The 72089-nt window shown below is 41.0% G+C and overlaps 1 protein-coding gene and 1 pseudogene across 6 annotated transcripts; both read left to right on the top strand.

Annotated features, from left to right (window-relative positions):
- The first annotated feature begins 3305 nt into the window (after positions 1 to 3305).
- On the top strand, positions 3306 to 6719 carry LOC311525496 (annotated as a pseudogene). Its single transcript has one exon. The product of its transcript is annotated as an uncharacterized misc_RNA (transcript).
- A 12655-nt stretch (positions 6720 to 19374) lies between these two features.
- Positions 19375 to 71805, top strand: CSNK1A1 (casein kinase 1 alpha 1; the record flags this gene model as incomplete). Of its 5 annotated transcripts, none has more annotated exons than XM_084636918.1 (11): positions 19375 to 19918; positions 20708 to 20814; positions 39878 to 40004; positions 41944 to 42042; positions 44558 to 44641; positions 48647 to 48786; positions 52428 to 52506; positions 53530 to 53604; positions 55049 to 55155; positions 56114 to 56262; positions 62799 to 64668. In XM_084636918.1, the coding sequence occupies exons 1-11, from the start codon at positions 19796 to 19798 to the stop codon at positions 62825 to 62827; spliced, it is 1119 nt and encodes a 372-aa protein (XP_084493044.1). In that variant the 5' UTR covers positions 19375 to 19795. The 5 variants fall into 5 exon arrangements, with proteins under 5 accessions (XP_084493044.1, XP_084493046.1, XP_084493047.1 ...); XM_084636921.1 differs by lacking the exon at positions 62799 to 64668 and adding an exon at positions 69970 to 71805 and having other exon boundaries at positions 19376 to 19918; positions 56114 to 56226; XM_084636919.1 differs by lacking the exon at positions 62799 to 64668 and adding an exon at positions 69970 to 71455 and having other exon boundaries at positions 19376 to 19918.
- Between the last annotated feature and the right edge of the window lie 284 nt (positions 71806 to 72089).

Genomic DNA, 72089 nt, shown 5'->3' with positions numbered 1-72089 from the left:
GGCTAAACTGGGAACGGGGATTTATCTTGTAACCATTAAAATAAGCATGCCCAGGGTGCAGCAGTTATTTCTGGCAGTACTAGGAAAGGAATCAATCTTCAGTTGTATAAAGTGTGCAAGGGTTTTGGGGAGCCCACTAAGAGTTAGAGCCTGAAGCCCTTGTGTTTGGAGAGCCTACACACCTTGCCTCTGAGCTTGTGGCACACCCAGCACACGACAAACACTCAGGGTAGAGCGGTACTCACAGCTGTAGCCTGCTGCGGACTCGGTTGAGGCCTTGGTCCTTTTCCTGAGACGGACAGGAGAGGGCAGCACATTGAATCACCAAGGCTGTGCAACTGGGCCCCATGGAATTCCCTCCCTTCTGAAGGTACAGATATTTCGGTCGGCCAGTTACCTCCCGAGTTCTATCCCCTTTGGATTTTACATTTGTCACTGGCTTTTTTGCCTTGGGAAGCTACTTATGGGGCCAAAGTGACATTGGATCTGGTCTCACAATCTTCCTAGCATCCGGGAGCAGTTAATGTGCAAAGCCAAGAGCTCCCATTACAACAGCCGCAGGAATGCCCCGAGGCACTGCTCTAATAATCCAGAGATCTGCATTCTAGCCCTTGTTCTGCTAGAAACTCGCTGTGTGACCTTGGACAAGTCTCTCTGTGCCCCACTGTGACAGGGGGCTCTACTTGCTTCCTGGTCATTCTGTGGGTTAGCTCAGTCAAGCCAACACCCTTTCCAGCAATTATACCCTGTCAATTTCTCCTCTGCAGCCTGTCTTTCACTACAGAACTGCAGCATCCTCTTCATCACTCAGCCCTCCGACCATGTCACTATTGTACTTACCCCTTGTGGGGTGTATATGGGGGAAATGTATCAAGGTTCCTGCTCTGCAGTAGCCTCAGGCAGTCTTCCACTTCACTGCCTCACAGTGCCACTCCCGCAGAGACTGGTAGGGGAACCCAGGCCCACCCTCTACTTTGGGTTCCAGCTCAGGGGCCCTCTACACAGCAGCCAAGATCCATTTCCTGCACCTTGCTGCCTTTCCCTGAGTGGTTTCCAAACCATCTGGCCCTCCCCACACCTCTGTGTTTGCCAGTCTCTTCCCTCCCCACACCCCGGGAGTAACTTTAGGCAACTCATCTCTGCAGCATGCTCTTCCCCCCACAATCACTCCTCCCTTTTCCCAGGGAGTGATCACAAACTTCTCCCTGCTCCCCTTTTTGCTTCCAATTTCCTGTCCTTTGTATAAACCTCACCTGTCCCTCACAGGTGAGTTTCTCTCTAACTAGCTGCCTCCAGCCTAAAGCTTCCTCATTTGCAGCCTAATTAGCTGATTGGCCCACCTGGTCCTATTCAGCTCTTGTAGGGGCAGTGTGGGGAGCACACCCCACCACACTCATACTGCCACCAACCCCAAGGGTTCAAAAATCACAAGATTAGCTTAAAAATCATGTGATTTCAAAACCCAATACATTTGGGGTTCTTTTTATTTGGCTTCTGGTGTTTGCACTTTTAAGGGTCACATTTTCCAACTTTTCTCTGCAACCACTAGGGCTAGAAATTAATTTAGAAAAAGCTGAGATTCTCATGCAATGCAGTAGCAACACTCCATTGAATTTCCTTATTCATACATACCCCACAGGGCTGTTATGAGGTTTGACTCACAAATATTTGTAAAGTCCTTTTGAGATCCTCAGATGGAAGGCACAGGGTGAAATTCACCCCTTTGTGAAGGACTTAAGTGCAGTATACCCCTTGTGCTGTCTGTCTGCCTCAGGTGAATTACACTGTGGAGAGATTTCAGAGTAGCAGCCGTGTTATTCTATATCCGCAAGAAGAACATGAGTCCTTGTGGCACCTCAGAGACTAACAAATTTATTAGAACATAAGCTTTTGTGGGCTACAGCCCACTTCATCAGATGCATAGAATGAACATATAGTAAGAAGATATATATATATATACAGAAATTATGGCCTTTCTGCACACTTACCCATTGTGCACATTCCTGAATGTTGTAAACAGGCCCTATCGGGTGCTCACATACGCACTGCACTATCCTTTGAAAATTTGGCCCTTTAATTTTTAATTCTTCAGTAGGATGTGACTTAAAGCAACTTGTTAGGATACAGATATTCAGGCCTGTCTGCAAAGGCCTGTGCTTTAAGAATTTAGGTGTATTCTTATCACTTGGCTAGTTCCAGAGGTATAAAAGAAAGAATCAAAACCACTGTCTGCCAGTGTAAGGGCCTTCTCTTACTGTGACAGTTTGTGGCCCTGTGCTTAGGCTCAGGCCTTTGGCTAAGCAGCAGAGGCAGCCATAAGCTGGGAAGCGAACGGTCACATCCTCACATTCCAAACTAGTCACACTGAAATAAGGTGCTATTGGGCTGTTAGGCACTATCAGGACAGGATTGTATTCCTATCACCTCCAGAGAAAGGGAAGTGCCTAGAAAATGTAAAAGGAAACTTAGTTTGATAGCATCCTGTCTGGCAAGAACTCACTTATAAATAGCTGGGATGTGAAATCCTCACTTCTGTGTTGTCTTGTCATTGTAGTTCCCACTTTGCTATTGTTTGTCTGTATAATCTCTGTCTGGTTCTGTGATTGTTCCTGTCTGCTGTATAATTAATTTTGCTGGGTGTAAACTAATTAAGGTGGTGGGATATAATTGGTTACATAATCATGTTACAATATGTTAGGATTGGTTAGTTAAATTTCAGGAAAATGATTGGTTAAGGTATAGCTAAGCAGAACTCAAGTTTTACTATATAATCTGTAGTCAATGAGGAAGTGACTGGGTGTGGGTGTGGGAAATGAGAGCAGGGAATGGGGGTAAGAAAATTGGAATCATGTTTTGCTAAAGGGGGAAATGGGAACAGGGAATGGGAGTAAGGAAGTTGGAATCATGTTTGGCTAAGGGTAGGAATGGGAACAGGGACACAGGTGTAAGGCTCTGTGGTGTCAGAGCTGGGAAGGAGGATACTAAGGAAGGAAACTGGAATCATGCTTGCTGGAAGTTCACCCCAATAAACATCGAATTGTTTGCACCTTTGGACTTCGGGTATTGTTGCTCTCTGTTCATGCGAGAAGGACCAGGGAAGTAAGTGGGTGAAGGAATAAGCCCCCTAACACAACTAACTCCAGCTCTTCTGAAAACAGAGACCTCAATATTTTATTAATAGTGATATGCAACATGAGGATTTTTCTCTTCCGCATTTGGAGACTTTTCCTGATTATACAAGAGCACTAATTTCACTTTCAGCTTTCTCCTCACTACGACTCTTCTTGGTTTTGAACTAAGGAGCGATCAGGAGTTAGAGAGATGTTGTTCCTGCAGCTTTTCTCTGCCTTGATTTTCTACAGCCAAGTCCAAGGAGTGACTCCTTACTCACTGCAGAACTGTATGGTCCATGAACAGTGGAGCAAAATGATAAAGGTGCTGTGCTATCATCAGAACTTGCCTGGAGTCCCAAGTCATCTTCCCTGGAATGTAAACAACTTAGATCTGTCTGAGAATCAGATTGCAAGCCTGAGGCAGAGCGACTTCAGCAAACTGAGTCTGTTGCAAGTCTTGAATGTTTCTCAGAACCAAATTCATCTAATTGAAGAAGGCACTTTTACTCACACAAGCAGCCTAAAGATCTTGAACCTCACTTCAAACCAGCTGAGAGTTCTTTCCAGCTCTATGTTTGATGGGCTGGGGAACCTTACAGTCTTGCTACTTAGGGAAAATAATATTGACAGGATTGAGGCATCTGCCTTTGCCCACCTGATGAAGTTAAAGGTAATTGATTTATCATCAAACAAGTTACATTCTCTGAATGCTTTGGATGTTGTGTTTAAGGTAAAATCTTTGGAAGAGCTGCACATAAGAGAGAACAATATAACAAATTTCACTACCAAAGATATTGTAAATGTGCCCATGTGGCTTTGTGAACTGGATGCATCCCATAACCCAATCTCTTTCATTGATGTTGCAACTGATGCTTTGTATAGACTTCTTTCACTGGATTTATCTTTCTCTGGCACCCATAACCACATTACATGGATTATACAAGACCCTTGTTTCCTGAAAGGGTTAAAGAGATTATATTTAGGAGGAATATTTATGACACCACTAGACATATTGGCTGTGGTCCAAAAACTGAATTGCTCTTTGCTAGAGGAGATCCACCTAAATGAGTTGAACTTGACTGATTCTGACAATATCATAGAAAAAGTATGCCTCTGGCACCGAAATGTCAAGACTCTTAACTTACAAGGCAATAAATTTGAAAGCATTAAAGGAATTGTCTTTGAAAACTGCACTCATTTATGGCATTTGGATCTGACACACAGCAGGTTTAAAGTGGTGCCGTGTATATCTTTTCAGCCCCTGAATTCTTTACAGAGTCTTTCCCTGGCAAACAATGAGTTCGCTGCAGTACCAAATGCAACTTCGAATATAACGTCTCTGAAAAGTCTGGGTCTCAGCTTTAACCAAATTAGGAAAATTGTCCCAAATGACTTTGCCAATCTAAAGAACCTGGAGCACCTCAATCTAACTGGAAACAGAATCACTAAGATCAGCTCAGATTTGTTTTCGGATCTACACAATTTGTTGGAATTAAATATCGGAATGAACCTCCTTTTGGAAATCTCACAACCTTTTTCAGATAGTTTAGGGAAGCTGGAAAAAATGGAACTAACAGGAAATAAGATGAGCTCCATCAAGAAAGAAACTTTTAGGAATCTGACTTCTCTGCAGTTTCTCAGCCTGCTGGACAACCAAATTAGCACAATAGAACCCGGAGCCTTTGAAGGTCTGAGCCACCTTCAGACACTGCTTCTTGCCACAAATAAGATCACCAAGCAAACCTTCCAGAAAGGCATCTTCCAGGGAGTAAACTCATTGGTTGATCTTCAGCTTTTTGAAAATTACATCCCCTATGAGACATCTGGAGAACTTGACAACCCTCCCTTCATTCTCCTGAAGCCCTTAAAATACCTCTCTCTGAACAACCAACATCGGAATGGGCTTCTGAATTTCCCATCTAACTTCTTGCAAGGGTTGGAATCAATAGTGAGAATCCATGCTGGCAACTTGCCCGTCACTAATTTGGATCCAGCCACCTTTAGTTACACCCCTATGCTTGAAGAACAGGATTGTTGCTCAAATCCAATCAGTCCCATTAGCCCAGCTCTGTTCCAGCCTGTACCGAAGCTGAGAGAGCTACATCTCAATAAAATAGGGCTGCAGTCCCTTGATTTTGTTCTCCAAGTAAACTTTTCTAAGCTAGTCATACTCAGAGTGTCTGGAAACAAACTAAATGTAATTGAACTTAAGCACATAAGGGCTTTATCTTACCTTACTTTTTTGGATCTTAGACAAAATCCTTTCACTTGTTCTTGTGATAACCAAATGTTTCTCAATTGGTCTCTTCATGACTTAAAAACTCAGATGATCTATTTCTACCAGTACACCTGTGCTTTCCCACTTGCCAATAAGGGAAGGAAACTGTGGGCCTTTCACACCTCCTCCTGCACAGTCGACCATGAGTTTATTCTGTTTGTTACGAATACAACCACAATTATTTTACTGATGATAGCCTGCATCTTTTTTCCCTGGAGGTGGCAGGGGATTTATGCTTATCACCTGCTCCTTGCCAATATTCATGACAAGAGCTACTAAAGGATGAGGCAACATAAAAAATACGAGTATGACGCGTTTGTCTCCTACAACACGCATGACCAGGAGTGGGTGATCAATGAGCTCCTTCCCACACTGGAAGACAAATACCACTGGAGGCTATGTCTGCACCACTGTGACTTTGAACCAGGGAAGTGCATCCTGAAGAACATTGTGCAGAACATCTATGCCAGCAGGAAGACCATTTGTGTCATAACCCACCATTACCTGGAAAGTGAGTGGTGCTCTAAGGAGATGCAGGTGGCCAGCTTTCGCCTCTTTGATGAACACATGGATGTCCTGGTCCTAATTTTCCTGGAACACATCCCCAGTGATAGTCTATCACCCTACCGCAGAATGAAAAAGCTGGTGAAGAAGAAAACATCTCACGTGGCCCCAGGAGGAGAAGGAGATTCCGCTGTTTTGGCATAAACTCAACATGGCCTTGAAGACAAGTTAGGGGAAAGAGGATGAAGATCCTATTTTGTCTTCTGGTCTCCATCTGGAATGATCCCAAACACAGTGGCCTGCAGTGACTCTCTCTGTCTGCTTATGACACTTCTGATGGGCCCATCTCTGCGATTTCTAGATATCAGCCTGGAAATTGAAGACATTTGTGTCCAGTATTTGAAAATATCTGGCTTCCCCTCACTGAAGGGGACTATGACAGTGGCACTTGCATTACAAAGAGATCAGTCCTAAAACCACCTGCACATTGCCAAGCCATGGTTGAGGCTTATAGACTGGGCTAGTGACCGTATGTGAGTGAAGCTTGTTTGATACTATGTGTTCTTGTACCTGTTCTGTGGCTAAACAGAAGCCTTGAGTCTGCGGGCCATCAAGCTTAATTTGATGAAATTTGTTAATTGGGTTTTAATGTGCTTTAAAAATGTAAAAAAGGAAAGAAAGAAAGAAGAGCTCAGTAGCAAAGCTAAGTAATTGTGAACCAAAGAGAGCAAACCTGGGGTAGAAAAGAATGATGGAAACAACCTTTGCAAACCCAAAATGAAAACTTAACAAAATTATGAATGCCTTCCTGTCTGCAGCTGTTTGGCACAGTGAACATATGACCTTTATTGTGAAACTATTTTAAAACAATATGCAAATCACTTTTAAGAAAAGGTAAGGTGCAAACTTTCATTTTCAAACTCCCTGAAATTATGTAAATCCAGCTTCGAGGCAATTAAAGAGAACAACTGCATTGAGAAAAAGCTCTACTATGAACTTTTAATTATCTTTACACTTGTTAAAGCCTAATGTTTAGATTAATTTCTACATTTCATTTTTTAATGTTTAAGAACTTTAAATGTTTAGGTTAATTTCTAGATTTCATCTTTAGAACAAGAGATTGACACTGGTAATCAATCTGGACAGGGAGCAGATATCCACACTAAGTCCTGTTCTATACACTGTTTATACTGGTAGAACCATGTTGGCTGGTTTGTAATTTTTAATGAAATAATTATACTGGTACAACCCCTAGAGTGGATGCAGTTATAACAGTGTAAAAGTGCTTGTACCACTATTGCTTATTGTGCTTCCCATTCAGGAATACCAGGATATATATAAGGATATACCAATATAGCACTGTTTTATAGATATATGGCTGTGTCCACATTAGAGGGATTGTACCGCTTTAGTTACAGTGGTGTCATTAAAATGGTACAACTTTTGTGTGTACATAAGACCTAAGGCTTAAATGCAGGAAAGCATTTAAGCACATGCTTAACTTTAAGCAAGTGTTCAGATACTATGGTGATTAGCGAGATCAGAGAACCAATATAGAATAGAAGCATGTGAGTAGTCCCACTGAACTAAAGCTGGATTTTTCAACAAAACGGTTTCCTTGGAAAATGCCAATTTGTTTGTTGAACTTGAAATATTTCACAAAAACATGAACCACACACGGGTAGGGCTCTATCAGAAATCCACCAGCTCTGGGGCCTGCAGCTCTGAGCAGTCTCACTATGCGGACTGCCCTATGGCTTCAAGGTCTCTGCTCCGGACCCAAGAGCCTGAAAGGCTTTGGGGGCTCTCAAGGCTTCCAGGCTCCCAGCCACAGAACTGGAAGACTGAGCGCCCCGGCTCCTCAGCAGCCTGATGGGGAGTCAGGATCCTAGAAGTTCTGGGAACCACAGTTGAGCCGGAAGCTCAGGCTCAATTTCACTTAGAAGTTTTTTAAACAACATGTTTTGATTATTTCAAACTGATTTTTTTTTTCCAGATTTTCCCTTTTGCAGGGAATTTCAAAATTCTATTTACATTTCTAAACAGAACTTTATTTTTTATTTTGGAATTTCCCACAGAATGAAAATTCCGACTTTCAACCAGCTCTAGTCTTAATGGCTTTGCTAGATTGGGCCCTTGGGCATAAGCAAATGGATTGAGAGGGATTCTCTGTTACAAGAAGACACCCTGTGATAAATGAAGGGGTAGGGTAGCTCCCTTTTATGGACACCCACCCAGCCAGTAGCTATAAAATCCCTCACAGTAGCTATTCTCTAATTGCTCTACCTGTAAAGGGTTAAAGAGTCTCACTATTATGCATAGGTAAAAGGAAGTGAGTGGGCACCTGGCCAAAAGAGTCAATGGGAAGGCTAGAACTTTTTAAAATTGAAACAAGACTCCCCTTTGTCTCTCTGTTGTTGTTCTCCTGGGGAGAGGCAAACAAAATAGAGCTCTGCTGTAAGAGTTTGGGCCAGGTATGAAAAAACCATCAGTATCATACCTAGAAACTACTCATTTAAAACCCGAGATATGTAAGTAGATCAGGAAATGTCTAGGAAGACGCAATTAGGTTTATTCCTTGTGTTTCTTTATGGCTTGTGGACTCCTCTATGCTAAACCCAGGTCCTTTTGTTTTGCTTGTAACCTTTAAACTGGACCTCAAGAAAGCTATTCTAGATGCTTAATCCTTGTAGTTTTTTTTTTTTAAATCTAGCAAATGCCTAAATTCCCAGGTGTATTGTTTTTATTAATAAAATTTACTTTTTTAAAAAACAGAATTGTTTTTTTGTGTCTTAAGAGGTTTGTGCACATGTTGTTTAATTATCTGGTGACCACAGCTGATTTCTTCTTCTTGTTTTTTTCTTTCTCAGCCCTTCCAAGCAGGGGTGTGTGTGTGTGAAAGGGCTTGAGGGTACCCCACAGGAAGGAATTCCCAAGTGTGCCTTCCTGAGTTCTCAAAGGGGTTCTGCACTTGGGTGATGGCAGTATCTACCAGTCCAAGGTCAGAGAAAAGCTGTAACCTTGGGAGTTTAATACAAGCCTGGAGTGGCCACTATTAATTGTTGGAATCCTTGCAGGCCTCCACCTTCTGCACTCGAAGCGCCAGAGTGGGGAATTAGCCTTGACACACCTAGACAGTGTGAGTTAACTGGATGGTTTTGGTAGTCTAATTTGGTGATATACAGTAGTGTAGTCTTTGTGGATATCCTCGCTATAGCTCAGCATTTAAGAATCACTACAGGATGTTTTAAATTAGCACATTCTGTTGCATTTTGCTGAGCATATTTAGTAGCTGCTGTCTTAATTTTTTAGTATATGTTAGAAGGGAATTTTTTAATAAAACAAGGTGGATGATACAGTGTTTATGAAAAGATGAACGAATAACACTCTGGGTCACATCCACCACTGCAGTGACTTCCGTGGAGCTGTTCCCATACTCTGATACTTGGCTCTTGGCCTTAGTGATCTGTTGTGACAGTGAGCTCCACAGATTACTATGGGTTGTGTAAAACGATTTTCTTGTATTAGTTTTAAGTTTGCTGCCTTTTCCTTCCATTGAACATCACTTTGTTTTTATATTGAGAGGGCAACAAATTTGCCTTCTCTATTCCAGTCCTTATTTTGATGCTCCCTGTTCTTTGTTTCCTCTCAAAAATAGTCCCAGAGTTGTCAATTTATTTTCTTAAGGAAGCCTCTCCAGGCATCTAGTTACTACTCCCTGCCTCTGAACCCGCTCTATTTCTGCCATATCTTTTTTAAGATGGGCTGATCAGAACTAACACGCTATTCCAGCCAGGGGAAGGTGTACCCTGGATTTATCCAATAGCATTAGAATATCTCGAGCAGTATTTCCTGTCCCCTTTCTTATACACCCTGACACTTTCTTTTTTACTGCCATTTCACACTGGCAGAGGCTTTCATTGAGCTCTCCAGACCTTTTTCCTGGTTAGAATTAGGGTCTGATTCTTCCACCTTTACTCATGCTGAATGGCTCCCCACACCATGAATAGGATCACTAGAAACCGCCATCACAGTGGCACCAGTTGACACCTTTGCTGACAGTCTCAGCAGACAGCCCAGTGACTGAATGGGCCACAGATACTTAACTCCCCTTACTCTAGCAAGGATCTGTTGTATTAATCTCCAGGTCAGGGTTGGGGCACATGGATCAGAAGCAGAATTTGGCCCATTGAATGTAACAGCCACTGTATGGGGGCGATTGCTGAACTTTACATCCTGTCAATAACTTCAGCAGCCCTATATTCTGGGTGTCTGAGCCCTGCTAGTGGCTATCAGAGCAATAATGCTACCTCTGGTTATGTCCCGGTGTCTTGCCCTTGGCTGATGTGTGTCTGATTTGGCCCCTAGCAGCGCAAGATTCCTGTCTACAGCAGCAGCCCAAAAAGCTGTGAGCAGCTCTAAAAATAGACCAGTAAATGGCCTACTCTCTGCTGTAAAAAGCCCCCAGCTGAAGGTCATAGAAAAGCTACAGACCTGGCCACCCTGCTCAGAAGGGCGCCCTTGGAAGTTGTGCCCTTGTCTCAATGACATGCTCTGGACATAACAGCATGGGCAGTTGGGAAAGCACTGAGATGCTGAGGCAGAATGGGTGTCCTGAAATGAATATCCCAGTGAGTCTGCAAAACCATTCATCCAGATCTAATCTGATGCATAAATATTGTAGCAGTGCCAATAACACAGTGCCGTCTCTAATGCAGAAGCACGTAGATGTTAGCCATGTTACTGTTCTTGTATTAACAACCTTTCCTCACTGCATCAAATAGGCTCTACGGCCCATGATTGGGTCTCTGCAACCTGATATTTAACCCACCAGTCAGATGGAGAGGCAGTGTTATTTAATAACTAGACCAAGGTACTTGAAGTCTGGTGATCTGAGATTTATACCCAACTTTGCCAATGACTTCCTGTGTGACTTTGGGCAAATCACATAAGGCTTAGGCTCCCTTTGTGCCTTTGAAAATCTTTCCCCTCAAATGCTGGGGCCCGCAGGTTCTGTGAAATGAGGTACTTTTCTACTTCATAAAGTTGTTGTGGAGTTAAATTCATGAAAAGTCATAATGTGATTGGAGATCCTCAAATGGCAGGAGCAATACAAGGACAAAAGGGCAGATCCTGATCTCATTTACATCAGTGTAAACCTTGAGTAATTCACTGGACTTGCATCAGGTTTACACTGACATACCTGAGATCAGATTCTGTCTCAAAGTCTTTGTAATCGTTATGCTATTGGTGAAGTGCTCCACCCTAGCTCTGATGTTAAAACAGTAGTCTAGCAAAATTGAATCTAGACTCTCCTCTCTGACACTGGGTCCCAGCCCCTATTGCCAACAGCAGCAAGAGTGAATCCCAGTAGGGGGCTCAGAAGTTAAACACCCCATTATCAGCACTCACAGGCCACCCATGAGGAGATGTGCTTGACACTCTGACCTTTCAGATCACTGCATGATGTAGCTTGTCAATGAAAGGCTTCCCCCCTAATGCTATTTGGCAAGAGCAGGGGATATCCCTGCTGCCCAGAAGGAGGATCTGTTCCCTCTCTCTCTCTGACTTCACAGTGACAGATTCACCAGCACTACTGCAAGTATGCTGCTAGATCTGTACTGTATAGAACAGCTGTTTCATTATGGTGTGCACAGCCCCCCGTCCCTACCCTGGGATCAAATTAAAAGCTTTGGGGACATTCAGTTGCATAGAAAGAACAACTGAAGTGTGAGCAGTGCTGGGATCAAGGTGATATTGAGCTAATTGTATGAGAATGGTTCTCAACAAAGCAGGAAGTTCAGTGTATCTAATGGAGAGAGAAGAAAGGGGATTTATTCTTTTGCTTTATCTGGTGATACAGATGTAAACATCTCTTCCTTGCTTCATTGCCCCTCACAAAACAATGAAATACACGAGACTTAGAGCATCTCAGAGCTTTAAACAGAGAAAATATTAAAGAGCTGAGGCTAAAAAGTGTGGTGTATTGAAAAGTGTGTTAAAATTATAAATTTTTACATTCTCAGTAGTTTACCTTACCGGTGCTGCTTGCTGGCGAGGGTACTCTGTAGGGAAGCGTGCAGTAGTAGCCAGTCTGCAAAGATCCAGCCTAGAGCAAGGTGGGGTGACTTGCAGAAGGTGGGGTGACTGCTTAAATTGCAGAAAGAGAAGTTTAGGTTGGACATTAGGAAAAACTTCCTGTCAGGGTAGTTGAGCACTGGAATAAATTGCCTAGGAAGGTTGTGGAATCTCCATCCCTGGAGGTTTTTAAGACCAGGTTGGACCAGGATGGTCTAGATAATACTTAGTCCTGCCTTGAGAGCAGGCGATTGGACTAGAAGACCTCTCGAGGTCCCTTCCAGTCCTACACTTCTAGGGTTCCATCCGATTGATTTGTCTCAGGCAATTTTTTTATCGTATTTTGTTGATGAGGGTGTGTAGGCTGATAGTTTCCAGTTTTACGTTTGAATTAAGCAATTACTTTTTTTCTCTCAGTTTTTTGCAAAACCACCTTTGAAGCTGGGAATGCAGGCTTCTTTTGCTGATCAGACTTGTCCATCTTCCTCTGACACACAGTACAAATCACCTTGCAACTCACATTTACAATGCCGCTAATGCTCCCTGTGGTTTCAAAAAGAAATCCAAAGCCAGAAGTTTTCATCAATTCATTTTCTTTCTGATACTGACAGGCTGTGCAAATGTTATTAACATTTGTGTAACTCACGATTTTTCTCAAAGTCGCAGAGTGAGAACATGGATGTAGAGGCTGTGGCTGCATTTCTGAAAGGCCTGGATGGATTTTTGATTCATAGCTCTGTAAACTAAAGACCAGACTCCACAATATAGGCCATGTTGAGGGGTGAAAGTGAGCTGGTATGGGCCGATACGGCGTACCATTAAGATGCCGGTACCAGCCCATACACAGCCCATCTTAAAGCGCTGCTGTGGCAGTGCCTTAACGTTGCTGCCCCTTCCCCCATCCGTCGGGGCCCTTCCGGTAGGGACCCTAGCGGCAGGGCTGCCGATGCGGGAGGCAAAAAGGACAACGACGTTAAAGCGCTGCTTGCCCCTTTTGCCCCCCCGGGCAACCGACGGGGGCTGTCAAGTTTCCTTCCCCACTCTGAACTCTAGGGTACAGATGTGGGGACCTGTATGAAAGACCCCCTAAACTTATTCTTACCAGCTTAGGTTAAAAGCTGCCACCATCAAAGTGTTACACAAAGAATAACAGGGGAAGTGCCCACTTGGAAACATCTCCCCCCAAAAATATCCCCCTCAAGCACTACAACCCCTTTCCTAGAGAAGGCTTGATAAAAATCCTCACCAATTTGCATAGGTGAACACAGACCCAAACCCTTGGATCTTAAGAACAATGAAAAAACAATCAGGTTCTTAAAAGAAGAATTTTAATAGAAGAAAAAGTAAAAGAATCACCTCTGTAAAATCAGGATGGTAAATACCTTACAGGGTAATCAGATTCAAAACATAGAGAATCCCTCTAGGCAAAACCTTAAGTTACAAAAAGACACAAAAACAGGAATATACATTCCATTCAGCACAACTTATTTTATCAGCCATTTAAACAAAACAGAATCTAACGCATACCTAACTAGATTGCTTACTAACTATTTACAGGAGTTCTGACCTGCATTCCTGCTCTGATCCCGGCAAAAGCATCACACAGACAGAGAGAGCCTTTGTTTCCCCCCCGCACCTCCAGCTTTGAAAGTAACTTGTCTCCTCATTGGTCATTTTGATCAGGTACCAGCGAGGTTATCCTAGCTTCTTAATCCTTTACAGCTGAAAGGGTTTTTCCTCTGGCCAGGAGGAATTTAAAGGTGTTTACCCTTCTCTTTATATTTATGACAGGGGGGCAAAAGGGCAGCTGCCCAGGGCTGGCAATTTAAAAGGGCTCGGAGCTCCCGGGCCTGGCTGCTGCTACCGCAGCAGCAGCTGGATATCTAGGCCCTTTTAAATCGCCACCGGAGCCCCGGCCAGCGGGGTCCAGGCAGCGTAGATGGGCTGGCTGGGGGAGGCTGACCTGCAGCCCTGCCCCATTTGCCAGAGGCCCCACCCCTTCCGGGGGCCGGAGCCGGCCCCCGTACTGGTAAGAATTTATGATTACTTTCATCCCTGGCCATGCTTATCCATGGAAAAGCCGGAAAGAGACTATTTCTCCTATTGGGCTTGACAGCTGGAAAGGTGCATTATCAAGAGTGTTCATCTTCCTCTGAGGTATCGGAGATTGGTCACTACTAGAGGTAGGATTCCAGAGTAAATGGATCTATGGGTCTAATCCAGTATGGCAGAAGGTAGGGTACCATACTAGATGTACCTGTGGATCTGATCTTATATGGCAAGGGGCAGAATACCAGCTTAGGCCTCTGAGTCTGATACATTGTGCCAGAGCTGGATACAGGACTGTATGGACCTGTGGATCTGATCTGATATGGGTAAGGCGTGGGATACCTGAATGGATAGCTCTATGATTTTCATTCAGATCCTATGTCCTTACTAATCCCATTCACTAAATGTGTTGAACTCCTGCCCATCCAGAAATTAATTTCTCTTTCTTGTTCTTGAGAAAAATATTACCTTCTTGCTATTGCAGAAAGATACATACACAAGTACAGCTCATAAACTGCCACGACCCAAATCTGAAAACTGGCATTTAAAATGTGGACAGAACAGTAGTAGAAACAGGATATGAGCTGAGGTCATTTCAGTATCATACATCTAGACTTGGAAGAATTATATATTTTTTAAAATAATTTTGATGGCTAATATTGATTTTTTAAGCATTTTTTCCAATTTGTATCAATTTAAATCTTCAGTTGTGCAAAATTATGGGATTTAAACATTTTTTTATTATTATCGATTTCCATTTTCACAGCTGTAGGAAAGTTGGGGGGAATCAGAAAGTAATTGTTTAAGACAGTAGACATTGAGATTTAAAAGGTTAAAGCTTTGTAACTGTTAAAAACCAACTGTCAGAATCACATGTGAAAATACACAATATAAATATCCGTAAATCAAATTCTAATAAGTTCTCAGGCAGCATTTTTCTTCCTTTGCCTATTTGTAAATTTCAGTTGTTATCTATGGAAATATTTTTGCAGGGGTGTGTGTGTGTGTGTGTGCAGAGAAATTGACATTCCCTGATAAAAGTTGAATCCTTCCAAGCCTACATACATTCTGCGATGTTCCTTGAGCCTCATGCATGAGTGACATGGTGGAATTGTCCCTGTGATCTTGTGTGCACATGTCCATGGAAAGCGTATGTGTGTGCATGTGTATGTTTAAATAGTGGGCAATGCATATGTTTGTGTGTGTATGGAATCAAAAGGAGATGACTGTATTGATGTTGATGCCTTTGCTAACTAGAAGCATAGACAGATAAATAGATCTATTTTCTTTCTGTCCAGACAGCCAAAACTCCCATTCAGGTTTCATCATATCCCATCTTCGCTATTGTGGCCTCCCTAAGACCCATATCACCGTACAAAATGTAGCTGTTAAGATCATCTTTTTTGTTTTGACCAAGTTCCCTTTGAATCTCCTCACTGGCTCCCTTGGTTTCATGGCATCAAGTTTAACCTTCTTGTCCTCACCTTCAAGGCCTTTCAGAGCTCTACTCACCAAATGTATCTGCTCTTGTCTCTTCTTGCATGACTCTTCCTCCATTCCAGCATGTTCGTCAGCTTCTCACACACATCTCTGTGCCTTCTTCCTGGCTGCCCTCTATGCCCAGAACATCCTTCCTGAACTGATCCTCTTTCAAATCTTTCAAAACCTCTCTCTGCTGTGATGCCTGTAAGAAGTTAGCTTGAGGGACAGATGGGGATAACTGGCATTTACCTTATATATTTAAAATTATCAAGAGAAAAAATAACAAATGTCTATATGTATATTATAAATTGTGTATGTTTCATCATATCCCCCTATCCAAGTATGATACTTCTTAGATTGTAAGCTCTTCAGGGCAGAGACAGTGGTCTTCATGGGATTCCAATCCTGATTGGAGTCTCTGGGTGCCACTGTAATATAAATATTCAGGGGTGCTGGAACAATTTTTATAGTGAGGGTGCTGAGAGCCATTGAACCAAACTGTAAACTCTATGTATAATGGAAACCACTTCAACCAGGGGCTGTGGCAGCGCCCCTCAGCACCCAAGTTCCAGCACCTATGTAAGTGTTAGTTTTAAACAGTAATAATAACAGTAACTTTTCAGCCATCAGATGGCAGCATTGCACAATTTTGCAGATCTAGAGCAGAGAGGTCAGTAGCACTCAGATACACCCATATATGGTCTATTTATCAGACAACCTGTTTTTCCAGCTCTTCCAAATAAATGTGACTCAAGCCAAACAACTTCCCAACTGCTCAAATCCCTTCAAGAGCAGCTATTAAAAATCCTGTAGAGCTTTAAGTGCTTCTCAGTCCTCCTGAGCTGTTTGCAGATCATGATCAACAGTAACAGCACTGGCAATAGGGGACACAAAGCTCCTTATTTAGAAATGAGTTGAGGGAGTTGTTCTGAGACATCTCAAGTGCCCTTGAAAGTCCAGTTCCCTCCTCCTGTGATATGTATCCGTACTCCTTGGTACAAGATCAATATTCACTTTCAGTGAGAGACCAGTGCAGATATTCTTACTTATGCAAAGAATCAATTACAGAATTTACATGGGAATGAGTTTTGGGTTGACTTTAACTTTGGTTATTTCTTACTGATTCTAAAGTATGTGGATTAGTCCAGAATGTGATCAGTGTTGGTTAAGATCAGTTTTATTTTCATTGCAGGGAGAGATGGGACCAAAGCAAAACTCAGATCCAAATACCCTGAAGCACAAGAAAGTTTGGAGCTGAACTTTGCAGTTCAGGATCATTGCTAACTGCAAGCTTCATCCCCTACTTGGACTTCTCATTCCTCTTGGTTTCCTGCTTTGCAGCCACCTTATAGATAACAAGGGGAGACCAAATGAATTTAGGCAAGTCTCAGAGTTATCACATAGTCACAGCCAATACTTAGGGCTTGTTGACAGAGTGTTCTTCTACCACAATAACTAAACCAATATACAACTCCTAGTGTGATTGCAGATATATCAGGGGAATAAGCTTTACCAGTATAAGCACCTTTATACTGGTATAATTGCATACACACTAGGGGTTGTACCACTTTAACCATATCAGTATAAAGTCACAGCCCTAATCAAAGTGGTTAAATCGATACATAAACTGTGTGTAGACAAGGCCTTAAATTAGGCTCCTTATCATTCATAAGCATGTGGTTAGCAACCCCACCAGCTGAGCTGAAAGGGAGCTTCTGTGGCTGATCCAGTTAGCAAGAGACATGCCAAGTTGGCATCTAATGTATGCTGCTCTTATAATTTGGCTGCATTTCTCTAGGTACTTTCTCAACAGGGCTGGAGGCCTAAATCTTCTCCCAAATTTAGTCTTGCGCGATGGAGCCCATCCTGACAGTGAGTAATAATGAGTCACAAGGAATTCTCAGTTTCATGCTCTTGCAAAAGAATAATGCAGAGAATGGATCGAGAGGACAAAGAAGGAAAGAACATTTAAAAAGGCAGAAAGAAACAGCAGACCCAGAATATATCTGGCTGACACAAAGCAGCTGGTTAAAGAACTCCCGGCAGAAATTTGCAAGGCATCTCCAGCAATTAGTGCTACACACTTTACAATCCAAAAAGACTCGTAGCTGAACCAAGGTTACGAGGTAAATCAAATCATGTCAGACCTACCAAAGAAGGATGATAAAACAGAGGTTGTGTATGCACAAAAACACAAGACAGCTCCACTCCATTCTTAATTCACCCCTATTGTGCTTCTGGGCCTGAGATACTGCAGCAAGAATCTCAGAATAGCAGGGGGACCTTAGGTGCCACATGTTACTCTGAATTTATTTTTCTATACAATGAAGTCAAGCACTTAACATTAATGTACCAAAGGTTTTCGGATTTGATTTAGGATCTGATAAATTGTCAGCAGAGCTTGGATACAATCCACTTTGGGCAATACTCAGAGCTGATGTAAAAGGTGATGTGAATTAAAGGTCATGTGTGTACTGGTTAGAAAGATGGTGTAATTGACATACTGAAGATCAAGAAGGGGGTATGTAGCAGGAAAATTGACTAAGAGGATGGGTACAAAAATCAGATCTATGAATACTCCATTTAAGCATAATGTAACATTACTGCTGCTTTCCTCAATGTGACCCCAAAGCATTAATTATTATTTATAATGCACCTAAGTCAGGTACCTGCTCCAAAGAGGTTCTAGAGGAGATCCATCCACTTATAAAAAGGGCCAAATGTAAGCTGTTGCAACTCCTTTGACTTCAGTGGGAGTGGACCCATTTACACCTGGTCTGACTTTTAGGCCCTTTATATCTTCAAAGTATTCTTCACCTAGGGTCCTCTCAGCCACTTTACAAAGAGCCAACCAACCAGCAATATTTAGCAGATTGGTTTGTGAAATGGACAAAAAGAAGCTGTGCAAAAGAAGTTGTGCAGCCAACTTCTCAGAAGTGGCCACTGATTTTGGATACCTCTGGTTTTGGGTGCCCAAGTGTTGCAATGCCAGCTCTCATGACATTGGTTTTTTTTCTAAAGCCCCAGCACCCAGAGTCACGTGATTAATTGAAGATCTCAGCTTACATTTAAAAAATTGTCTCTATCCTTCATGTCTGCAGAGCCAACTTGAAAATATTAACCTTAGAGGCTCAAAAAACAGATGCCAAACAAAAAAGAACTCAAAATTTAGACTTTTTAAAATCTCATCATTTTTAAGCCAAGCTCGTGATTTTTCTGGGGCTTGACTCATGATTTTTGAATACTCAGCATGAGGAATACTGCCAGCTAGAGACATCGTGGGCCCAATTTTCCAGGGCTGAGTGCTGAGTACCAATTGAGAAGCTCCCCCTAACTGCACTGAATGCTGCAACAGATGCTGAAGATCTCTGAAAATCAGGCTCCAGCTGTCACCAAAAACGGAAGCACCCATAATCAGATGGCCCCCTCTGAGAGTGACTGATTTCTAAGACTGCTAGCCCAGGACCATGGCTCTGCTCTCCCCCAAACAAGGCTGGCTGCCAGAAACAGGCTGCAAAGCCCCCGTGCCCCTCCCTGGCCCCATTCCCACAAAGTTGGCTATGTCAAGTGACAGAGACCCCTTGTGATTTTGAAAGGCCACTGGCCCTTTAAGGCTGAAGGGGGGGGGAACAGGTGAGGGAGGACGGGCGAGCATGCACCCTTTCCTTTTCACCCTTCCGCCTGGTTTCCGAATAGGGTTGTGCGCATGTGCACTTGCGGAAACTGACGCTGCGTGAAGAGCCGAGCTGCTCATTGAATTTGAGTCAACGCCGTCTACGCATGCGCGGTGGCTCAACGTCCTCGCCTGCCCTCTTAGCTTGCACTTGCGCGTTTTGTGTCCTGTCGAACATGCGCAGTAGCTGCCCCGCCCCGTTCCCAGAGTGCCCTGCGCGGTGAAGAAGCGGCGGCCGCAGAGTGGAGGCATTTTGTGTCCGTGATAGCAGCCGCGCGATATACAAGATGGCGGCGGCTGCTGAGTGAAGTACCAGCGGTGGCGGCCGGGATCCGGCGGTGCCAGCTGCGCTCGGACACCCAGAGCCTCCCGGTGCCACTCCCGTATCTCTGGAGCGGGCAGAGAGTGTAGTGGCGCCCGGCCGGGGAGTAGGGCAGAGCCGCGGAGGAGGACGCCCGCCGCAGGGGCCCGGCCTAAGCTGAGCGGCGGGGACCAGATTCCTCCTCCGCTGCCGCCTCCTCCCAGGCGGCGTAGAGCCCCCCCAGGCCCGTTGTTCCAGCGTAGGGCCCCCACCTCACTTCCCCTCAGCGCCGGGAGGGCCGCGAGCCGCCCCTCACCATGGCGAGCAGCAGCGGCTCCAAGGCCGAGTTCATCGTCGGGGGTAAATACAAGCTGGTGCGGAAGATCGGGTCGGGCTCGTTCGGGGACATCTATCTGGCCATCAACATCACCAACGGGGAGGTAAGGGCGCCACGTAGCCCCGCAGGGAGCCCCGGGACTCATCCCTTGAGGGAGTCCCCGCCCCAGTGACCCTCCTCGAGCCGGGGTCTTGTCAGCACAGGGAGCCCAGGCCCCTGTGGTTGGCTTCACCAAGAGATTGGGCGACCCGCGGACCCGCTGCGGTGGTTAGGCCGCTACCAGAGAGAGGCTGGCCGGCCCTTCGCAGGAGAAATTTACCGGATGATAGCACATCGATTCGGGGGATCTCCACTTACCCTGGGGATGGGTGGTAGAGTTAGGAACCTCTCCCCGAAAAACAAATGGGGGTATGTACCTTGCCATCGGCAGCGCAGGGGGCCATCTTCCCCTCCCCCATTCATCTTTTCTGCTTTGAGGGGGCACACACTTACCTGGCACTCAACATATGGTGAGACACACAGAAGGACACCCCCCCACACCCCCCCACTCTTCGGTTTTCTTCTTTTTTCTCTCTCCATCCCACATTTTTCTGAGCCACGAAGAAACAATTCCCATCTCGATTAGTCGTATGGATCTGAAGACTAAACATTTCTAGTCCAATTTCCCTTTCAGGATGGATATTTATGCACAGATCAGCACCGTGTGGATTTTATTTGCAGAGCCTGCTGCTTCTCCATATTATGGATATTGAGCTAGTGTTGTGAGCAGTAGAAAATTTTCCTATATTCCCAAAATTTACTGCAGCAGAGCTCTGAGTGGGAGTGGAGTGCTGTGTCCTCCTAAACCCCTGTACTTGGTGGATGCTCTGATCCCTGTTCCCTCTCACTGCAGGAAGTGGCTGTGAAGTTGGAGTCTCAGAAGGCCAGGCATCCCCAGTTGCTGTACGAGAGCAAATTGTACAAGATTCTGCAAGGGGGAGTTGGCATCCCACACATAAGGTAAGAGTCAAACAAGCTGTGGGACACCAGTATGGGCTCTTGTCCAGTGCGTCAGTTTGTGATGGGGCTCCATGGTTACAGAAGCGGTGAGTGTTTTTACTCAGGATTGATTTAGGAGGTGGAAAAGTGTGTATCCGGTAGAATTAGCAGGATCTCTCCAACCCAGCCTTCCCCATTCCCCCTTACTGCCCTGTAGATTTCAGCCCTTTATGCAGCAATCCCTGAGGAGGGGGAATTCCTGCAGGATTTGTGTTTGGGATTGTAGGCTGGCTTCCGGGGAGGCAGCATTGGAAATGGCTGCTCTCTTTTGTTGTGTTTTTGTTCCAACATGTCTTCCTTCTCTGCTTAGAAAATGGCGGATGGACGTGACTAACCCTTCCCCCATCTTCTGTTGGGACACGGGACATGCTCTGGCATGTACCTCTCCCTTCCATCACATTTTTGTGTCTGGAAGGCTCAGGCCTGCAGAGAACCTCCAGGAGGAATGAAATGGCAGCCCCTTTCTGTTGCCCACAACAGATGCGTCACTGAGCCCTCTAGAGATACAGTGCCAAGATTATTCCTCCCCCTTCCATTTGCTTGTTATGCGGTCTCGGTGTTTCATGCTAGTTGTGAAAACATGTTTTAATACATCAGGGGAGGCTTAGTCAGAACTATTTTTTAAATTTTCTTAGTAGTGAAGCATACTTGAGAATTGGATTAATTTACTAAGACTGGTAGGTCAGCCAGGTGAGCAAGAATAAAGCAAAAGCTGGTGGGTTCCCCTTACTTCAGTATAAAGATGAATGGAAATGTAACTATTTTTATACAAAAACTTTTTATAAAAAGTTGTCACTTTTCAAGAGCCTTCATTAGAAGCTTATTGCATTTAAAATTCTGTGAATTGTGTTTAACATCTGTTGTGTGGTGAGTGTGAAGAAAATCAAAGCTATGTTGTTGGAGTCAGTGGCTACATAAACAAAACTTAGGGGTTTGCAAAGGATAGGGTATTAGTAATAGTTGGGATTGGAAGGATTAGATTTTTATGGTAAATCTTGATAAACATCAATTTCACAGTGTACACACAAACCAAGGAAAAAATATTTCCATCAATAATAGAAATTTACAAATAGACAAAGTAAGAAAAATGCTTCTTGAGAATGTAATTTGATTTAAAGATATTTACGTTGTGTATTTTGAGGTGATGTTTTAATGATTTTGAAGCTTTAACTTTTTGAATCTCAGCATCTGCTCTCATTAAATTATTATTGTCTGATCTCCCAAAATTTCCCGCAACTGTTAAAATTTGATAAATATAGAAAATGTTTAAATTCAATATTAGCCATCAGTTGTAAAAAAATGAAAATTGAACTCTGACAAGCCTAGCTATAGTACACGCTTTGTACCTATTCTTTTCCTTGTTTTATAATACATAATGGGTATAACCCAAGAGATTTTGTAGGACATTGTGACTGGCCGCTGTTATTGTAGGACATGTTTTGTAAATCTTATCGAATACTAATTAGTTTAATGCTTTCCTTCATTTAAAATAAGGACATTTGTGTGTGCCCCCAGTTATGAGCAGTAATATCTCCTGCACATATGCCATAACTATATTGCCGTAGGCTGTGTTGTCCTATATATTTAAACCCTTTATAAAATCAGTATAGTCTTATGTAAGGATAGAGCAAATATACCTGGATGAAGCAAAAAACCTCTAGCTATAAGTGTGAAATCAGAGCTGCACAGATTACGCAGTTTCAATATCCTTTTCAGTTTTAAAAATGAAAGCCTTCCATTGAAGAAATACGTGACATTGTTTATTGAAATGCCACTACTGAAATAGTTGAACATTAAAATGATAACTTGGAAAAACTGCCAAAGTGAACAGGTACTTAATATTTCACTGCCAGTCTGAAAAAACAGGTGTTTTTAGGTAAATGTAAATTGTTATTCTTTAAGTGAAAAACATACCTGTTATGCTACCAACAAATCCTTAATTTAGTATTCTTTCCATGTAGCAGAAGTGAATTACAGTTCAAAGAGATGTCGTCAGGCTTGATCAGTGATAAACAATTTATTACTGTTTTTTACAAGCTGAGATGCTGAAAGTCTACTTAAATAAGATTCTTGTATAAAACTTACCTACTGTTTGAAAATAACAAGATTGATATCACTGAAAGAAAAAACTTGTTTTTAATATTTTGAGTTTTTTCTTTGTGCATTTGACAGTATTTTATATATCCCATTTCACTTTGTATATAGTCAGCAATTTCACCTTTGTTTGTTTTAAATGTGTTTTTTCCACACAACAATAGGGGAATGAACAACTGTTTTAAAGAACAGGAAATGATGGATAATACCACAAAAAATTGATTGGGAGATTTGGCAACTGATATGGTATCTGAAACTACTCAACTCACTACTTTTTTTAAACTGAGGAAAGTTCAGGTTGAGTAATCCCTTAGATTATGTGACTGAAACAATCTCTGGTCAATTTCACTTTGAGGTTCTCACAGCCCTAGTCCTACCATAGGGTGTTCTGCAAAATGCTACCTTTCAGAACATCTGCCCTCATTCGAAATTCTTCCACAGCACTTCTGCTGGGTTTAAATCTTGCGTGGGGGGATGTATTTTAGCCACACACTTCTTCTTTTGGCTGGCATCCTGCTCGATGATATCTGGTGACAGTTGCAGTGAGAGAACCTAAAATAAAGTGCTTCTTATTTTGCGTTTTCTACTTTAACATCAGAGAAGGGCAATAACAATTTGTTCAAGAAAGTTCTTGTCCACAAACATGAAGATGATGGAATTTGATTCAGGCCAAATACTTGTTTCTGTGAATGAAGATGAATAACCTGACTTACAACATGGAATGTGTCACTAGAACACCCATCAAGGATACGTACATTGTACAAAGAATTAATTTGTGACTTTGATCCTGGTGATGTCCATAGAGTGTGCATATTGTGCTTGATTTACCAGTATGTCTCTTTAGACGCATGTGATCTGGTACGCTTTAAATGCACTCTTGTCTGGAAAATGTTTGACTTTTATATTTAGTTTAGTTTTCGGTTAAATATTCTGACAGTACACCACATCAGCACTATGGCAGAATGTGTGTATCTGAACAGTTGGAATAGAATTGAGTTGTGCTCTGCTGGAGGAGAATGTTAAGGAAAATTTAATCCTTTTTTTTTTCTTCATAAGTCAGGCAAGTTTTAAAACTGTTATAAAACCTTACAGCTGCACTCTATTAAAGTAGTCATAGCAGGAGGCATTGTGATCCAGTGGATATGGCACTTGACAGGGAATCGAGAGCTCATTCCTGGCTTTGCCACTGGCTTGTCGTATAACCTTGGAAATGTCACTTTATCGTTCTGTACTTCAGTTTCCCCATCTGTAAAACCGAGGTAATACTTTACAAAAGAATGCAAGATTACATTTGACAACCTGGGGAAAAGCCAGAGGAGTGCTACAGAAACAATTAAAGTTTTAGAAAACATGACCTATGAGATAACATTGGGGAAGAAAATGGGGATGTTACATCTGGAGAAGAGAAGATTGGGGTTGGGGGGCATAAGTCTTCAAGAATGTAGAAAGTTGTTGCAAAGAGGAGGGGGATAAATTGTTCTCCTTACACACTGAGGACAGGGCAAGAAATGATGAGCTTAAATTGCAGCAAGGGAGATTTATATTAGACGTTAGGAAAAGCTTCCTAACTATAAGGGTAGTCAAGCACTAGAACAAATTATGTAGGGAGGTTGTGGAATCTCCGGCAGTTGGAGACTTTTAAGAACAGATTAGTCAAACATATCAGGAATGGTCTAGATCGGGGTGGGCAGACTATGGCCTGGGGACCACATCTGGCCCTTCAGATGTTTTAATCTGGCCCTTGAGCTCCTGCCAGGGAGCAGGATCCAGGGCTTGCCCCGCTCTATGCGTGCTGTGGCTCCGTGCGCCTCCCGGAAGCAGCAACATGTCTGCCCTCCGTCTCCTACGCATGGGGCAGACGGGGCTCTGCATGTTGCTCCCACCCCAAGCGCCAGCCCCGCAGCTCCCATTGGCTGGCAACCGCAGTCAATGGGAGCTGCAGGGGTGGCGCTTGTGGACGGAACAGCGTGCCGAGCCGCTTGGCCACGCCTCCACAAAGGAGACAGAGGGGAGATGTACCGCTGCTTCTGGGAGCTCCTTATGGTAAGCGCTGCTCGGAGCCTGTACCCCTGACCCCCTCCATCATCCCTTCCCTAGCCCTGATTTCCTTCCAAACCTCTCAGTCCCACTGTCGTGGACCCCAGAGCCTGCACCCCCAGCCAGAGCCCTCACTCCACTACCTGCACTCCAACCCTCCCGCACCCTGAATTCCTCATTTCTGGTCCCACCCCAGGGCCCGCACCCCAATCCCAATTTTGTGAGCATTCGTGGCTCGCTATACAATTTCCATGCCCAAATGTGGCCCTCGGGCCAAAAAAGTTTGCCCACCCGGTCTAGATAATACTTGGTCCTGCCTCAGTGCAGCAGCCTGGACTAGATAACCTATCGAGGAACCTTCCAGTCCTGTGTTTCTATGAATCAGTGTTGAGACCTGTGTATAAAAAACACTAGATAAGCAACATCTGAAGCATAACTTTGTTATGCTTATACAAGAAATAAAATGGTACGTCTGAGTTACTAAAGTAAAGATTATGCAGGCTAGCTTCTGAAAAACATGTTGGGCCTTCTTAGGCCTAGCCTACAGTAGAAAATTCGGTTGATTTAACTGTGTCCATTGGGGTGAAAAATCCACACCCTGGAGCGGCATTGTTAAGCCAACCTATGTGCCTGTGTAGACGGCTAGGTTGATGGAAAAATTCTTCTTTTGACCTACCTACCACCTGGGGTGGTGGACTACTTGTATTGACAGGAGAACCCTTCCTGTTGCCGTAGGTAATGTTACACTGAAGTGCTACGCTTAAGTGTAGATATACCCTACATATATCAAAGCAGTAAACACGGAAGTGCAGTTATTAATACTTTTGCAATAAGAGGAAGTCTCTGTTTAATATTCAGCTCTCTTGCACCTTAGATGCAAGTGCAGAAACATGCTTAGATACATCCAATAAAACCAAGATGACTAGACTTGGTCTTCCAGATATGTTAAGATAAATTAGCAAAAAAAAAAAACCCTTACATGCATTCATAATGTATAAAGAAGCAAAAGGGCAAAATCCAATTTTAAAATACATTTTTGAATGTCACCTCAGAGCTGAGAAAGCTGACGGTACATGAATCCTCAGCCATCCCTGTAAACAGGTCAGGTTGGAGACTTTGCAATCCTTATGTTTAAGATAAAAAAACACAGTCAGATTTGGGCAGGAAAGGTTTTGCTTTATGGTGTAAAAGAAATCTTGAAAAAAGGGCACAGCTGTTATTCTATACTCCCACCATGCAGACCCCTTCAAATATTAAGAATTTGAAACTAGTTCAGAGTACAAGGAACTATATAAATGCACTAGTAGTTAAACAGTGTAATGCGTGTTATTTACATTTATTGTGCAACATGAATTTCATTTTTGGTTGACAGAACTTGAATCAAGGTTACACTTCTTTAACTGATTTTGTGCCCTAAAGCAGCTCTGATGGACTGAATGAAATGAAAAGGCCACATTCTTCTGGCAGGTTTATCCAGATGGTTCTAGGGCATTGTCAGTCTGCTTCTTGTACTGGCAATCATTTTCATCTGTTACTTTCTTGTTTAATTGATCACATTAATTTGGGGTATTTGAGTTTGTACCAGATGCCTTGGTTCTGGCTGGCTGTATATTTGGCTGGTGGCTTGTTCTGAACTTTTTTTTGTATTAATTTATTGTAACTTAAATGTCTTTCAAGATGCACCCTCTACATATTTTTAAATAGGTTTTCTTTGGGTAGAGATTTTTCTTGAGGATTAGTTGTTCAGATGAATTGACAGGATCTGGCTGTATTTGGAATGGATGATGTATCTGCTCCTTGGTTACAGCCAATCATGAGTAACATATTAAATGTTGCATTTATTTATTGAGGGCAGAACTAAGGCTGTGGCTACATGAGGAAGCCATTGCTCTTGTGTAGACAAGGCATAATAACACACATGGATAGGTGATAATTAATGGCACTGAAAATATACCAATGGTTCTTTGAATTCCAAGACTACTGAAAAAATATGTATTGTGTATATCATAGCTTTCCTTCCACCCAGCTTAATGTTCAAACCTGTTTTATATTCTACAGGTGTTGAGGCATGTTTATGCCAATTTTCATATTCCTTAATGCAGGGGGAGTGGAAGGAGAAGGTTGAAGCTTCTTACTGCTTCCCATCATCTTCATGGAAAGCAAATTCTAGAAAGACTGTTATGATTAACCTTATTCTCCTGATATGACCTACCAGGTTCAGAGAAGTTTGCACTATGTTCTCACTGTAGGAGTCTTAATACCCCACTAAGCATATGAAGCTGACTAAAGTGACATTTTAATTTAGTCGTAAGTAGAATCGCACCATTGTATGGAGCTATTCAAATTTAACATTTATCATGGGTCCTTCCTAACTCATAAAATGAGTAAAACCTACTCTGGCATTAAGCCTTAAGAGTGCAATATGTGCAGTTAGATGTGTAGTGATGTAAAGGACATTGGAAATGTATTAATTTAAAACCATTCAAATTTATAAATATTATAGCTTATGATAAAGCACCCTTCTAACAGGGTGTCCTGAAACATCTTAAAAATGTTCAAGGGTCTTTTGGCTTTAGCGTTCACTAGTATCTCCCATAATAATGGACTATTCAGGGAAACGGTGAAACTGAGTTACATAAAGTGCTGTCAAATGCACAAAGTAAATTGAAAAAAGTTACTTAATAGTAATCCTAGAGTTTTATTAATAATAGTAGATGCATAATTTTCAGACATCTTTTCAAGTGAATGTCCCTTTAAGCAGTGTTTTATACAAGTTAAATATTTTAATCAGTGAGGATGCATTCTCAGCTTGGAACTGCTTATTTGAAATCATAAGACAGGGCTTGAAAAACAGACCTGCTAGCCAGATACTAATATGAGACATGGAGAGGGCACAACTGTAACTTCCACTGGCAGTGCTCTGGTGAGAAAAGTCCATTTTTGTGAGCTGCTGGAACGAGGTAGGGTCCTGTCAATGGATTCTGTTTCATATTTGTAGGCGTGTATGACTCCCCTGTCACTTTTTTTCCCTTCCAGCAGCTGATGCTTTTCTTTTTGTGGCAGAGCCTTTTGGCTGACAAGGAGGGTAATCTCTTCTATTGAATAGGGATAGCTTCAGTCTTTTTTTAGATCTTCTCTTATACTTGGTTCTGTCTACCTCTGCTCACACTTTTATCTAGCAGAAGCAGATACCAAGGTAGCCAACAGTTTTGTCAGTTTCAATATATGTGGCATCCTGTATGCAGTAATTAAACTGACCAGTTTTGTCAGTTTTCATCCTGCTTGGGAAAGCTGAGCGGCACTAGAGCAATATAAAGACTTGGGATGAAAGCACTCCATGGGTTTCTCCTTATATTGGAGGATTACCTTTGCAACCAAAAAGGCAGGAAGGCTTAATTTCTGTAGAAACATACATAGAAACAATTTACCAGATGTAGATTTTCTGCCTTAAGCAGTTAGTAAAATAGCAAGTCAATCACTTAGAAGTGCATATGCAGCATGGAGAATTCTAGTCAATTTAAACCATCAGGTTGCATGGTATTTATGGGAATGAGTTGCACTAGCATACTTCAAATATTTGAAGTGTGTCTTAGCTGTACAAAACAGTCACAATATTTTATTTATAGTAACTCTTTAACTTTCCTATAGAAAGTGTTTAGTTGCCACTTCTTAATTTAGTACTTGGGTGGCCTAATTTATAACTAATGTTAGTTGCCACAGTGAGTGATATCTGCTAAATATTTCACTTGACTGTACCAGTTATCCCATATTATGTTAATTGCATTTGTATTCCTGACTTAGTTGGTCAACAATTAACAATTGTTTTTCCAGCTTTATGGAAGAGAACATACAAGTCAATATGGAGAAGCTAACACATAGGCAGTTCAGTCTCAAATGTCTCATGGTGACGGGCTCTATTTTTCTTATATACACTCTATGCATTACATTATTGCTGCCTCTGGAGAGGTTGAATTAGCAAGTGTAAAGAATCCAAACTTTTGGTACATTGGCATACTTGTTTGCTGTGAAATTTTCCTCCCTCTGTAATAGTTGAGAAGTGACTGCCATAATGAAACTGTATATTTGAAACGGAAAGATGTTAAGGAACTAGTTGCTTGGTGCCAGTCAGAATAATTGTAGGCTAAAGCAGTATAGGATACTGACAAAACATAAGGAACCAAGACAAATAAATGTGTGTAGTGTCCTGGTAGAGGTATGAAATCCATATGCCTAAGTTGTGCTGGATGTCAATAAGTTATCACTGATATTTTCAAGTAGTCCGTTTCATTAGATGTAGTCTGAGATAAAACGCATTTGAGTAAACAAGATCTAAAGCTGTAGTGATATGTTTGAACTTTAGTTTATAACAGCTTTGTTTGCATTTCCTCATGCACTCAAATGCACAGTTGTGCTTCTTGTGTCTAAGGCTGCTAACATGGCTACTTTCTGCTTCAGTTTTATTGTGTTTAGTAACATGATGTACTTCTTAACTGTCACTAAGAATGCCTTTGAGATTGCTTTGAGATTATTCCTTTGAGTCCTTTATGCCAGTGTTTGAGTTTTAAGTTTGTGCCCCAGTTAAGGGCAGATCTATATGTTTGAGAACTCTTAGATGGGTATTTATCTGAAGATGGAATGGCTTTTTCTGCTCCTTGAAGTTATGTGAATGCTGTTTATACTTGCCTAATGATTTGGAATTTAGCTCTTAACTGCTATTTTGTGGAACGGTGGAAGTGGTACAACATGGTCTGAAATCAGGCCTAGAATTTCACTGGCTGTTTGGCTAACATAGAAACAAGTGGTTTCATCTACTTCTGCTCCTACACGTGGCTTTCTTCCTTCTCCCGCTGTTAAATACTCTAGTGAGTCCTTCCTCACACAAGATTGAATGTACAGTCTACTTTAGGAGGTAACATTTGACCATAAAATTACTGCTTTGATAATTGAACAGAATTGCTTTTTGTTAGTAAACTTGCTATTGTGACATCTGGTTTCTCAAGATGTTCTAAATATTAATTTGTCACTGGCCATATTCTTGTAACATGTATTCACTAACACCAGGGTTTTGACAATGAAAAGTTCCAAAATGTATGTTATAGCTAGGGCCCTACCAAATTCACTGCTGTGAAAAACACGTCACTGACCCTGAAATCTGGTCTCTTGTATGTTTTTACCCTATACTATACAGAATTCATGAGAGAAACCAGTGTTTCTCAAACTGGGGGTCCTGACCCAAAAGGAGGTTGTGTGGGGCGGGTGTCATAAGGTTATTGTAAGGGGGTTGCAGCATTGCCACCCTTACTTCTGTGCTGCCTTCAGAGCTGGCTTGCCGGAGGGACGGGCTCAGCTCTGAAAGCAGTGCAGAAGTAAGTAGGGTGACCAGATAGCAAGTGTGAAAAATCAGGCAGGGTGGGGGTAATAGGAGCCCATATAAGACAGCCCTAAATATTGGGACATCTGGTCACCCTAGAAGTAAGGGTGGCAACCTAACCATCAGAGGAGAAAGTTTTGGAATAGCTTTCCAAGGGAAGCAGTGGGGGCAAAAGATCTATCTGGCTTTAAGATTAAACTTGATAAGTTTATGGAGGAGATGGTATGATGGGATAACATGGTTTTGGTAATTAAATAATCATGGTAAATAGGCCTAATGGCCTGTGATGTGATGTTAGATGGGGTGGGATCGGAGTTACTCAAGAAAGAATTTTCTGTAGTATCTGGCTGGTGAATCTTGCCTATATGCTCAGGGTTTAGCTGATCGTCATATTTGGGGTCGGGAAGGAATTTTCCTCCAGGGCAGATTGGAAGAGGCCCTGGAGGTTTTTTTGCCTTCCTCTGTAGCATGGGGCACTGGTCACTTGTTGGAGGATTCTCTGCTCCTTGAAGTCTTTAAACCACAATTTGAGGACTTCAATAGCTCAGACATGGGTGAGAGGTTTTCGCAGGAGTGGGTGGGTGACATTCTGTGGCCTGCACTGTGCAGGAGGTCAGACTAGATGATCATAATGGTCCCTTCTGACCTTAGTAGCTATGAATACTGTGACCCCCTTACAATAACCTTGCAACCCCCCAGCTCCTCCCCCCCCCCCCCATTTTGGGTCAGGACTCCTACAGTTACAACACTTAAAATCTGAAATTTCACAATATCTGAAATCATGAAATTAACAATTTTTAAAATGCCATCACTGTGAAATTGACCAAAATGGACCATGAATTTGGTAGGGCCCTAGTTGTAGCCAACTTAAAAGCAGTTGCTGTTTAAAGGATGATGCCTTGGTGGAACTAAGTACAGTAATTGTGTACCTACCACTGTGGTATCAACACTTTCATTTGCTTTCCTCAAGGTTAGTCATTAAAGAAATAAAAACCATGGGTTTGCTGAGTAAGCACTAAGGTGAATCATGTGACTTGGCATAATGCCTGCTTGCCCATCTGGGAGCTGCAAACCAAATAGTTTCTCACACCACAGTATCACATGACTGAATTCCCCAGCATAGTGACACAGACATTGAAACACAGGAGGTTACAAACAAGTTTTCCAATTCTGCCTATGTATGTTACACTGCTTTACTATAGTAAAAATGTGCTAATGCACATATATGGCTGGAAGGTTTGTATATTTTTGCAAGTCTTTGATGCCATGTAAGGTTTTTTAATTTGAAAGTTTCTCTTTAATCAGTACCTTTGAATAGTTCATTTTAATGAATATGAAATTTTCAGCCCATTGGAAAGTAGGGAAGTGTGCAGGGATGCATACAGTTGTAAATCTGACTACTGCCCCAGCTCTGCAGCCTTAAAACTCTCAAGGCTACCTCAATTTCTGATCTCCCAGATTTCTTACCCCCTATAAACAAGGTGTACTTTACTAACTTGAGTGCAGCCTATATCTAGGGTTGGCAGAATTTGATTTTTCTTTTTTGATTATTTTGACTGATAATATCAATATTTGTGTTTAAGTGTTTTAGATTTTTATCAATTTAAATTTTTCAGTTGTGGAAAGCTGTTTGTGGAACAAGACAATGGGGAGGTCAGACAGTAATTGTTTAATAACAGTAGACGTTGATTCAAAAAGTTAAAGATTTATAACTGTTAAAATGCAAATTGTCAGCATCACATCAAAATATACAATGTAAATATCCTTAAAGCAAACTAAGTTCTCAAGCATCATTTTTCTTTCTTTGCCGATCTGTAAATTTTGATCATCATTGATGAACATATATTTTCATTAGTTTGTGTGTGTACGGTGAAATCACCATTTATTGACACTTCTGATTAAAAATTTGATCATTCGAAGACTACCAGTAAATCCGTAGCCATGTCCTGAAGTAACATGACTGTTTAGCTAAACGTTGTAAGTATATTTTCCAAGGGTTTGCTTGTGAGAGCCAAGTTTCTGCATTCTTTACTATTAGTTTCCAATAGTAGCAGCTACCAAACAAACCTTGAATGGACAAGATGTAGCCTCACTTCTTAATCCAGTTTTTCCTGGAAACATTACAGGAAAATGAAGTCTTTGATTTGCAGTGTTTAGCAAAGCCAAACACTGAATATTTCAGATCTCCTTTACCAAACCTTTCAAATTAACTGGTTATGTGAATCAATAGGAATTATTTCTGCCTTCTTACAATTTAAGAAATGAAAGTGGTGGTGAAATACTACCGCATTTTCCAACATAAATTCCTTTTAGAAAGTTGTTGCAGAACTAGCTTTGCTTTAGACCAGGGAGACTAAATATTAAAAGCCTGTTAAGAACCCTTGATAAATACTGAAATCATTTATTTTAGAATCGGTTATGAGGACAGGGTTTCTTTCTGTGTTTTAAAAAATCCCCAAACAAAATCTGCCTCTTGTGTATTCTAGAATGCCTGCATATGACCCATAAAGGACATAATCCACCCAAAACATAGTTTGTTTTGGTGGGAGGGAGAATACGTTGAGATTTTAGCAAAAATCTAAAACTGGACTGTAGTCTGGGTGAATGATCCTAGTCCACTTCTTGATAACTGTCTATTTAAAAACAAAATCTATGCCTTGTTGGAAAAAAATCCTACATCTTCCAACAATTCATGGACCTCACTGAGATATACCTGCACGTTTTGGATGGGGTCAGTTACCTTTTTATTTTTGATAGCAGGAATCCAGCATATTGCTTCCTTGCTTTGTATAATCCTTAATTTAACTTAAATAAAAACATGGCTGAAATTAGCATTCAGTTTCTACATTTGAGGCAAACCTAAGCACTTAGTGAAACATGTTTGGGCAGAAGCGAGGTGGAGCTATCCTAGTGAATCATCTATTTGCTCATACAATGTATGAGGGTTGGATGGAGGGATTGAAATGCTTTTCAAAGCAAGTAGGAAGCAACTTCTCTGGAAAGTCTGCCCAAACGCTTGATACCTCTAAATATACATCCCAAAACACACTGACCTCTTATTTCTTATGTTGAATTAAGCAGCTTTTTTAGTTCTAAACTAGTTCATCAGCTCCATTGTTAATGTGCTCATTTCCTGTGTTAAGTTTTAAATAATAGAAATGTGGGGTTGGAAGGGATCTTGAGAGGTCATCTAATACAGCCCTCCTGCGCTGAGTCAGGGCCAAGAACACCTATATCCGAGATGTTTTTAAATCACATCCCACCTTAGCATTGTTTTTCCTGGACTTGTCCCTCCCTACCCCCTAAAATTTGCTTTTGAATGAGAGGCAAGCATCAGGATGCAATGCCACAGTACCCCCCTACATTTACTATAATTACTGAACTATTAGAAGGTTTGTCAAACCCCTTAAAAGTTGGACCCCCTCCCCAGGTTGAGATGATCAGTCCTAGACCATCTCTGATACGTTTGTCTAACCTATGCTTAAAAACCTACAGTGATGAGATTTGTTTAAAAACACTTGGGTTGCAGGATGATGCATATATTTTCAGTATGCTTCACTGCTATTTGACATAAAAGGAATGTGGACTCTGAAATTGTGGGTGCTATTCCAGGTTCTGAAGGGAATATTCACAAGTGGCTTCAGACCCTTCTGTCCTGACCTCTCCAGCCTGTTTGTGTCTAGCCTCTGTCCCCTTAGCTCCTCATCCCTCTGCATTCCAGTCAAGTTGTTCCTCCTTCTCCTTCTTAGGTCCCAGCAGAGGGAGTATGAGAAACTCAGTTCCCAATGCATGTTGTGACAGTGGCTCTTGCCAGGTGGAAGGAGCAATAGCAGGAAAGTCTGTTCTACCCCTGCAGCATGCCCATTAGAGAGAGAATCTTTGGAGAATGTAACTGCCAAACCAGGTGCTGAGACTTTCAGAAGCTCATAACTTGGTCAAATTTCAGTTGCTTATAACTTTACCAAAATGTAACTGTTTGGGTTGAAAATGGTCTTACAATGGACAGTGTTGGGTAACCTTGTCTATTTTAGACTGTGCAGGGAACAATACCTATAATGCAAACAAAATATAGTACTTTTTGGAAGGGAAACTGGAACCTAAAAGCTTCTTACAGTGGTCTTGACTGTTTTATGTGTTCTGTCAAAGGCAAAAACTGACTCGCTACTTCAAAAACTAGTAGATTAGCATCTATAGGGCATTGCATAACTACTGTATAGTGCTGGCTATGGTGTTGTCTGGGTTTCTTCTGGTCCTACTTTCTGTCTTGAAGTAGGTGAAAAAATTTGACATCAAGAACTCTACTTAAAGTTTAGAAAGTGGACCCGTCCAGGAGTTCCAGTAAAGAATTTAAGGTCTAATGCAGGGGTCGGCAACCTATGGCACGCGTGCCAATTTTTAATGGCACGCTGCTGCCTGCCGGGTCCCAGCTGCTGGCCCCACTCAGCCCGCTGCTGAACCCAGGCCAGCAGCTGGCTGAGCTGGGCTGGTGACCAGGATCCTGGCAGGAAGCAGCGTGCCATTAAAAATCCTGCCCGCCCCGGCCTGCTCTTTTCCGCCCCCCTGCGGGGGCAGGGTGAAGAAGCTTGGTTCTGCCAGCTGCAGGGCAGGCAAAGTCCCCCCCTCTTCCGTGGGTGTGCTGGGTTCCTGCCCCTCCTCCTCTCCTTCCCTGCCGCTGATCAGCTGATGGCCCTTGTGAGGGAGAAGCGGAGCTGGGAGCAGCAGTGTGCTTGCTGCTCCGGGGAGGAGGTGGAGAAGAGGTGGCAACGTGGTCTTGGGGAAGGGGGGTGGAATCAGGACATATCCCCTCCAGCCCCTGCCATGAGCTGCTCTGAGCAGAGGGCTGGGAGCACCCCCAGGACCCTAGCCCACGCCCTCTGCCCTGACCCCTAAACTCCCCGACCCCTGCCCTGACTCCTGCAGCCCCCACACATACCCAGCCCCTCCCACACCCCATGCCCTGACTCTTGCACCCTCCACATTCCCACCACCACCCCAAGCACCAAACGGGAGCTCCTGCAAACCCCCCCCCCCACACACAAACACATTCCCACCTGCACCCCTAGCACCAAATGAGAGCTGCCCTGCTAAGCACTCCACGCCCAACCCTCCTGCCCCAACCTTGAGCCCCCTCCCTCATTCTAGCTCATGGCCAGACCCTACACCCCAACCCCCAGCCTGCTCCTTTACCCCCAGCCCTGTGCTCAGTGCACTCCCACCCACAGCTCAGTGCAGAAAGAGAGGAAGAGAATGGGCTAGAACCAGGGAGAAGGTAGTACCCACTCTATGTAGGCAGGGCCAGGATCCCAGACCAGCAGCGGGCTGAGTGGGGCCGGCAGCCAGGACCCTGGCTGGCAGGAGCCGGCGGACGGAACCCCAGACTGGCAGCGGGCTGAGCCGCTCAGCCCGCTGCCGGTCTGGGGTCCCAGCCCCGCTCAGCCCGCTGCCGGTCTGGGGTCCCAGCCCCGCTCAGCCCGCTGCCGGTCTGGGGTCCCAGCCCCGCTCAGCCCGCTGCCGGTCTGGGGTCCCAGCCCCGCTCAGCCCGCTGCCGGTCTGGGGTCCCAGCCCCGCTCAGCCCGCTGCCGGTCTGGGGTCCCAGCCCCGCTCAGCCCGCTGCCGGCTCCTGCCAGCCAGGGTCTTGGCTGCAGGCCCCGCTCAGCCTGCTGCTGGCCTAGGTGAACGGAACCCCAGGTTGGCAGCGGGCTGAGCGGGCCAGCAGCATAAGATCTACATTTTAATTTAATTTTAAATTACTCTTCTTAAACGTTTTGAAAACCTTGTTTACTTTACCTATGGCAATAGTTTAGTTATATAATATATAGACTTGGAGAGAGAGAGACCTTCTAAAAAAACATTTAAAATGTATTACTGGCATGTGAAACCTTAAATTTAAGTGAATACATGAAGACTGCACACCACTTCTGAAAGGTTGCTGACCCCTGGTCTAATGGCTAATTGAGCTTTTTACTATATCTTCATAAGACCATCATGAATAACTGGTTCAGAAGCTTCTATGCCAAAGAACAGATGGACTCAGAGTGCCTGAAATTGTTGTACAACTAAAGGATTCTTTGAAAAGTAATTTCAAGTTTCATTATAAGACAAGATAGTTGGTCCCAAGCCAAACTGATCTCTCCTTCATGTCAGTCCAGTTGTTTACTGCTCAGGAGTGCCTTTGCTCTGCTTTAAACTTTATGGTGTAGATGTGTCTGGGTAACATGCCAAATTTGAGTGATTTGCCTAGGTAATATAGGTGGTTCATTACTATTAGGATGCCAGCTTGTATAGGCTCTTAGTGGTTGGCATACTCAGTAATTTCTACATTGAACCCAATAGCCTGTAGTTGATCTAGAGCTTACCTTCCATACGTCCAGTATTGACTTAGACCTGTGTTCATTGTGAATCAACCACATCCTGTAGTAAAGTATTCCAGTGGCTAATTACTTCCATTATAACAAATTTGTGCCTTATATCACAACTCATTTTTTTTTTTTGTAAAGTCAACGTCCAACCATTAGATTTCTTTATGAAGTCTCTAGACCAAGGGTTCTTAAACTTCATTTCGCCACGACTCACTTCTGACAAAAATTGCTACATGACCCCAGGTCGGGGAACTGAAGCCGAAGCCTAAGCCCTGCTGCCCTGGGCAGTGGGGCCAGGACCAAAGCCAGAGCTCCGCTGCTCTTGAGGGAGGGTAGGGGGTGTCAATGCCTAATCCCTTCAGCCCCAGGCAGGCGGCATGTAACTTGAAGCTACCCCCACACACACTCGGGGCTGGAGTGCTTGAACTTCAGCCCTGGGCCCCAGCAAGACTAATGCCAATCCTTGGCAACCCCATTAAAACGGGGTCTTGACCCACTTTGTGGTCCCGACCCACAGTTTGAAAACTGCTGCTCTAGACTAAAGAGCCTCTTACATCTTCTCCCTGTGTATGTATTTTAAGAATGTGATCAGTTTGTCTTTCAACCTTCTGTTCCATAAACTATAAGTTACACTTCCAGCCTCGCTGTATGGCATATTTTTCTGATGTTGAATCATTCTTGTGGCTCCTGTCTAAGTCCTTTCAAAGTGTTGACACCTGCCTGGTAGTGGTCTCATCAGTGTCATATACAGTGCCTCCTTAATCCTCCTATTCATGTTGGCCCTCTTTAGCTGTAGCATCACACTGGTAGCCTGTATTCAGTTGGTTACCTACCACAACCCCTAAAGTCCTCTTCAGACTCTGCTTCCCAGGATATAGCCCCCAGCCTGTTAGCATGGCCTGTACTTGGTTCCTAGATGTAGGACCATGCATTTGGCTGTACTGAAACACATGATCTGGGTTGATGGAGTCAATATTGATGAGGACAGATCAATCTGTGATAACTAACTTTCCTAGAGTCCTCTCCTTAAGTGGGTATTTGCTACAGGAGTTATACAGACATATGGTAGTTGGGGCTTAAGTCAGAACTTGATCTAGTACTCTGTTCACCTACCTTTATTTTGGGGGGTATTTATTACTAATGCTATGGCAAGGGCCATATTAGTCAGATCCCAGAAAAGTTAATCTTATTTTCTTCGCTTTGTATATCTGAAGTTTCCAGTGTCTGACTGTATGTCCATTGAAAGACCTAGGTACAGAGTTCCAGTAGTCAAGGCTGAAGGTCCCAAAAGTACGATTACTGTAGCTAGGTCCATCTTTGAGAAGATGAGGTGCAACCTCTGGCTAGTCAATGACAGAGGGTTTTTGTCATGACCATTTTGTCAAGCAGTAATGAGCAAGGAGGACATATGTGCTGTAAACTGCTGAATCCTGATAAGAACTTTTTAAAGCATGTCCCTTTTCCTGACTTTCATCCAACCAATTATCTTGGTTAGGCAGAGGAATTATTTGGAGAGGTGCTATTTGAACTGGAGAGAAAGCAGTGGTGGTTGTCACTCCTTCTTTCCTCTCTTCCGTTCCCCTCAAAAAGATGTTATCCCTGATGGAAGGGAAGTATTAAGATTTGTGGGACTTCGCAGTTGAGCACTCTCAATGTAGATGAGCCCATCGCCATACTGAGCATTCTGAAGGGAAGAATTGGAATTATTTTTAAGTGCTCCCATCAACCACTATTACATCTGGTAGGATAATAGTATGCAATGGCGTGAAATACCATAGACACATTAGCAGGAATACTGTGGATGCGAAGAGATCTTCCCTTGGTGCTGAAAGGATAGATATGCTTTTTGTAAGTCGTTCCTTACTATTTCTCTATGTCCTTGCTCAGAATTGAGATTAGACACTCTGGTGGCTTGCAAGATCTGCCTGGTCCAGAGTAAAGTAATTTAGTATTCTATTTTAACAGTGCCTTTAGATATCTGCTTTTGGAATTTTAAACTCCTACTTTTAGTAAAATCTTAGTTTTGTCTTAAGTATAGCAAGGATCTCTCGCTAGATTTTCTATCAGCTTCTTCTACTAGAACAGAATATATCTACTGGGTGCTCAAATGCTGGAAAGATGGCTGCCAATAAAAACCTGGATGAATGTGTAGTGAGGGAGAGTCTAACTTCCTTGCCCTGTTGTTATCTAGTGAAAAAAAGTCATAGCTTGAAAAAAACTGTACAACTCTCCTCTGGAAAGACTGCTTATATGTGAACTTTCTCTGGGGTGAAACTGGAAACAACAAGAAGCAACACCAAAAATGAGGTGATACCTTTGAAAGGTGCCAGTCCAAACATGGTTTGAACCTTACCGTTCATACAGCTGCCTCTGCTTTGCTCTGTCATTTTAATTTGGTACACTGGTATTTTTCAAATGTTTTTCTGTCAAAGTGGCAGACATCGAGTTGAAGACTGAGAGGGATGGGAGAGTTGCAGGTGGAAACTTGACACTCCTTTGTTTGAAGTGAAAATTGAAGGCACACCTTATTAAAATACAAACAAAACCTTTTTGCTCAATGTCCTATGAAAGTTGAGTGCTTTTCCAGAAAGTAGGGTGACTCAGTAAGTTGCTATAGAGCTTTCTGTTGCTGCTTGCTTTACAAAAAGGTATTCTATTTAATAATAATCAATAATAATAAAAAAAATTAAACTATTCAGCTTGTAAAGGCCAACTGCCAGTGGGTTGTTTTTAGTCAGTGCTTTTGGTGGTTAATAAGAGAATGGGAGTTAACATCGTTAAAGGCCAGCATTATGCATTGCTTTCTGGAAATCAATGGCAGGAAGAACAAAATGGGGCTGATCCAATTAAGACCTAAACAAAATGAATATTATAAAAGAAGTGCATCATTGCCACTAATCTACATCAAAGTAAATTACTGTCACAAAAAACTCCATATCTAATGGTAGCCAGGGCTTGCTTATAAATACTGAACACTTTGTAAAACAGTCTAGTTAATTGCATTTATGTATCAACAATATCAATTGTTATTTTGATGTGGGAAAACATAGTACTACTTGGCATCTTCTAAAATTTAAATATTAACTGGCTACCTCACTGTTAAACTAACAATCTGTAGTATTATCTTAAACAGAATAACTTAAACATCTCTGTGTCATTGCAGGTGGTATGGTCAAGAGAAAGACTATAATGTTCTAGTTATGGATCTTCTGGGACCCAGCCTTGAAGACCTCTTCAACTTCTGTTCCCGCAGGTTCACAATGAAAACAGTACTTATGTTAGCAGACCAGGTATGTGAAACTTAAATTTGCGTTGTAAGGAAAACTAAGCAAATAATGTTCCTTTTAAGTATGTCAGAATGTGTGCAACCCGGTACTCTGTATACTCAAGTGCCTATTTGACTCGCATAGAAGCAAAAAATAGGAACAGTGTTAGTGGCAGTTTTGTGGTATAGCAGAGCATAAGATTAGCATTGTAGAGAACTCAGAATGCAACACAAATATTAGTATTCTCATGCTAGTGTTAACGCTTTATAAAGTCATGCTCTTCATTTTATTTTACTTACATCACAGATGTCAAGTACTGGTAATGGTAAAAAGCAATCCTCAGCATTTTGGGTTAATTTGATTAAATGAAGCACTCCAATAGGCTTCAGCCAAGCATGTTGTTGGCAGGCTGTATATAGACTTCTCCGTCGAGCACTGCCACTGCACGTCCGTGTGTACCTGTTACATCCTTGATATCCTGACTTTTAGTCTTCTCAAATTTGAATGGTTTTGGGATGTCTGCTGTCCTTTAGTGACAAACATGGGGATGCCAAACTTCTATCTCTTAATTCAAATCTCTAGAGTTGAGGTTACATATTTAGTGGTGAGTGCCTTAGAAATGCCTTATCTTCACTTGCTTCTCTATTTAGGCGTGAAATATTCCATCATAGAATCTGGGGCTTGGTCTACACTTAAAAATTAGAACCATCTGGCTAAGTCACTCAGGGCTGTGAAAAATTTCATGCCCTGAGTGCCAGGGTTAGATGGACCTAAATATAGGTGAGTTTAAAACTTGTATTGAAAATTATCCAAGATTATCCAACTGATGTTAGTAGTAACTGTCACTTTGCCAAATGGTCATGAAATCCCAGGCTGTCAGCCAAGGAAGGGTAGAGCATTTCTGAGTGGAGATAGGTGTCAACTGTCCTTGTTCTCAGCTGCTTTTAGTCACTGATGCTCACTTCAGAGGGAGAACCACTCTTGGCTGCTGTGGTAGTAGCATCTTTGAGAATAACCTTTTGTTTTACAACATTTAAAGAATCAAAACCTGAGTATCTGTGGGACAATAGGAATGCCTTCAAACGCATTGCTGGATAGGAACTTTAGTACAGTAAGTTTAAAGGTGGCCACTGGGACAGAGTCCACTAGGATTGCTACTAGCTTAGAGAGATGCTACAGTATTGACACTTGTAATTCACTAAGGCCTGGTCTATGCTTAATCAGTATAGCTTTCGCACTCATGGGTGTGAAAAAATCCACATGCCTGAGCATCATAGCTATGCCAAACTAACCCTCTAGGGTAGGTGCATCCAGGTTGATGGAAGAACGCTTCCATTGACTTAGCTCCCATTGCTTGGGAGGTGGTCCTACAGTGACAGGAAAAACACCTTCCATTGCTATATGGGGTTATGCCAGCATAGTGATGGTGTTGTAGCTATACCACAATAGTCCCCATAATGTAGACCTTCCTAATGCTATAATATTATTGTCCAGCAAATTAAGATAACCAGAATAGCTAAAAGGCATATGTGGAGTAACCAACTGTTAATGAGTTAGTTCCTAGTCGGACAATATCAGGAAAAGATTCTAAAACAGTCCTGTAGTAAACAAAGTAACTTTAGTTAGGTTGGTTTTTTTAAATTCGTGAATAAATCAGTTGTGAATACAACTTGTGCTACTTATAGTGAAACAGTTGGAGGCTTTTACACTGAAGACCTGTAGTATTGGTCAAGTGATGACAGACCAGTGATTATTTTCATCAAACTGTTTGTCACGTCACTTGACAAATCTATTTTGTGATTATTTGTTAAAATGTACTTGGTTAAATACTCAATTTATAATTAATTCATTAGTAAGGAAAATGAACTTGAACTAAACCACTGGACTTTTTTCTAATATCTTTGATCTTTAGCTTTCTATTTCTAATGTTAAATTCTGATTATTTTTTTTCTTATATTTACAGATGATCAGTAGAATTGAATATGTGCACACAAAGAATTTTATACACAGAGACATTAAACCAGATAACTTCCTAATGGGTATCGGGCGTCACTGTAATAAGGTTAGTCTAAAGCTCTTTGCATGTAAGAACAAGGAGGGTAATGCCTCTAAGAATGGTACTGATAAACTTCAGATTTTGAAAAAAGCTATTCAGCTTGCGATAACTGTTTGTTTGTCATTGCTGAAACAGATATGCCAAAGAGACTAAATCAGTTTAATTCTTTGATGCCAGGTGGTGGGATTTCCTTATGTGTATTGCTAAATGCAGTAGCATGAACATGTGGGCCTTTGACCCACCCCACAAGGAGGATTTAATGACAGGATTGTTTTTAAACATAAAAATCTGAAGTGTAAACTAATTTGATTACCTAAACATTTTCTGTCCAACTATGGTGTTTCATTATTCAAAGTTAGTGAATATCCGAATAGCATAATTTTTTTCCGTAATGTTAAAATCAAGTCTTAACTCTTGGCTCCAGGATGGATATCTTGATGCAAAATGTATTTGCACCAGTGTAGGAGCTCCTGACCTACCTGTCACCAAGGTGTTAAAGTTTGCAATGATTGGTAATGAAACCTTCAATCTTCAGGATTATGCATACAAAACTAACGGTCAGCCTATAGATGGTAGCATTGTTGACTTAAACTGTGTTTGTAACTGAATTTCTGCAAACCTTTCAAGTTGGAGAAGTACTAAAATGTAGATTAGTTGAATGCTTAAAGATCACACACCAAAACTGACCTTACTGGACCTTAAATACTTTAAGTTAAATTGGGAGGACTTCTAGTTGCTAACTTTAAACTTGGGGGGGTAGGGGGGTTAATTTAGCCAGAGATGCATGCTTCCAGTTGGAAACTTTGCATAGAGAAATACTGTTTTCCGTGACTAGTTCTGTTGAGTGAAATGTTTCATTCTCAATTGTTATGTTGAGCTCGGGCAGACAGGCAGCATTGGCAATGCAGTAAGCATGCTATTTAATAGAAATTTTTAACTTCAGGACAAACGTACATAATTAAGCTTTTTATTGGAAGCAAGATTCCCACTTATGTTCTTTATATGCTATCTGAGGATGTTTACTATCTTTGGGCACTATTAGCTATAAAATGTTTACCTTTGTTTGCCTGTATGAATGCCAACTTGAAGCCATTAACATTAGAAACAAAATTGGTTGCTAACATGAGAAACATCAGAGTTCTGTCTGAAGGGGTGCAGTGCACAATGAACATTTAGATTAACTGTTTTTGTTGGAAAATCTTTTTGTAACAGTCCAATTGAAAGGTAAAGTCTTCATGTAATCCTGTTGCTGTTAAACCTTGCTCATTCCCAAGTTTCATACTTTTACTCTATAGAGCTCTATTTTTCTCTGCTATAAAGCAGTCAGGTTCTTTAATTCTCTGGCAAGACCTGGCAATATAATTATAAAAAATTAAAATAGCTTGTTTTTAATTTTTTTTACTAGTTTCAGTCTCTGATTTCCAACTTCTTTCGTTTTTGGCCGTTTTCCCACACTTTTGCACAGTCATGCTGGGTTGGCATTGTAGCTCCTTGTTTTACCTTGATATGGAATAATGGCCTAGAAAATACTGCTGTGCTTGTTTTATTAGATGAGCATGTTAGTCACATCAGCTGAGTGGAAAACCTAAATTGTCTGCAGACCATGAATTTTTAGTCAATGCCACTTGCTATTTGTGTTAGGGAGCCACACAATGAAATAGTGGCAAACACTCTTTGTTGCGGGCATGAGTTTTATTAAATAGTCTTTGACGTAAGAATGTAAAATTGTTGCTTTACCTAAGCCGAATTGAAAAGGGACATTTTGTTTCAGTTTTGGACTAATGGCTGCTCCATTTTAGAAACATTTGCTTCCAGATATAATACACTGTTTTGTTCCTTTTCTTTGTAGCTAAGTACAGCTACGTATTTAGTAGTTTTGTACGTACTCCTTGAGGACATGCCAGTCACAAAAAGACTAGGGTACTATGGTAATCTTGTTCCAGTAGCTTCCTGTCAATTATAAACAATATATTTTTTTTTAAATGTAGTCACAATTTAAATTTGTGATCAATTTTTAAATTATTCTCAATTTGATATTTGGGAGCAATTTGTTCCTACCTTAAAAGGTAAACTTTCAGCTCTGCTAGAAATTAGCCCTGCATGCTTATGAAAGTAAACTTTAAGGTGACTAAATGCCTTCTACCTCTTCCTTACTGAAGATTTACTTTTTCTTAATGTCTTTTGGGGAAGGGCAGTTTGTGGTACCAAAGAATGCTTTTTGTAAGCAAAGCTTCAATTTCCTTTTTTGATAGAGCCAAATGTCACCATTGCTATCCCTGTTTAAGGCAGTGCCATTATGGAGTGGCTCGTATTCAAAAATTATCTTGCCACATTTTTCAAAATTCTCTTTAAAAAAAAAAAAATTAACTGTTTTGGAAAACTACAGTGCTTGGTGGAAGAAGGATGGCATTTGGCTACCCTGTTCTTTCTCTAACGCCTCGGTGTTGCCTGTCTGCGCCGGCCATTGTTGCAATGTAAGCAATACTGTTTGATGCACTGCCACCCTCTATTGTTTGTTCAGTGTTTAGAATCTCCAGTGGGGAAGAGGAAAAGAAGCATGACTGTTAGTACTTCTCAGGACCCATCTTTCTCAGGATTAAACCAGGTCTGAAACTGTCTCCTATTCCAACCTCAACCCCAAATTCATGTGCTTTATTTATTTTTTTGTTTTGTTTTTTGTTTCTGGACAATGTAGACCTTGCAAAAGCACCTCTTATGTTGGCATTATTCAGACATACTTGGCAAACATGTAACATTTCTAAGATGTTTCCCTGTGGCACTTGTCTAAACTGTAAAGTGTTTTCTGTAAACTTAAATGTGAAATGGGTTATATGTACATGCCTCATAGTCAAATGCAGAAATTAGTTTTTAGTTTGGTATATAAAACTTTAGTGCAATTCGTTGCATGTCCTGATGTGTCTAGGTTACCCCTTCAAAGTGGTAGCAACGTAGCAGCCAGACTTGCTGCATAGGGCTGTACACATGCCCACTAAGCAGGGTGCATGCTGTGTATCTGAATGCATTCAGATATGGGGAAATCCTGTTGATCACCTCAGTCAGTCTCCCTTCCCATGCAGTTCTTGCTTGGTAAATCCATTTCAAATGATGGTGTGAGGTCACTCATGACTTAAGACTGTGCTCATAAAATGAGGCTACCCTGATAAACCTGTCTCTTGGATAATCCCGTTGCCTGTTGCTTTCAAATCTTAAGTGTAGGGTTCCTTGCTGCTAGGAGAGAGGACATGGTTGGAAAGGGAAAGCAAGTCTTGTGCCTATTTCTAACCATGCAGTTGAAACTAAATGGAAATTGATCAGAAAGCAACTCCTGGGTTGGTAAGGCGTACTATTCTGGTATGTGGCTTGCGGAAGCAGTAGTCTTCACTGCTTGTAGTTGTTCTGTAGTACATATGCTGCACCTCACTGACAGATATTAGGAATCTAGTTCTGAAAACATGTCAGTCAAGGCAATCTTTATTCTACATCTGCAGCTGCCCTGCCCTTCTACCTCAAATCAAATCAAGGTGCTATTGAACTTGTTTCTATGATGGCTCTTCTGTTAGTGCTGACTGGCGTCTGATGGAAGAGTCTGTCCCTGTTAAAATTGGGTCAGAGGGTGTTCTGAAGAGATCCCAGCCTCCTACACTGAGAGATACTACTTTACTCCATTGAACCCATAGTAGTCTAGAAGGGAGGTGGCTGAACTTGCTGTCCCACTCCTGGAGACTAGGTTAAATTCCTGAGGGGGGGGGAGTTAGTGGAATATAACAGATTCCAGTTACTTGATCAGTGTAAAACAGGACTATACATCACTGGATTAGGTCATTTTTAAATAATTGCTGTCTGTAAATTTTAAATATGAGTAGGGAACAACAGCCGTATCAGCCCAATATGCATTTAAGCAGGTCTATAAGAGTTGTAGCAGGAAGCATGGAGTATCACAAAATTCCTGCAACTAAGTGTGGGGTTTTTGTTTTGTTTTTGTTGTTTTTTGTTTGTTTTGCTTGTTCTTTTTTTAAGAAGCAGCAGCAGGTAGGCTTTAAAATGCCATGTGGAACAAAACTCCAGGAAAAAATACAGAATTTGCCTAAAGAACTATAAAGACTGTTGCTGTGTGTGGCTATACCTTTTATTGTGATCAGTATCATGAGGCTGTGTTTCTTCCTGCACTTGCGATTAATGGCAGACCCCAAGGATTACAAGTGCCTGTCATATCAGCTGAGACTTTGAAGTATTTCCAGTACTTTGTAAATTCCTTGTGTAGTTTAAATGTTCTGACTAAGTGAATGTATGTAATCACTGAGGAATAAAATACTTATTTTATTTGAGACATAAAATACTTGTATTTGTTGCTGGAAGGGGGCACTCTAACAAACAGCTTTTGTGATCAAAGCATCATATTGGTCTTTGTCATGTGATCACAAAGCTTTAAACTTTGAACAGTGGATGGGAGCCGTCTTTCTGTGTGGAGGCCAGCTATAAATTTACATCAGCACTTAGTTTTTCCTATGTCAAAGGTAGGTAGCACTTGTAGCATGCTAATACAAGTGTAACCTTACAGCATCTACTTTAGGACTTATTAAATTGTCCCAGTAGTTCTAAGAATTTGATATTTCTGCTCAGCCTGTGGGGTGTTGTCTACACCAGTAGTTGTGTTGTGTGCTTAAGAATAGAGATTTTTTTGAGACTGGCAGTGGCTTCATCTGGTGGAACATGAAATAACAGCAACCCAAATTACTGGAAGAAATTTCAGTAAGGCAAAGCTTTCCCTCAAGAGAAAAGGAAGAAAAAATTTCCATGCAGATTTGTGTGAAAGCAAGTTCTTAAGATCATGGTCTTAAATATAAAACAAGTATAAATTATGTCAGAATGTCCCCAAGTTGTTCAGCATTAAACATTACCCCTTATCCCTGCCAACTTAACGCATGTCTTCAGGCTGCTAAAGAGTACTCTGAATTTGATGATTGCTCTCCAGAAGAAACTATAGTTAACAAATCGCCAGCCAGCCACCCTAGAGTGAAGCTTCTTCGCACAGTAGAATTGTTGATTTAATTTGTGTTACCACCTAGATGTACCAAAGGCAGCCCTCTCTCCTTATACTAGGGTAAAACTATCCTTCAGTCTTTTCCTTCCCACTTGTTGAGTGAATTTAAGAGCCATGTCCTCTATCTTAGTTACCTAGAATAATCTTTTGAACTTAAGACCCTGAATGTGGTTCTCTTGCGAATTATTTAGGAGTCGCAAAAGCCCCCTTAATAGCCTGACACTCAGCCACTTCAATCCTTTGTCATATGTATGGACTGAGACCCCAATCTTCTGTTGGCCTCTGGATCTAATCTATGGCAGTGGGGTGTCACATGTTATCAGGCTGAAACTTGAAGGTTCAGCTAAAAAATTATGAGTATCTTAAAGGAAAGAAAGGAACAGATTTAATTGTTCAGCACTGAGACAGAAGAGTAATATTCCAGATCTATAACTGAAAACACTTTTTTTACATACCTCAGTCTCATTCTTCACTGCCAAATTCTGCCTGAAGTTTTGCCACAAGAAAATACAATAACTGTTACCACACTAACTGGAATCCAGTTAAACATACTTCCTATTTAAGTTTGATAGTTAGGGAGGTTTAGTTGACATGGGCTCTGTAGAAATAAATCTTAATCTGATCCTTTTACTAGGCTAGCGCTGCTTGGCTATGTGAATATAGTCAGCTGGATTTAATAAAAGCATCTCATGCTTCTGTGGTGCTTAGCTTGCTGACTTCTAATCAGTAGCTTAAAAATATGGGTGTATGGCTGAAAGCAATATATCTCATTGCTATTGAAGTTGGCCTTTTATGCTATGCAAAATGATCTTTGACTATTAAAATGCACAAATGCTAGCCCATCAAAACAATTGAAGGGTTTAAGTTGCTGAGCTGCCATTAAGTGAATATCTAAATGTATGTAGTGCAAAATTGCTTCAGATAAAAACATTTTTGTGATGCATATAGCCATACCATATTTTCCTTTCCCTTCCTAACTAATAATCACATCACAGATCTTGAGTAAGGGCTTGCCTATACTGCCCCACAGTTTGCACTACAGGGGTGTGAATAGCCATGCGTGTCAGGGTGCTCTTCTGTGACGCCTCCGTGTGGCCACTGCTGACACCAACTAAAAGGTTCTTAGTGTGCATTAATGTAATCCTCTTCGAAGAGAACTACATGAATGCAAAGTAAGAACCTTTTAGTTCACACCCACAGCATCTGTACAAGGGAGTTACAGTGCGCACTGTCCACACCCCTATAGTCCAAACTGTAGGACAGTGTAGACATAACCTTAGTATAATACAGATTAGAACAGTAGTAAAGTATGTTTTAAGACTAAACCTTTGAGTTGAGTAGCACAATCTAGTCCCTCCCACCTGGAAAAGGAAAGGCTTAAAAAAACTGAATATTAAAACGTCGAGTTTGCTTGTTAGAGCAAGTAAGACTTACTGTAGTGTTACTTTGCTTCCTTTAAACTATTGCCTCTGGTTTAACTACAGACCTAATGAAACAAAGTACATATTGGGTGGGGTTTCCACATACTTGTATCTGGAAGAAATAACCTACTTTCATTTCTCTTTTAAGTTATTCCTTATTGACTTTGGTTTGGCCAAAAAGTACCGGGACAACAGGACAAGGCAACACATACCATACAGAGAAGACAAAAATCTCACTGGCACAGCTCGATATGCCAGTATCAATGCACATCTTGGCATTGAGCAGAGGTGAGTTCAAGGGGATTACTGCAGTGCTCCTGAAGGCTATGGCTGACCTCATTCATAAGACTCAGAAGTCTCTAAACTACTTTCATTCAAATGTGTGAACACATCCCTTGGCAAATATTTACCTTTCTGCCTGCTTCTGCCAGAGTATGAAAGCTAATTAAGTGCTTTATTTTCTTCCTTGAAGAGTGAGTCTTGCAGGCTGAAGAGACACTTGTGCTGAATAAAATTTCAAAGCACAAATTTTTTTCATTGTGCTGGCATTTGTTGTTGTCACTTTGAAAGGTCTTGGAAGATCCACTTCCATAGCCCAGTTTTTTGTTTCAGTAATGGGAAAAACTCTTAACTGGCTTCAGGGGCCTTTTTGTACTGACTTTCAGTGCTGGTATTTTTACTTTGTCTTCCCCCAGTCATTAATTGTTAGGTTATGAGGATCACGGTACCCCTGCTTTCCTCCTCTGTTCTAGTCTTTTGTATACTTGGCTGTGGTTCTGGTAGTATCCCTGTTCCTAGAAGGGTGAGAGCAAGCCACCTTCTCCAAAGCAAATATTGAAATTCATTAATCAAAAGGGTGGATTCGCACCACCTCGAGCCAGAGTGCATCACTCGCTCTGTGTGCGTGAGCTCCACTCCTCCAGAAATCAAGTGGAGAGAGTGCTCACTCTTCTAACTGTTCAGAAGAACACACAGAATTCAGAGTGTTTACTACTAAAAGAATGAAACAAATCTTGCTTAAACGATGTAAAAAAAAATACTTCACTCCTGTTATAATAGACATCAAATCTCTTTTGATCCCTCGCTTAAATTTCAGTGTTAAAACCTCTATTTAAATTTTTTTTTAATCTTTTCCCTCAGATTATCGCAGTTTGCTTTTTACCCCCACCCACAACAAAGTACATTTTACCTGCTCCTGCTGTTATTTCAGTGGGTCCTGCGGGATCCCAGTCCTGCTGCAGGACTTAGTTTAGAGCCATAATAGGTCATATCCTGAAGTAGTTAGCCTTTCCTGAATTTTTGCTCCCTGTGGTCTGTCGTCAGAGCTTGAACATTATTAAAACATAGCTTGAGCAGCTATTTTTATCTCATCTGTTGTAACAAAACTTATAACTGACTATTCAGAGCATGTGGGAAGGGCTTAGTACCATAGACTTTAGGAAAGGTCCATATGTTTCCATATTGACCTCCTTCCTCTATGGCTTTTTTTGTGTAGCAGTTGGCATGAATAGCAATTTAAATATGGTGGTTCTTCTCAAGACAATTTTCTAACATCTTAGACATGTGGGGCAAATAGAGAATGTGGGCATTAGAACTTCTGATGTGAACACATGCTCTTAACGCAGGTTTTGATACATTGCATCCCAAGTAGATTTGGATAAGCCAGGATCTGAAGGTAGAGGCAGTGATCATAAAAAGGACTATGCATTCTTTGCGGCTATTTTTAGTAGTTTGTCTGGCAGCTCTCCCATCCTCTATTTTGGTATTTGGAATTCTAGTTTAATGGTAAACTTTCTTTTACCCCTCTCTAAGAATTACTAAAACATTCAGACTAAGCCAGTAGTGAGGTCACTAAGTGATCCTCTGCTGTAAATCATGTGAAGGTGGAGGAGACCTGAAACTTGACAGCAGAACCCTTCATCAGTTACAGTACTAAATTGAGACTACCGCAGGGTTTGCTCTGTCAAGTGTAGTGACAGCTGTTACTGAAGTAACATAAATACCTAGTATAACAGAAGGTGATATCATCTCATCCTTTACAAGCCAGATATCCTGGAGTCCACTTACATGCGTTTGGATTCTAATGAAGCCTTTATTAGGAAATGTCAGTACAAGACTGTCAATTCCAGGCTTCATACTGTACAGCTATGGCATTGAAAAATCCATTTAAAACAAATTACAGAGAAGGTGCATGCTGCCCCCTCACTGCCTGGGCTCAGAGAAAACTCCCCCAGAGTCCTACTGCCACCACCCCTATATAAGCTCTTAGGTACATCATGTCTATGCATGAGGTCACTGGGCTTTGCTAGTGCTTATTTTAAAATGGAAAACACACATGATTTCAGAACCAGCACATTTTGCACACTGTGGTCTAGGAAACTGCACAGTCTGACTGCTGTCACCCGCATTTTTTCCATCCTACCTTGTAAGTACATTCACTGAGTATTCTCTCAGGTAGTAAGCTCTGCAGGGCAGGGTTGTCTTACATGCACATGTGGATTCTTTTGGAATCTACTTATGTAGATGCTCCTTCACTACAGTCTCATTAAATAAATCCCCCCCCCCCCCAAAAAAAAAGAAGCTTTCTCTCATCTCCCCTCTCCCTTTAACCCCTAGTAGGCGGAAGGAGGGAACCCATTTCCATCTAGCTTACCTGCAGAATAACATCTAGCTTACCTGCAGAATAACAGCCTGGCAGGAGGTGTGTTTGATGAACTGGGGTTTGTGGGTAGACACACAAAACTAGTTGGTTCAGACCATGTTAAATAGGCAGCATCAGCAGGCTGGCATATAGAAGGGCAGAGGCCTTCCCTGCCATTGCAGAGAGGACATTGCCAAGAAGGAAGACTGGTGGAGTAGATACCTCCTCACTGCAGTGGATTGCACCTGTCTTTAAATACTCACACAGAAGAATGATTCAGGAAAATGTTATCTGTGGAGCATGTTTGGTGTGATACGGTCTGAGGCGGCTTACTGGTGCTGGAGCATGTCTAGTGGAAACAATGTTTCAGCAGCAGGCTCTTAATACAGTCTGCAAATAGCACTGGAGCTTCCTCTTACATTTTTTTCCCCCTTTTTTGATGGTTTAAAAGTGTGTTTTAAATATAGGAGTCACATCTGCTCCCTGTCTAAATATGGTGATATAACTGAACATCAGAATCTACAGTAAGCCCCATAATAAAAGCAGAGTTCAAGGAAAAACTGTTTTAAGTAGGTCAAAGATGTAAATAAGGAAGACTATAGAAGTCTCTTAAAATAGCACTAATTCAAATCCGTTTCCTGCCCGAGTTACTTAAGGTGTGTGTACACTCCAGAGACTATACTGGCATAGCTCTGTTGGAAAGGAGTATTAGGGATTTTGTCCCCACGTGACCATAATTAGGTCGATGGAAGCATTCTTCTGTTGACATCACTGGCTGTTATGTCGTCATAACTACGTCAGTCTCGTGTGGATTTTACAGACTCCTGATTTAGGTTTGTGGACCTGAATATCAAGTGTTGACTGGGCCTTAAAAGGAGTTAATGCATCTGTGGTTATCAAATTTTTCACTTTGGCTTTCTGGAGTTCCATGGGAACAAATTTTCATAGATGTGCAGCTGTTTAGTCACAACTGCAACTAATGTCAATAGGAGCTGAATGGGAAAGTCACTTTCCTTGCTTTGAAAAACTAAGTAACATTGGAGCCTTCAGACTGATTGTTACATGTTTTCCCTAAATTTCAGTATCTCTAAAATGACTTGTAGAGAAACATAGCTTAATCCCAGATTTTTCTCCGTTTTGCTCATTGATTCCTTGTGTCATTGTTAGAAATAGTTTGAACAAACATGAGACTGTTTCTAGTTTAAGGATTCTTATGACCACTAAATGGTGCAATCTTAATGTTCTGATAACATTTGCAGTTTTTAAGATTGTCTTTTTTTCTCTACAGTCGTCGAGATGATATGGAGTCTCTAGGCTATGTATTGATGTATTTTAACAGAACCAGCCTGCCTTGGCAAGGATTAAAGGTAGGCCATGCAGTCTGCAGTCTTACTGTAGACTCTAAACATGTAAGAGCTGGTAATGGATGCTCTTGACTACTAGCCTGCATAAAATGATCTGTGCAGTTCTAACTCAGAGCTCTTTTCCAAGTTTAGTTTTACTGGATGTGACAGGAGAAGGCCTCTGCTTTTACTCATGCAGTATGCAAAATGTGTGTATTGTTTCACTTTTTAAATTTATGCTAAACAGTGGCTTACATCAGCCTTGCAAAAGTACTCTTCCTATCCAAGGCTGAGGTCATTTTGGAAAGGGAGACATAGATATAAAAGATTATTTTAATAGTCTCAGTAACTATGTAGGATATGAAAGTATAACTTTAAAAAGAGAATTTAAGTCTCGTTTGTGGGTTAGCTGAATGGCTATCTTAATTGAAACATACGCAAAGCTTAACTTAGGTGTGCATTTGCATTACCCTATGTCAGAACATGAGGTCATCATGTAAAAGCATGGTGAATTTGTGATTTGAATAGTGTAGACTTATTCTTTACTGTATTTTAGTTTTCTTTCCCATATGGGAATTGTGCTGTTCAGGGGGCGTTGTAGCTGCACAACCAGTAAGTTTTTAAACAGGCAATCTGATGGTAAAATGCTAGAACTTTCCAGCTGCAATCTAATGTAATGGTTTCTCACTAAAAAGTAGAGGCAGCAGTTGAATGGAGTTCAGAAATTGGAATTAATGGAACTTTTGCAAATGGATATTCAAGTAGGGTCTGAGTGGACAAAAGCAGCAGCTAGAAAGACACGAGTTGTGCCATGTGATGGAAGCCTTAGACTGCAATAAATGGTATTAAACTGTGTCCAAATCTTAATACCAGATTGACCTTCATTCCCTGTGCAATAAGTATGTGGGACTTGGAGATTTCACATAAAAAAAACTTCTGGTTGACAAAGGGCTTTCCCTGTCAGTTTGATTTTTATTTTTTGCTACTGTCCTTGTTAATCCAGTGTTGCACAACATCTTTTTATATTGTGACCCACATGTTCCACAGGCTGCAACAAAGAAGCAAAAGTATGAAAAGATTAGTGAAAAGAAGATGTCCACTCCTGTTGAGGTTTTGTGTAAGGTAAGAGTAAATGGAAATAATTTTATTTCACCGCATGACATCATTCCGTAGAGACTCAAAGGACATGTCCAGTGCGTTGGACACATGGTCAAAGCACTTTAAATAAACTGCATTCTCTATTCACTTGAATTCTCCTGCTAGCCATTGCTACTTGAACAGCAGGTGCAGCTGGCAATCTAACAAGATCCTTAATTTGCAAATATAAATAAGGCAGGCATAGCCTCAGTTTGGGGGGTCTGAACAATATAAATCTTCACTTTTGCCAATTCTTCTTGCTCTCACCATGTAAACGCTCAGTCAGGTTTATCTGGGTTGAGTGTCGTCCAAATTCTTCTCAAAGTATTTCATTGAGGTACAAATAGAATACTTGCATCACGGGAAAGATTGGATGAGATGAAGCTACAGAGGTCTCTCATCCAGTGCTGTGAGGGAACACTCAGCAGCCTGTGTTTCCTAATAGTCTCCTATACCTGTTGAGTAGAAGAAGCAATAGAATGGACCCCTGTGGAATCCCACTTGAGAGGCCTGACTGCAGAAAAACAATTATCCAATGCTGTCATCTGGGATTTCAAAGGACCAGCTCACTGTACCCTCTCCAGGGCTGCAGATGTCAGCACCTCATGGCATCAAAAGCAAAGGCATAGATGCCTGCTTTTTACCCATTTCCAGGGTAAGGTTATGTTGTTGGTTAGGTGTCTTCCAAGAGTCCCTTGGGTCTAACTCTGCAATCCTGCAAATCACCGTATAGTGAATGTTGGAAAAGTAGTTCTACTTCCTACAGATGACAAATTTTACAAGTATCTGCCACTGAATTCTCCCTCCTCTTGCTTTTTTTCTTACAACACTAAAGCATTAGTTTATGCAAATAACTATTTTATTATTAAGAATAGGGCGTTTAAGCAGCACTTATTATGCAGAAATTCACATTATGATGCCAGTTCTCAAAGTAGACTTTTTCATGATTAGGTCCCAAGGAGCATTAAGCAGTAGCTTCTGTTACTTAGAATACCCCCAAAATAGCCTGTACAAGTAACTGAGTTTTCTGAAGAACTGTAACCACTTCTGTTGGGGCAAAGGATTTTTAAGAACTAAGCATAACTAGAATAAAAGGGGAAAGGTATAAAAGAATAAAGCATTTGGTATATTTTCAGTTTTAATTAAATGCTGCTGTTTGTATATGTCTTTATTTTTACGTTGCATACATCATATTAAGGTCCTGTGAATTAAGACAGGAAAAGGAATATATTCTTGGGTGTCTAGTGATCTGATGAGCATCCTGAGCAAAATGGGGCCAAAACAGAGACTTAAGTTATTGACTTCTCCTAAGACCCAAATCCATTTTTAAACTCTGCCTTTAAATATTGGCTATGGCTTTTTGATTTCTGAATCCTTACAAATGGCTCCTCATTGCGGGTCATAGTTTGACTAATGCTGTTGCTTACAGGGATTTCCTGCAGAATTTGCCATGTACCTGAACTACTGTCGTGGCCTTCGCTTTGAAGAGGCACCGGATTACATGTATCTGAGGCAATTATTCCGTATTCTTTTCAGGTCAGTCTAAAAATATAGCATAATTTAGAAATCTAATCGGATCAGCATTCAAATGAACAATAACTGCTTCATGAATCATCTTTAGAGTTTTTTTCTTTTTAAATTCCTGGAATGGGGAAACTTCTAAGTTTACTTCAAGAAATCATTTAAAATTAGAAACAGTATGCAAACTACAACTTTAGAAAACCAGGAAATGTGGCACAATATGAAACTGGCTGTGAAGGAAGAGGATCTTTTCTATTTGATCTGGTCCGCCCTGGCGATGACGTAGATCAGTGACTTTGATTCCTCTTCATCCTCAACCCCCAAAATGGCTGAAATTGTCCAACATCCCACCATCTCCAGCAACTCTCAGTGGCAAGAGGATTATGGGATCTGGATCACGAGAAGAAGCGATGGGAAGCTTTTGGGTGCGGTGAGGATTGGGGCTACATATAGATCTGGTGGTGGTGTCCTGGAAGTTTATTTGAGGGAATGGTGTTTTAAAACCCATTAATACTTTTTACACTGTAAAGAAGCAAACAAGAACATAAGACCAACTGTTTTCTCTATAAAGTGCCTTTAAATAATGGAAGTTGGTGTTGACCCTCTATAATCTGAGCCCTTTGGAATCTTATAAATTCATGTAGGATGATTTGTAGCACCAGAAATCTCTCCTATAAGACAATATAAAGGAAGAATCATGACTCCAGTGCAGGCAGGAGGAGAAGCTGGGCTGTGCAGAAGTACTTCTACAGATGCAGATATCTGTGTGAATGAGGGAAGCAGACATTACCAAATGGCTTTGACTTACTCCAAGGATTCATTTCAGTTAGTAATATTTAGCATTTGTACACTGCTCTTAATTGTTTTTTGTAAAGTGCTTTGAAGATTAACTTCTAGCTTCATTTCTCAGCAGACTGGCTTGAAATTCACAGTAAGGTAGTCACGTTGCAGTAAGTGTTTCCCTGTCTTCTAGGACCCTGAACCACCAATATGACTACACATTCGACTGGACAATGTTAAAGCAGAAAGCAGCACAGCAAGCCGCCTCTTCCAGTGGGCAGGGGCAGCAGGCCCAAACCCCCACAGGCAAGCAAACTGACAAATCCAAGAGTAACATGAAAGGTTAGTAGCCAAGAACCAAGTGACGTTACAGGAAAAAATTAAACACTAAATTGGACAATGCCAGTGATTTAAGTGTTAGATCAAGGAGGTGGTTTAAAAACACACATTTGGCTGTTTGTTTAAAAAAAAAAAAAAAAAAAAAAAAAGACGTCCTTGGAGAATTTGACTACTAACTTTAAACCAAAATGTCCTTGTTCTTCATATCATTTCTTTTGGGGATGTTGGGTCATTTTAACCACTGCATCTTTTGCTCCCGCATTAACCCCTTTTCCAAAACAAGAAAATGACTTGGTGTTGGGAATGTGATAAGTGATACAATCCAAAATCCTAGACCTAACACTTTACAGCGATAGTCCTCATTAACTAGGGCCAGTATCTGGAGACTTTGGGTTCTGCTCTGTTCCAGCTATAGGAGTGTTGTGGGTTTTTCTCCACTCTGCATCTGTCCAGCAGTGAAAATGGAAAACTGTGAATGATATGGTTTCATCACTTGGCTTCCTCTAATGTTAATACATACTGCATTCAGCCTCACTTGGCCCAAAGTCCAGGGAAAGGACCAATAAGCCTGGAATGTCTTGCTCAAATTTAGGTATAATCTTGAACTGCTGTTGTACTTCAAGGTTTTATCCCAGAAAGTCACAATTTTCCATCTTTTTTCATTTCGAAGTGGCTGGACATTCTTGGTTTTTAGACTTCTTGGTATAAAACGTAAGTTTTTAGATGATGATTTTGCGGGGAAATGTTGTGAAATGTTCAGATGCAATTGCTGTCCAAAACTTCTTTTTGAGACTAAACATGCTTCACTTTGAACACTGTTGAATTCTTCTGGAAAAGCCCTAGGGACTACTTTGAATATGTTTTCTAGCTGCTTTTAAAACTCAGCTATTTGAGCAAGGAAATGATTTTCAATCTTACCTTCACAATGCATATGCTGTATTAGATTATATTTCATTGATGCAGTAACAGTTACTACTATAGCAGGTCCTTGTGCCAAGCATGGCTGAAATAAAAGAGAAACCTTGGATAATGCCTGGTTAGAATTTAACCTACAGTGAATCTAGGTGTGAAGTCAGTAAACTAGCAGGTTAAGTTTTAAGACTAATAATGCAGGGAAGTGTTGTGAAATCCACTGCACAATTCTGACTTCCAGCATTCTCTTACTGGTAGACCATTCTGGGATATTAAAACTTGTTTTTGAGGTCAGTGCTGCACTTGGCAAGCCAATCAGTTGAAGGCCTACTTAACCACTATCAAGTATTCCAGCAAGAATAGTCTGATGTAGCTGGCATCCTACCTTTTTGATTGCAGCAAAACCATGATGCCACAAGTTAGCTAGCCAACTTGAGCGTATTGGTTGCTCACTCTACTACATGCTAATGCCACCTGTTTGCGGGAGGTGGGTGGGAGGGTTGGAAGGTGAAAATTGAGCATCTTGACTGGTTAGAACCTTGTAGAACAAATACTCTCTGTGTATTTTTCTTTTATTTGTATACCAGGCCATCAATGTACATGGCTGTTTATAAAGTACATTAAACAAATTTAAGACATAGTCCCTACCCAGAAGAGCTTACAGTCTACTCTAAACTGACCAAACGTAAGAAATTAACTCTGGAGTTGGGGAGGGAGTCATTAAACTTCCTTCCCCAACACAAAGAGAAGCTACACAGCCATTAAACCTCTCCCAAAACAAAGAAAAGAATCTCCGCTATTAACCCCCCACACACACCTTTCCTTACTTCAACAAAGCAAACAGCAACATTAAATGCCCATGTAAATAAACTTCCACTAGTTCCCTCTCAACAAAGATCTCCTTTATAATACCCACACAGTTAATCCCAACCAAACCTTGCCAATAATCTGAAAAGTCCTGTGCTAATGAGTGGATTCTAATATCACATCTCAGTAAAGGCCTCTCCCTTCCTGCTGTTCTTCCTCCTGCTGCTGCCACCTATGAATCCATTGTGTTTGCTGTAGGGAGGAAGAGCTGTCTCTCCCTTTCATCTGATCTGGAATTCTGTAAAGGTCCCGGGAGGGAGAGGGCAGCATGCCCAAAAACGTTTTGTTTCGCTGGATTCTTCCGGAACAGCAGCAGATAGAGAATAAATTGGCTACTGGTTGGTTGAAATACAAGAGATACTTCATAATCTGGAAAGCATTCCAGAAGTAGGAAGACATTAACAACAGTGACATAAATAATGCAGAGTTGGGGAAAGCCAGAATCGTTTGTATGGAAACTTCTTTTTTACTAGACATTAACATGGAAAAAACGTTAAAGCGAAGTGCAAGTTCTGTTCTCCTGAGTATGACACGTAGATAGAATGGAGAAACTCTGATGAATTCTCATGATGTGTCCAGCTACTAGCAAAACTATTGCAGTCAAACAGCAAGAAAGGGAAAACTGGTCTGCATCAAAATTTTTCTTCTGTGCACTCCAACTTTGTCGTTGGCAGCATCAAGAAGCATGCAGGGATATTTTCTGTCATATGGGTAAAAGTGAAGCTAATTCAACTTCTTAGTCTTCTGATAAGTATTTTGATACTCCACCTGCTTCAACATTGAAAACTCCTACTCCTGGAAAGTATTCAGATGTTCATAATCGTTTTTAAGAGGCTTTTGGATAAAATGTGCCATGATCAGAAAAAACCTAACTTGACTACATTTGGTAGAGGTGTTCATGCCGGCAATATACCATTTCATACCATCAAAAATCCTCATATGCTAGAATTTTTTCATAACTTGCATCCTATTTACAAAGTACCAAGTAGGATACAGTTTATAGGGAGTCTTCTGAATGCCAAAGCAGACAATGTGAAAAAATTGATGTATTTACTGTGCAAGTTCCTCACGTGTCTCTCTAGTATTTGATGAATGGGGCTATAGTCAGAGTGCTCCATCAACTTCATGATAACTCCACAGTGCTTTACTCATTTCAGTGCACAACTGAGAATCACCACACAGCCCAATATATTGTTGACCAGTGTAGTAATGTAATCAATGAATTGGCTCCAGGGAAGGTTATTTTGGTTGTACCAACAACATGGCTAATATGAAACCTGCTTGGGCTTTAATAAATGTGTCCACACCTTCTTTGTTTATGTGCTGTCCATATGATGCAGTTTTTCATTGGCGAGATCTGACAATTTCTCATCATGTGTCAAAAGTGAAAAGCATTTTCAAGTTTTTGAAAAAACAGCCATTCTTCAGTTATTGAGTACAGGACTCAGTATCATCCACACAGAGTAAGCATAGTCATACTCGATGGGCATCTTCTATTAAATGTTTCCAAGATCTTCAAATATTCAAGAAGGTCATTCAATACACAGCTGTTGGAAAAAGTGGTGGCCAAGTGCTGCCCCTGAGTACTCTGCGCTGACAGTCTCAATATCTTGAATATAAAGCTCAAAGTTCATTTCACTGTTTGTACCCCATAGCTCAGTCCATTCAGACTACGGAAAATTATAGTTAAACATTAATGGTAAGAATGAGTTGCTGATGGATAAATTTTTTGAGAATACTGAACACAACCCACTTACAAAAACTGAAGAGGAAAGGTAATAGACAAAACAGTATCATGGAAAAGCCAAGTGATCACATAATGCTGCCTACCTTCTTGATCCACATTTCTAGAGCCAAGACCTTTCTGGTGACACATTCAATTCAGTTTGTGACCTCTTAGTGACTGTTGCAAATTTTAAAGCATATACAAATGTGCAAACAATTCTGACGGTACAACTGCATGTGCGGAACAAAACTTGTCAGTTTGGGGAATCCTCATCCATTCAGAAACCAGAAATAGACTGAAGACCGCCAGTGCTGGGAAGCTGGTGACCATGTGTCACAATTTAATATTAGAGAAGAAAATGGCAGATTAAGAGTTGACTCAGTATTCATCGGATGAAGAAGAAAGCGATAATGATGAATTTGGTGGCAGGAATAGATGAAGTAGTTGAAGCTGAAGAAAAAGATAAATGAAAAGCCAGGTGCTTGAAGAGTTGGCCTGCTACTCACTAGCATATGTGCATTTAAAAAAATCACTTTTTACATATGCTATTTGTTTTCTGTTTAATTTTTCTTTTATAACTTTTGTATGCAGTGGTGTTGTAGCCCTGTTGGTCCCAAGATATTAGAAGGACAAAGGTGAGTGACGTATTATTTATTATTGGACCAACTTCTGTTGAGGAGAGACCAGCTTACACAGAGGTTTTCTTGCATAACATTCACATTGCTAAAAAGGTAGTAATTCTATTTATTAGAATGTTTTCATTGTGCTTCACATTTTTCTAAGTTAAATAACTTTTGTTTCGTAATTAGGCACAAGTGTTTAAAGCTAAGCCTATTGAAGACCATAAAGTGTTACCTTTTTGTTGTTACTATTCTGATAAATTAGTGCTTTAGTGGTTTTCCATACTTGCCATTTTTTTTAATAATGTTTGACCAAGTCAGCTGGCCAATTATTTTGGACTGATTGAATGCTCAACCCTTACTGCAGTTGATGCAGTTTCTTAAAGCTTGATTTGCAAGTTGAATCTTCACTGAGGGAAACAGCGAAGGAAAGAATCTTTGACAGTTATTCATGTCACTTGTTTCAGTAAACAGCTGCAAAAGAACTGTTCTGTGGTTCTCCTTGCTAAATGGGTGAGTGAATTTTTTTTGAAAAAGTACAAAAATAGGATTTTTAGGTTTTAAATTTTTAAACAATTTTCTCTTTAAAAATAAACCTGTTTTAAAATGAAGTTTGAATTTACTCCAAAATATGTTAAGGCTTAAACTTGCTGTAATCTCTTAACACTTAAATAAAAAATACATATGCCGAATCCATGAGCCTCTATCAAAAACTTTGAGTTAAAGGATGCTTTTCTATATAAAATATCTTCCCCGATTCTAACTTTTGAGCTTTATAAATGATGTAATAGGTCATGTACTGTAATAGCTTGATCCTGTGGTAGACCCACAGGCTGTACTGCTTGGTGCAAGAGCCTGGCAGTCGTCATAAATGTTGGACCAGGCCTCTAACTTCAGGAGATATCCTGTATCTCATCAGGATCATCCACTGAGCCCACCTTGAGGTGGTCTCCTCCTGTTTTATATCTTGGATTGTTAATTCTTTTGTTTGGCTGGGGCTGGGGCAGGGTAGAGGAGTTTTGTAACAAGGGAGAAGGAGCAGAAGGGTGCAACACTGGAGTGAAAACAGGACACTGGGAAAAAGGGATAACATTCTTCAGAGTGCAGCCTCTAGCGCAGTGTTTTTCAAATGCAGCCATTGTAGCCACATGCAGCTACCGGAGCTTTTCTTGTGGCCACAGCCTCCTGGGCCGTGATGGGGACAGTGGGGGGGGGGGAAGGAGTGGCAAAGTAGCGGCCCCTCCCTGTTGCTCCTGGATGCACCGCCTTGGTATTGGTTGGAGGGCTGCCAGTAGGGGTTGGATCCTGCCCCCCTCCGGTGACAACCTGGGGCACAACGCTGGAGGAGCAGGCAGCCAGTGAGTTCCTCACCTTCCCAGGGGCAGTGGGGCTCAGGCTTTGGGCTTCAGCCCTGGGGAGGCAGGGCCTAAGGCTCTGGCCATGTTTCGGGCTCTGGCTGTGCAGCACCAGGCTCCAGCCCTACGGCTTTGGGCTCCATCCCAGACCCCATCCCCTGTCCGTTTCAGGATCTGGACACAAGATTTCAGGCTCCATCCTACAAATATTTTAGGGAAAAAATATGAGTAGCCACCAGCAAAAGTTGGTGGCCTCATAGCGCGGCCACCAAAACATTTATCCTGAGAACTCCTTCTCTGTTCATTTCAACACTTGGGAATAGAGGAGGAAAGAGACCTGCCGTGGCTGCGAGTCATATTTACAAAACAAACAAAAATTGTACCCCCTGGGTATAAAAGGAACATCATATGCTAAATGTAAGCAGCACAACAGAGATGCAAGGTCTGGTTGTCAGAATGAAGCATGATGCAAAATGCTCTTCAGAAGGCAATGATTTTGAAGATGATGTGGACATATCTGAACAATCTGGATTATCTGGTTAGTAAACTTATTTTTCCACCATTCTTATGGACTGCCTACCATGTCTTACTATGTTAGTGAATGATAACTTAGCTTATTGTCACACACCAGTGTTTTGGGTAGATTATTTACTTACCAACTTCAAAGTTTTTGTGTTCACAATATAATTGGTATATTAATTTGTTGTGGGAATATTTATCGATTCCATTTTTACTGTTACTGGTGGACTTCTGAAATGACTTTTTTATTGCGCAGTATAATCAAACAAAAGTAGAGTTTGATTAGGCATTTATGAATTTTTAACATTTAAAGGGGTTTTTATTTTCACGCTGTCTGGTATGTTTCTAGAAATGAGGGTTTTTTAATAGAATTGGATAATTCTCATGACTTTTTTCCAATAAAACTAGGTTCGGAATAAATTATTTAAACAGTGGAACAAACAGGTCCAGTAGGATGCGTGTTTCATGTGTTTTATATATACTTTATTATAAGCAACACTGAGTAATGCTTAATTAGTGACGTTTACCATTTTGTTTCAGGGTCCATCTTAGACAATAAGGGTTTATGAACATCTGTCTGCAGTGTTTACAACTTCAGAGTCATCATCTGCCGGTACCACTAGATTGCCGCAACTAAATATGTGTCCGACAGTAAATTACCTGAATCAAGAAAAGACTTTCTTCATTATCCAGTAAAACCATGGATGCGTTAGTAATCAGGATCAGCCCATTCCAACCAGACTCCTTTGGTGACAAGATTGCTTGGTTCATTTATGCAACAAATTCTCCCTTTCGTCTTGTTCAGAGCAAACATTTCATTGATGTGGCGCAGTCGTTATGATGAGGCTACACACTACTGGCAGAGCAGACCATGCTGGAAAGTTACTGGACACAGAGTGTGAGAATGAAATTGAACACTGTGTGCAAAAAAAATTTACAGGAAATTTCATTAATCTGAGTCTTGATGAGTGGAGCAACGTACACAATGATCCAATAATCTGTGCTTGTGTGACAACAGAAGATGGGGTTGTCTATCTTACAAGAACAATTGATACATCAGGAAATATCCACGTAGCAGAATACTTATCAGTAGCAGTAAAAGCTATAACAAGTTGAACAAAAATTAAAGTGTGTAGCATCAGAGACAATGCTGCAAATGTAGCAAAGATGAGAAGATATCCAGAAGAAAATAATGAAGGGACCCTAAAACTTATAACTTGGGGTTGCAGTGCTCATTTGATTGATCTTTTAGCCGAAGTTCACCTCCAGGAATAAATAAAAATGTTGAAATTTCAAAATAATTCCCTAACAACCACTTCAGCTTTGCTGCAGAGAGGAGGAGGATCCAAACCAATTCTCACCCAATATGTACAATGGGATTAGTAGTTGACTTTTGAGGTATTTATTAAGAACTGACCTGTTTTGATGGCTATTTGTGAAGCAAATTGTTGGCAAAATAGATGGAACTATCACAGCTGAAGTAGTCAACATCAGACTGAAGAGAAATGTAGAATACATGCTGCATATACTGAAACCACTTTCTGTAGCTTTGGATAAACTGCAGAAAGATTGCTGTATTGCTGATGCTGTTGAAATTTAGAAAGGAACATCAGGAGACATTGAGGAAAGGAAATAATGAACAACAAATTTTAAATTGCAGGCAGTAAGGAAGCAGATGGATCAATCATTTACTCATCTCCTTTTCTTGTCAATATTGTCAATGCAAAGCACCAGGGTAGATGCTTTAACTGCTGAAGGTGCTACTATACTACTGGCATCTAATAATCACTCATCAGTCATGCCAACCACAATAAATTTCAGGGCTGGTGGTAAACCATTCAAGCCATACACGTTTGCTAATGATTTAAACAAAGTCCTACCACTGAACTGGTGGCTGTCACTAGTTAAGCACCTGGAACCAGAGTTTTTTGAAGTGCTAAACCTGCTTTTGACAGCAGTAGCCTCTTCTGCAGGCACAGTGAATATTTGCTTTATTTGAACTAATTCAAATTTGAGAAATCAATTAGGAGTCGAAAAAGCAGGAAAGCTAGTCCCTCTTCTAGTCTATGAATAAAAACGAGGGGAAGGGATGAAATCTAAAAGTTTGAAGGAGGGCCTAAGAAATGTAGGAGACTCTCTCATGTTCAAGAGACTTATGCGAAAAGGAACTTCAGCCTGGGCAAATGTGCCAAAGTGAAAGTAACAGGAGCTGACCTGAAATAATTTAATCACTGCTAAACGCAGTTAATCCCTGTTTCCTAAATCATTTAGTTGTAAATGTGAAATATGTTTTGATAAGCAAAGTTTTGTTGAATAAAAATGCTGTTTTCTGTGTTTAAATTCCAGCTGCTGTCCTAATGCAGCATGATTCAAATTATGGGCAAAAGTTAATTATCCAGTAAATAATTGTACATTTTCAGTATGCTAGAAAACAGTGAATGATATTGCTTAATCTGAAACTATTAAACTAAAATTGCATAAATAAATGTGTGTGTATATGTATTAGGACTGTTGATTAATCGCAATTAACTCAAATTAATTGCACTGTTAAACAATAGAATACCAATTGAAATTTATTAAATATTTTGGATGTTTTTGTACATTCTCATATATATCGTATTGTGTTGTAATCAAAATATGCACTGATTTTGATTACAAATATTTGCACTTTAAAAATGATAAACAAAAATAGTATTTTTCAGTTCACCTCATACAAGTACGGTAGTGCAGCCTTTGTTGTAAAAGTGCAACTTACAAATGTAGATTTTTGGTTTTTTACATAACTGCACTCAAACAAAACAATGTAAAACTTCAGAGCCCACAAGTCCACTCAGTCCTACTTCTTGTTCAGCCAACCGCTAAGACAAACTGGTTTGTTTACATTTACGGGAGATAATGCTGCTCTCTTATTTAGTGTCACCAGAAAGTGAGAACAAGCTTTTGCATGACACTTTTGTACCCGGCATTGCAAGGTATTTACGTGCCAGATAAGCTAAACATTCGTATGCCCCTTCATGCTTTGGCCAACATTCCAGAGGACATGCTTCCATACTGATGACACTTGTTTTAATTAAATTTGGCACAGTTCTCTCCCCCCCCGAGGAGTTCAATGTCCCCTGCTCTGTTTTACCCACATTCTGCCATATTTCATGTTATAGCAGTCTCGGATGATGACCCAGCACATGTTCATTTTAAGAACACTTTCAGAACAGATTTCAGAAAACACAAGTTACCAATATGAGATTTCTAAAATAGCTACAGCTCTGGACCCAAGGTTTAAGAATCTGAAGTGCCTTCCAAAATCTGAGGGTCAAGGTTTGGAGCATGCTTTCAGAAGTCTTAAAAGAGCAACACTTCAATGCAGAAACTACAGAACCTGAATCACCAAAAAAGAAAATCAACTTTCTGCTTGTGGCATCTGACTCAAACAATGAAAATGAATGTTGGTCTGCACTGCTTTGGATTGTTATCGAGCAGGACCTGTAATCAGCATGGACACATCCTCTGGAATGGTGGTTGAAGCATGAAGGGACATACGAATCTTTAGCGCACCTGGCATGTAAATATTTTGCAACACCAGCTACAAAAGTGACATGAGAACGCCTGTTCTCACTTTCAGGTGATGTAAACAAGAAGCGGGCAGCATTATCTCCTGCAGATGTTAATAGACTTATTTATCTGACCAATTGGCTGAACAAGAAGTCGACTGAGTGGACTTGCAGGCTCTAAAATTTTTTTTTTTAAATGCAGGTTTTTTTGTACATAGTCCTACATCTGTAAGTTCAACTTTCAAGATCGAGATCACACTACAGTACTTCTGTTAGGTGAATTGAAAAATACTATTTTGATATTTTACAGTGCAAATACTTCTAATCAAAAATAAATATAAGCTCTGTACACTTTGTATTCTGTGTTGTAATTGAAATTAATATATTAGAAAATGTAGAAAACATCCAAAAATTTAAATAAATGGTATTCTATTGTTTAACAGTGCGATTAATCATGATTAATTAATTGTTAGCTTGTGATGGTCAGTCCTAGGGCTATAAAGTAAAACCGTAGTCAGCTAAGAGGGAAGCTGGGAAACCTTCTCATCTGAAAGCCACTTACACTGCTCTATGCAGAGAAAGGTAGTAGACCGCAGGGTCTCAACAAACTGTTGGGACATGCTTTTGTGGGAAGACATTGTGGGGAGGGATAGCTCAGTGGTTTGAGCATTGGTCTGCTAAACCCAGGGTTGAGAGTTCAATCTTTGAGGGGGCCATTTGGGATCTGGGGCAAAAATTGGGGATTGGTCCTGCTTTGAGTAGGGGGTTGGACTAGATGACCTCCTGAGGTCCCTTCCAACCCTGGTATTCTATGATTGTCCCAATTCTCCCATTTCATCCAAGGACTGGACAGTTATCAGAACCAAGAAATGGATCCTCTTTGTGTGGTGGGAGCACCTACTCTGTAATCTTTTCTTCTTCTTGCTCCCTCCCCAGTAGTTCCTCTAACACTTCTTGTATGTTCAGGATTGCTAGAGGAAAGCATTAAGGAGGTTCATGGATTCCACAGCATGAGACCTGTCTCTTGTGTCTTCTGTGGTGGGGATGCTCCCATCTGCTTCCTCACTTTGTTAATCCCACAGTCCTCCATCAGCAATACAGAGGAGAGGCAGCATGAGGGCTGGTTCGTTACAGTACCAGGACGCTGTATCCTGGATAAGTGCTGCTGTGCTCGTTTGTCAGAGCACTGCATCCACTCTGGGCTTTCCTCCAGGAAGTGGAGGCAAAAATTATCTGAAAAAAAAACAGCTTTTAAACGTGAAAGCGTCTCTTGTCAATTAAAATATTACAAACTGGTAGAACGTCTGACGTTAAAGCCTAAGAAGGCCAAGAAATGGCAACAGTATTTTCCCTTGGTGTTTAATGTTGGTAGTACTTGTATCCAAAACACGGCATGCTGTTCATAGATCATGGCAGTACCTAAGACCTAATTGAGCAAATTCTGATATTAGGCAAAAGTGGCAGTGTAAAGGTGTGCTTTTGTTTCCTTTCATATTTTCCCAGATTCAAATAAAACTTGTTCTGTTATTTAGTGAGATGTTTTCTAGCTACTAACACCAGAAATGCAAAAAAAACCTGCTCAAATTCGCGTCTTATCATCCCCAGTAATCTGCAATTTGATCTTTGATGGGGGTTTTTCATGACACGGAAGACCCCAGCTCATCATGCCATAGCTGTATGGACTCCGCAGTGCTGATCACTATAAACTGGCTGCTTTTTTCAGAGATGAGACTCAAGCATACACAGCAAATCTACTGAATGTGTCATTTTTAGATTGCTTTCCTTACCGTAAATTCACAAACTAGTGAATCTAGTTCTGGTCCCATGGTTCCCGAAAGGCTATTAGCATTTAGGAAGATTCCCAAACTTACGCTCTGACTCCTCCCCTCTCTCATTTTAAAAGACATGTACTACTGATTGTCCTTAGTGCAGCTTGACAACTGGAAACAAAGAACTGTTGTCACAAGACTAGCCAATTTAGTGGTCCACAGGCCACAGTTTGGTCACTGATGTAGAGTATCCTGCCTTGCTTAACAGTAATACAGAACACAGGAGATTCATGTGATTATTGCATTTTGTTTCCTTTTGTTTCATCCACTATCTCCCATAAATCATTTCTTTATATCATGCTGTTCGTGTTATCTTGTACATTGAGTATCTGTGATGGAGAGTTGATAAAAGCTCTAAAGATGTTTGATTTCCTGAGCATAAGAACTTCCAAAATGCAGTGAACCTATAACAGTGGTAGGTGTGTAGTAATAGAGGCACCTGAACAAATGATACGGCAAAATGGCACTAGTGTTGGATGGTATTGTGACCAGAATGCAGGGGGGAAGTGTACATACCAGATTGTGGTTGCCAGTCTTATCAGCGTGACATCCCAAAGTACAGCCCCAGTATCTGTGTAACCAGTCCTGAGACTGTAGGAAGTGTTTGTCAAATTGGCGAAGGCTTATCACAACAGAAGAACACAGCCACACAGCAAAAATGCAGACTGCACAATGGTAGTTTTTCCTGCAGCTTTTAATGAGGGTGCTTAAAAGAAGGTGGTGTAAATGCTGAGCGTTTTAAATGCTTTCCAAATTAGGTGCAGTGTACTTCACATTCTGATAGGCTGGTAAAATAGTCTGAATAGTCTGAAGCTGGGTAATGATTTGGGACAAAGCATGTCAGATGGGCCTTTATCTTTCAACTAAAAACATACAGCTGCAGTCATTTGGATAAGGCATATTAAAGATGAGTTGCAAAAAAGATAAGAATCTTTGACTCTAATCCGTTTTGGCTTCTTTAATTGAAGTTCAGTTTTCTTTACAGATCATAAAGTGTTTTTGCTTGTTTCCATTAGAAATCTAAGTGCTGTGTATTCTGGAAGGCTCTCTGACTACAGAACTAGTGAAATGGTGACATCACGAGCTAAAAGCTGAGCCGTTAAAGGAAAGGGATTTATTTTTAATCGCTGGTTTTAAAATTCTTTTTTAAAATCTGTTCAATGATTGACTCTGGTTAAAGAAAATTTGCTAGTTTCAGCATTCTAGTCCCTTCAGTAAGTCATTAGTGTTCAGACTTCCCTCCAAAAAAAGTCAGGCATTTCTAAGTTCAAAAACAAAAATGAACAACCTTTCAGGCTTTTATCCCTCATGAAATAGCAATGGCCGCAAGTCCAATTTTAAAATACTGGTCACCTTTTAAAGGTTTTGGGGTATCAAAATGACCTCATGGGGGTGATTTGATTGAAGATTTCTTGTGTGGTAAATGATCTAATGGCTGCATCTGTTTGAGAACAGAATTTCAGTTTTCCAGTAACTGCTCTCAAATGAATTGGGGATAGGAAACTATCAGATGGCCAGAGACATTCATAAACAAAATGCACCTTGATTTGTGAACATCTCACTACAACACTTCAGTCTACCGTGTTCCTTAAAGTCTGGGGCCTGCCTACAATTCTTAAACCTGAGCATTTCCAGTCGCACCATTATAAGTAGACAACTACAAAGGGCTTAAATGGAGCCCTGAAGGATCTGTAAAAGTAACTGGTGCCCAGCCAAAGCAGTGGCTCCCTCCAAACACATCACAATGTGCCTTTTTAAAATAAGGATCTGAAGCAAACCAGCTGATAGTTGCTTCATGGAGTGAAAAGGCATTTTAAAGTATTTCTGCACAGTTCCAAAACGGTTCTAATCCGGCTGGCCCCAAAGAACGGGATCAAATCTGCTTCCTGCCACTTGATGCTCCTCCGAGAGACTGTCATCAGGTGACCGGTGGGGACATTCTGCAAAATACACACACACACACACACAGCATTACAGACAAGTAGAAAACAACTCTGTGAAATTACACCCTGCTTCCTAGTGGCAAGAACACATCTTGTTCTTAAATTCTATGGCTGGCTGCCAAACTGAATGGCCATTTGAAGGACTTTGCATCTAGTTAGTGCATATGTGTACTGTTGCTATAAATTTATAAGCATGCGATGTTGGTTCGGAACAGTGATCAGTCAAACCACGTTTAGCTTTAGAAAAGGAAAGCAGGGACCATACCGTTCTAAAATGGAACAACATTTTCTCTGTAAATGACCATAATTATTTGTGTTTAACCCTGCCATCCCGGAGGCTGTTCCGTTTTTCTTTTCAAATATCAGTAAGTTGCCTTTGTTTATCTTACAGGTTTCTGAGCATGAAGAGAGGAACAAACAAAGCAGAGCAGATCGGAGCAGGACTTGTCACTCCCCAAATCCTAGAAATTTTAGTTCATACGTACACTTGCCAGTGGTTGTGGGCAACCATTTACTTGGTGTAAAGAACTTAATTTCAGTATAAACTGGCTCTGGGCAGTGCTGGTGATGCTGCACTTTGAGTTGTAGCAGCAGCTGTAATTGTGAATTACTGAGATAGTGAAACATGGTGTCCAGTTTTCTATTGCATTTTTTCAAATGGAAAAGTTAACTAAATGGTTGACACAAAATGGTGGAGAAAATTGTGCATATGCCAATTTTTGTTACCTTTTTACTTTGAACTACACTGCTTATGAGATCTCATTGTTTTGGAAGAATGGCATGAACAGTCTTCAGCAACAGTTGTGATAATTGTAAATGCTCACAACTGTGCACTCTTTCTGGTTATTCCTCCCTGGGTTTTGAAAGTTGTACACTTAAAACATTCTTAAAATTGTTGGCTTCTATGTGCAACATACCAAGCCAGCTGACATGGTAGTAACCAAAGATTCCAGTTTTTAAGCGTATGAAAGACTCTGCCTGCTTACCTGTGCTAGAAATAACAGCATCTAAAGTGAAGACTTAAGAGAAACTTAGCGACTACTAGATAATCTTTAGGACTCTGCATTAACTCTATAATGTTCTTGGTATAAAAGGAAAAACAGCATATTTGTCACAGAAATTTAGTTAACATCTTACAACTCAACCTGTATGTAAGTTGCTTAGATAAATGTAATCACTGTAAACATCTATATGATCTGGGATTTTGTTTTTATTTTGAAACGGGAGCTTTTTTGTTTACAAGTTCATTAAAAACTAAAAACTTTCTGTAAGGAAATTTTTTTTTTAAATTTGCCTTGTTAATTCAGTCTAAAGAAATCAACACCACCCCAGTTCTTTTTAAACAGGCAATTTCAAGGCCATTTGTTAAGCAAAAAGTCATTTTTCTTTCTAAATCATTTTAGATTTAGTATTGTAATTCTTCCTCACTTTCGTTTTTAATTTTTTTTTCTTGAGGGGAAAGGGCAGTCTTGCAATTTTTTATAACCTGCTGCATTGATACCCAGCCCTCTATAATAAGAGATTGGCATCTTTTGAAGACCCCAGTATTGGCAGCCCACAAGTGTTGCCGTTGTCTTGCATTGGCTGAACTGACTTGTGGTGATTAGTTTTGAAAATTTAGAATGGAAGTGTTTGGAGGGTTTTAAACCAAGGCATTTTCTTTCAAGTTCTTGTGAAGTGGATATAATCAAATTAACTCTTGTTCTTGGACAGCCTCACACTGCAGTGTTCACATTGGTTACTGCCCTGGGCTTTCCTCCTCACTCTTACTTTAGCCCAGCTGAAAGAAAAGTACTTTTATTGCTGGTAATTCTTTAACAGTGTAATTTATTCCTTTATAGCATGTCAGAATAAATTAAAAAAATCTGAAAATGCTGCCAGATGCCTATTGTGTAAATGGTGTTTTTACGTTAGCATTTTTAGACTGTTTCCATGCATATAGCAAAGTTTTTTGGCCAGGGGGCATATTTTTCTTGTTGGAAAAAATCTTTTAATTTGAAAAACTCTATTCCAAGTCTGCAATATATCCTGTGCACTCTTACTAAAGAGACTGAGATCGCAATTATAACAGACTACTGCTGTTCCAAAAAGTGGGCAACCTAATGGGGGGTGGCAGGCGGGTGGGCTTGTATTCTAGTTTTCCTGATAAGATGTTAAATTCATATCCGGAGAAACCTGTGTCTTGTGAGTTGGCAACTATATTAATAAACACCACTTCAATAGTTAACATGGGTAAATATCTGTTTGGATGGGCGAGGGGTTTGAAAGTGTTGAAGACCTCAAATATATCAAAATATACTTTCAGTGCTTCTGTCTATGTATATGAAGGGCTTCATTTTTCTTTTGTAACTTTGCCTTTGAGTAAAGACAGTTTCTTGCAGCCGGGGGGGAGGATGCTTAAGAGAGCTATTTTCCAGAGTGAATGGGGAACTGATTTCTTTCATGTATTTTTGGGGGAGTCTGCTGGGGTAGTGGTGAGGTTCTAGGTGGCATTCCTCTACTTCATATTTT

Source organism: Lepidochelys olivacea (genome assembly GCF_965140295.1).
Source record: "Lepidochelys olivacea isolate rLepOli2 genome assembly, chromosome: 8".
Classification (NCBI taxonomy): Eukaryota; Metazoa; Chordata; order Testudines; family Cheloniidae; genus Lepidochelys; species Lepidochelys olivacea.
Note: the sequence above shows the minus strand (reverse complement) of the source record. Positions and strands in the feature narration are given on the sequence as shown.